This window comes from Triticum aestivum, chromosome 2A (genome assembly GCF_018294505.1).
Source record: "Triticum aestivum cultivar Chinese Spring chromosome 2A, IWGSC CS RefSeq v2.1, whole genome shotgun sequence".
Lineage (NCBI taxonomy): Eukaryota > Viridiplantae > Streptophyta > Magnoliopsida > Poales > Poaceae > Triticum > Triticum aestivum.
This window is the reverse complement of record NC_057797.1, coordinates 138,496,982-138,569,070: the sequence shown is the minus strand read 5'-3', so window position 1 is coordinate 138,569,070 and position 72,089 is coordinate 138,496,982. Positions and strand designations below refer to the sequence as shown.

Below are 72,089 nucleotides of genomic sequence, written 5' to 3'. Positions count from 1 at the left end.
ACTTTGTTGTTGCAAGTTTTACGTGGCTGCTATGGGCCGAGCAAGAACCGTTCTTACCTACGCATCAAAAACCACAACGCGGTATAGTGATTGCTTTTTGATCTTCAGAAAGAACCCTATTCATTGAATTCGATTCAACTAAATTTGGAGAAACAGACACCCACTAGCCACCTGCGTGCGAAGCACGTCGGTAGAACCAGTCTCGCGTAAGTGTACGCGTAACGTCAGTCTGGGCCGCTTCATCCAACAATGCCGCTGAATCAAGAATCAACTAGTGATGGCAAGAAATATGTATATACCCACGCCCACAACTCCTTTGTGTTCTACTCGTGCATATAACATCTACGCGTAAACCTGGCTTGGATGCCACTGTTGGGGAACGCGGTAATTTCAAAAAAAAATCCTATGCACATGCAAGATCATGGTGATGCATAGCTACGAGAGCGGAGAGTATTGTCTACGTACCCTCGTAGACCGTAAGTGGAAGCGTTATGACAACGCGGTTGATGTAGTCGTATGTCTTCACGATCGACCGATCTAGTACCGAAGATACGGCACCTCCGTGATCTGCACACGTTCGGCTCGGTGACGTCCCGCAAACTCACGATCTAGTAGAGCTTCGAGGGAGAGCTTCGTTAGCATGACGGCGTGATGACGGTGATGATGTTGCTACCGGAACGGGGCTTCGCCTAAGCACCGCTACGATATTACCGAGGTGGATTATGGTGGAGGGGGACACCGCATATGGCTAAAGATCAATGATCAACTTATGTCTATGGGGTGCCCCCCTCCCCCGTATATAAAGGATTGAAGGAGGGGGAGGGGGCCGGCCTCTCTAGGTGTGCCCCAAGGGAGTCATACTCCCATCGGGAGTAGGATTCCCCCCTTCCCTTTGTTGGTTCTAGGAGAGAAGGAAGGAGGAGGAAGAAGGAAGGAAAGGGGGGAGACCCCCTTCCCAATTTGGATTGGGCTTGGGGGCGCCCCCTCCTTTGCTTATTTTCCATCTCTTACATTAAGGCCCAATAAGGCCCATATACCTCCCGGGGGTTCCGGTAACCTCCCGGTGCTCCGGTATACTCCCGATTTCACCCGGAACCATTCCGATGTCCAAACATAGGCTTCCAATATATCAATCTTTACATCTCAACCATTTCGAGACACCTCGTCATGTCCGTGATCAAATCTGGGACTTCGAACTACCTTCGGTACATCAAAACACATAAACTCGTAATACCGATCGTCACCAAACGTTAAGCGTGCGGACCCTACGGGTTCGAGAACTATGTAGACATGACCGAGACATGTCTCTGGTCAATAACCAATAGAGGAACCTGGATGCTCATATTGGTTCATATATATTCTAAGAAGATCTTTGTCGGTTAAACCGCATAACGATATACGTTGTTCCCTTTGTCATCGGTATGTTACTTGCCCGAGATTCGATCATCGGTATCTCAATACCTAGTTCAATGTCGTTACTGGCAAGTCTCTTTAATCATTCCGTAATGCTATATCCTGGAACTAACTCATTAGCTACATTGTTTGCAAGGCTTATAGTGATGTACATTACCGAGAGGGGCCAGAGATACCTCTCCGACAATCAGAGTGACAAATCCTAATCTTGATCCATGCCAACTCAAAAAACACCATCGGAGACACCTGTAGAGCACCTTTATAATCACCCAGTTACGTTGTGATGTTTGGTAGCACACAAAGTGTTCCTCCGGTATTCGGGACTTGCATGATCTCATAGTCATAGGAACATGTATAGTTATGGAGAAAGCAATAGCAACAAACTAAACGATCATCGTGCTAAGCTAACGGATGGGTCAAGTCAATCACATCATTCTCTAATGATGTGATCCCGTTAATCAAATGACAACTCATGTCTATGGTTAGGAAACATAACCATAATTGATTCAACGAGCTAGTCAAGTCGAGGCAAACTAGTGACACTCTGTTTGTCTATGTATTCACACATGTACTAAGTTTCCAGTTAATACAATTCTAGCATGAATAATAAAAAGTTATCATGATATAATGAAATATAGATAACAACTTCATTATTGCCTCTAGGGCATATTTCCTCAAATGATTGCAGTAGTAACTTAGCAGAAACAATATAAGATAAATTCGTAGGCATTGGATCGGTGACTTGTTGGATGATATTCATCATGTGACAGTTATAACCTAGGGCTATTCGGTACTAGCTCTAGTCAGTCGATATAATGTAGGCATGTATTCCATAAATAGTCATACGTGCTTTATTAAAAGAACTTGCATGCCATCTTTTGCCCTACCCTCCCGTAGCAGCGGGGTCCATATTGGAAACTAAGGGATATTAAGGCCTCCTTTTAATAGAAAACCGGAACAAAGCATTAACACATAGTGAATACATGAACTCCTCAAACTAAGGTAATCACCAGAAGAAGTCCCGGTTATTATCACTCCGGGGTTACCGGATCATAACACGTAGTAGGTGACTATAACTTGCAAGATCGGATCTAGAGCATGGATATAATGGTGATAACATCAATGGTTTACATCTGAAATCATGGCACCCGGGCCCAAAGTGACAAGCATTAAGCATGGAAAAGTCATAGCAACATCAATCTAAGAACATAGTGGATACTAGCGATCAAGCCCTAACAAAACTAACTCGATTACATGATGAATCTCATCCAACTCCTCAGCGGCCAGCGAGTCTACAAAGGAATTACTCACTCCCGGTGGGGAGCATCATGGAATCGGCGATGGAGAAGGGTTGGTGATGACGAAGAATGAAGACCCCCCCCTCTCTCTGAAGCCCCAAACGGACTCCAGATCTGCCCTCCCGAGGAAGAACAGGGCATGGCGGCGGCTCCGTCTCGTGGATCGCGATAATTCTTACTCCCTGATTTTTTGTCCGAAAATAGGATTTTATAGCATTGGTTTCAGGGTCAGCGGGGCCACCAGGTGGGGACAACCCACCTGGTGAAAGAACATGCGGTGCCCCCATGTTTGGTTTTGGTAATTGATGACAATCTCTATGGACTAATGGTTGCCTTGAGTTATATTTGAAGGTTTTGTCCATACGCTTTTCTTGGAGTACATATGTTGGTTTCAAGGAGAGTTGTACTACCGCGGCTCCTGAGCAGTAGTACCACTCCGGACCAAAATCTCGTGTTTTGCTCAGCGGAAGTAGGCACGGAAGTATTTTTTTGTACCGCTCGCAAGCAGTAGTACCGCTACCATTTGCGGTAGTATCGCTATCCCTAGCGGTAGTACCGTGAGGTCGAGCGGTAGTACCGCTCCGGTGGTTCTGCTGGCCTTTTTCCTCCTCGCTGTTGTTTTTCAAAGCTCCTTGGAGTGGTAGTACCGCTCTGTGCGGGCTGTGAGCATAACGGTTGGATTCTTCCCCACCTATAAAAGGGGGTCCTATTCCCCAACGAACCTTATCTCTTTAGCTCGTGTTCTTCCCCCATTGTTGACCTTCTTCGAGCTTGCTAACTCTCAATCCCTCCATGGTTTCTTGCTAGTTTTTCAGGGAAAAGAGAGAGGAGATCTAAATCCACATTTCCACCAATCACTTTCTCCTCTATGTGAGGGGAACCCATTGGATCTAGATCTTGGAGTTCTTGGTGTTCTCCTTCTTGTTCTTCCTCTCATCTTCCTCCCTAGCATTAGTTGCTTCGATGGGATTTGAGAGAGAAGGATTTGGGCACTCCGTGTGCCCTTGCCATTGCGTTTGGTGCATCGGTTTGAGTTCTCCACGGTGATACGTGGAAGTTACAAGTTGAGAAGCTTATTAGTCTTGGGTGCTTGGTGCCCTTGAGCTTGTTCCTCTTGGGTGCTTGGGTGCCCTAGACAGTTGGTGGTGTTCGGAGCTCAATCATTGTGGTGTAAAGCTCCGGGCAAGCATCGGGGTCTCCAATTAGGTTGTGGAGATCGCCCCGAGCAATTTGACGGGTACCGGTGACCGCCCCCAAGGGTTGCCAAAGTGTACGGGTTCGGTGACCGCCCCCAAGGGTTGCCATTTGTACGGGTTTGGTGACCGCCCTCAGGGGTCCCTTAGTGGAATCACGGCATCTTGCATTGTGCGAGGGCGTGAGGTGATTACGGTGGCCCTAGTGGCTTCTTGGGGAGTATTGTGTCTCCACACCGCTCCAAACGGAGATTAGCATCCGCAAGGGTGTGAACTTCGGGATACATCGTCGTCTCCGCGTGCCTCGGTTATCTCTTACCTGACCCCTTTACTTATGCACCTTACTTTGTGATAGCCATATTGTTCTTGGTCATATATCTTGCTATCTCATAGTTGTTTATCTTGCTTAGCATTAGTTGTTGGTGCACATAAGTGAACCTAGTTGTTTTAGGTTTTGTGCTTGACAAATTAACCGCTAGGTTTATTTCGCATTTGTTCAAGCCTAAACCGTTTTTTTAAAACGCCTATTCACCTCCCCCTCTAGGCGACATCCACGATCTTTCAATTGGTATGAGAGCCTCGTCTCTCTTTGTCAGGCTTAACCGCCTAGAGAGTAAAGATGTCGACTAGAGGATTAGGATTCTCTGACACTCTTAGTTTTGATGGCACAAATTTTGATGTTTGGGTAATTCACATGCTTAATATCTTTAGGGTCATGGACCCAAATTTAGAGCGAAATGTAGATATGGGTTTTTCTCCTCCGAAGGATCCCCAAAGATTACCTTTAGAGGATGAGAAAAACTCTTATCTCAATGTTCAAGCTTCTAATGTGCTTTTCGATGCTTTGAGAAATGTAGTTATATTTCAACTCATGTCGTTCCGGGATGCTCATGAGTTGTGGATGAAGCTTCAAGATAAATATGGTGTGTCCAAGATTTGTGGGGATGATTGTTCTTCCTCCACCTCCGGCCGTGTTGCTTTATCAACTTCTACTACATCACCCACATGTGGTTTGCCACAAGGTAATGATATGATGAGTAGTGGTGGTCATTGCAATGATGATAGTGTGCTTATCATTGATGACTCTTCATCACTATCTTATTGCAATGCTCCACCTTTGGACTTCAACACTCCGATCTCTCTAAATGTTTCACATGCTTGTGTTGATAGTCCTTGCATATCATGTAGAAATTGCTTTACTAAATCTCATGATGATATGCTTGCTATGTCTTGTTGCCATGATAAAAATGCATCTATTTCCTCGAATTTTTGTGCTAACAATGTAGAGGAAACCCAACACCCCATGGAACAAGATGTGGTCATGAATGGTGCCTCAAGGGATCTTGCATCATCATCGATTGTGTTTTCCCTTATGTCTAAGGCTTCAAAGGTATCTCCCACTTTGAATCCCAATATATCTTGTGATGATGTTAGTGATGAAGAGAATGATACCGTTGCCTCTTTAAAAATTAAGGGAGAAATGATTTTTAAAGCTCTTCATAAGAATAAAATTGCTCGTTCCAACTTCATGGAAATCATGTCTATTGCTATTGAGGGCAAGAAATATATTGATGAGTTGGAATCTCGTCTTGAGGAGCATGAGTTCACCATTGATAAAATGGAAGGTCATGAGCGTGATTACGCTAATGAGATTGTGGACCTTTCTCAATCTCTTGAACTTGAACAAACCACCAACGAATCTCTTGAGGAGACTTTTGCTCTAGAATTATCTAGAGTGAAGGAATCTCATGATAGAGCTCTTGAGGTGGCCAATGTTTTTGAAACTAAAAATGCTAAGCTTGAAGTTGCTCATGCTAGACTCCTTGAGGATTTTGAGCACCTCAAAAATGGCTCAAGGGTCATCAAGGGTGAGCTCATCAAACTCACCGAGTCTCATGATCAACTTGAAGCTTCTTATTTAAAAGAGCTTGCCAACTTGTGCTACTAACTCTATTACTTGTGAAGCATCCATTTTTAAGGAGAACGTTGAGCTACGGGCTCAACTTGAGTTGCTATCTAGCACTTATGGGAAATTGGAAGAAAGCCATGAAAATCTCTCAAGCTCTCATGATGATCTTCTAGTATCCCATAATGTGATAAAGATAGCACAGAGGCCATGATTGCTAAGGTAACATCTAGTGAGCCTCATGGGGACACTAGCACTACTTTTAGTCAAAATGATATATTGCCTTGTGCTAGTCCTCGCGATTCATCCATGCATAACATTGGTACATCTTGTGATGAATTGCTTTCCTTACCTTGTTGCTCTAACAATGAAGCTTATACTTCCTCTAGTGCTTGTGTTGAGACTAACCATGTATAGGAAATCAAAGAGCTCAAGGCCCAAGTCACTTCTTTGAAGAAAGATTTGGAAAAGTGTCATGAAGGGAGGGCCATACTCAACAATATCTTGAGTGTACAAAAATCCCCCAATGACAAAGGTGGACTTGGATTCAACTCCAATAAGAATAAGAAGTCCAAGAGCAACAAGAATAAGGGCCAAAAACAAGTCAAGAATTCGGCCAAGATCATTTGCTTCAAGTGCAAAACTGAAGGGCGTCATGTTAGATCTTGCCCTTTGAAGAAGAAGGCCATTAGTGACAAGCAACAAGGGAAGCGGCCACAAGTTCACTCTCATTCTAAACCTCAAGTTGAAGAAATGCCTCTTCCCAAGAAAACTCAAGCTAATGCTTCTCAAGTTGAGAAATCAAGTAAGAAGAAGTAAAGAGTAGACATTGCTACCTATGTCGTGAAAAAGGTCACGTCGCTTCTTCATGCACAAATGGTACCTTATCCAACCATATTCTAATTGATGATATCTATTCTCTTGGGAAGGATAAGGTTGGCAATGTGTTTGCAAAATTTGTTGGTGCTCAAAGTGGTTTCAAGAAAAGAACCATTTGGGTAGCCAAGCCTATTGTGACTAACCTCTTAGGACCCAACTTGGTTGGGGACCAACTAGCTCATACTTGATCAATAGGTGTTGTTGGAGGTAATTGGAGACTTGGCTACATTATGAAGAATTAAGGGGACTTCATCATTCTTATTGTCTCAAGCCAAGTCATTCAGATTATCAAGTTTCTATCTTATATCCAATGTTCCTCCTTGCGGTAACTCGTGCTTAAAGTGTTTACATTGATAGTTACTTGCCCCTTTGCATGTTTGGTTTCGTTCCTTGCATGTGTTTGTATATGTTGTGCTTCCAACTTGATTATCTTGAGCAATCAAGTATGTGTGTGTTGGTTTGCACATCATGTACGTGTGTGTCATGCGTTGAGCCTTTTGCATCTTGTTTATTTCTTAGTTGGCTCTTGTGAGAGATTAATGGAATATCCCATTATGGGGGAGTGATGTGCTTTGTGCACCTCACAATCCTATAAATGTGTGTACATGAGTAATACCATCTAGTATTGATATTCAAGATTATCTAGTCGCTATGTGGTATGTCTTCTCATGAGAAATTCAAATTCTAAATAGTCCATTAATTATCTCTTGTTGGATCCTTTTATTTGCCTCTTGTTTATCCTTAATTGGTATCACATTATGGGGGAGTAATATGCTATGTGTATATTACTAGCCTAGAAAATGTGTACATTTGAGATATTGTCACCTAGAGTTGATATTGTAAATTATCTTGTTCCTAGGTGGCATGTTAGCTCTACAAGTTGCAATTTGCTTTTTGTTTGGTGTGAAGATGATGTCAGATATCCTTGCTATCTACCACCGGGAATTATTTCCATTTACTTCTTGTATTTTGACAATTGGTACTCACTTGTGTGTTAGAATTTATTGATCATCTTTACATTAGCGTTTGCTTTTATTTGCCTTCCCTTTGTCATGGAATGTATCAACTCCCTTTGTCTTCCATACCACTTGTGGATCTTGTTTATTTCTTGATCTTGTCTAGTGTTTTCTAGATATAGTGAAAGTGGTGATCCCACCTTGTGCATTTTGTATTCAAATGCAAATTCTCTATAATGCACTAGTCTTGGGGGAGCTATCCTATTTTCTATAAAACACTCTTGCGATCCTTATCAAGTGTGTGTTGGTGGAAGGCAAGCCATTTTCGTTTTGGTACTTTGTGCCATCATGAAACTTTGTAGAGAGCTTGGTTTGTTTGGAACCATCCTCTCTTTTGGGGGTTTGATATCTTTTTTAGTGGGTATCAATGGATATCTCATTCCTTGATGTATCTTTCAATTGATATCCTCCAAGTGATGATTTATTCATTTGGTATCTTTTCTTCTCTTGGTATTTCTTTGTCATTTGGTATCGGTTCTTGAAAGTCTTGAGCATGCATATTAACTTCGTGTAGTATCTTTGGCATGCTTTCTTTCTTTGACCCAATATATAGGGGAAACTCCACCAAGTCTCAAATTGGATGAGATGTGCATGAAATTCATTTTTGTATCTATATGCACATTTTATGTGGAATTTGTCCTATGTATTGTTGGTTCTCTAACTCTTTGGTCCTAATGAGTTTGGGTACCATTTTGTTTGTGTTTTTGTTCTAGGAACAATTGGAGATACATTGGATGCTCGGCTCACTCACAAGGAAGGTGTTGTCATCATGTGCTTATTGGAGTCGAGCTAGGATGATCAATGAACTACTATCTACCTTCAATTGGTATCTACTACATCCTTCCAATGTTAACTCGGTAACAAGTATCTTCATATTCTTCATGCACACATTTCTTGCATCAACCTTGTGTAGGTTGTATCATGGCATGTTATTCATTCATTCTTGCGATACTTGTTTCCTTTCTCAAAGCATCTCGACGATGATCTCATGTTGCTAGTTGTGATGTCTTTGATGGTGTGTGGTAGGAATTCATTTATATACAATAAGACCATATCTAGCCATGTGCAATGCTTCCAAGCAAATATCTTATTGGTATATGTATGACCTCCCTTTGGATATCTTGTTCCTTGTGTTGTAACTATTTCGGGTGTACATCCTTCTTTGTAGATATATATCATCATGATTTCATCTACCTAGAATCTTATACACTTGAGAGAAGTTGCATATCTAGTTGATATCCTTTCTTTCATGTCCACCTTGTCTTTCTTATGTTATTTATTTGGTGGCTCCGTGAAAGCTTTTGCCTTGAGTGCGTGTCTTCTATCGTTGCATCTTGATGCACTCTTGTGTGGTGAAGATTATTTTCCTCATGCTTATCTTTACGAGGCTTTTGCCATCTTAATTGGTATCCCTCATCTTGATGAGGCTTTCATCTTCTATTTTCACCATGGGTTGTCACAAGAATAGGTTCTTTATATGCTTATTAGTAAGCTTGTGAACCCATTTGCTAGTTGTGAGTGGGAATGATAGGCCGTGCACCGTGTGCCTCATTCTTTCAAGACTTTATTGATGCTTAATGCTCATCCGTACATTAGTCTTCTCAAGTGCATTGCCTTGACTCACTCACATCATTTTGGTTGAGCCCATTCTTAAGTTGCCTCTTTTACTTGTTGCTCAACCATGTGTTTGTTGCAAGTACTAGGCTTTGTTTCCTATGCTCACTTGCACTTGTTGTAAGTTTCTATTGATTTTGGGGGAGCTATGATCCTATTTTGTGCACTTTGTATCCAAATACAAAATTCTTATGTGTGCACAAATCATGGGGAGCTTCTATAGTTTCTTAGAACACTCCTCTGCTCATATCATAATATCCTTATTCATGTGGCTCGTAGGATCTTTGGTCTAGTTGGTTCAATTGATATCCTTTGATTGCTTGCTTCAATTGGTATCTTTTGATTGCTTGATTGCTTGTGTCTCCCTTTGTTATGTCCTTGTGGCATATCATTCTTTAGCAATCTTTGTGCCTCAATATAGTTTGTGTTCCTCCAAGTATTTACCTTTGGATATGTGTATGGCATTCCACTCTCTTGTTGAGAAATACACAATTTATGGAGGAACACAATTTATTGGCCTTCTAAGCTTTTCTCCCATTTTGGCAATCGATGCCAATGGGGGAGAAGTTTCAGAGAGTTTTGTGGAGAAGTCTTCAGAGTTTTCTCCTTGCTTTGGTTTTGTTCCTAAGCATTTGCATCTCATATGCATTATTGGTTGTTGCATTGCATGGTGATGCATAATTCCTTGTATAAACTCTCTTGAAAGTGATTGTCATCAATTACCAAAATGGGGGAGATTGAAAGAACATGCGGTGCCCCCATGTTTGGTTTTGGTAATTGATGACAATCTCTATGGACTAATGGTTGCCTTGAGTTATATTTGAAGGTTTTGTCCATAGGCTTTTCTTGGAGTACATGTGTTGGTTTCAAGGAGAGTTTGTGTCGACCAAGGTGCTATTCAAGGAATTACCTAAAGATTGGTCATGTGAGAGTTGAGCTTATTGCAAGCATGTCTTGAAGAAGAAGATTGTGTGATCATTCATGCTTACCTTCAAGGCATCATCCAAATGAAGAGAGTTGGAAAGGTTCAAGGTTGATCAAGACTAAGTCAAGAGTGAATCAAGTTGATCAAATCAAAAAAGCATAGAAGATGTACCGAGAGGGATCAAGTGATCCCATGGTATGGTAAGCATTGACCATTACGCTTTGTGTACTAACCCATAGTCTTCGTGAGGGTTCTTTGTGGGGTTAGGTTGCGGTGTGCACGTTCAAGTGATGCATCACGAAGAGATCAAGTGCTTGAATATTGCCGTCCATTGTGGTGACAATGGACTTGTGAAGATGTGCCGAAAAGTGGCTCACCCATAATGGAGTATGGGGGAGCAATCTACTAGTCTTCACCGAGCCAACAGAATCAAGAAAGGTGGTCCAACTTGAGGAGTCAAGATCGTCATCATCTAGCTCAAGTGGACCATGTGCAAGGCAAATGTTTGCCCTTCATAGGTTTTCTATTTTTACCGGTCTCATGATGGTAGTTGGGAGACCCGGTTATAGGATCGATTGACGTACTATCAAGGGGGGGCTCTCGATGAGTAGCTTGATCGTATCATTCGTAGAGAGCTCAAACCATTGCATCCTTGCATCATCTTTCTTGGTTCTTGTTTGGTTCTCTTTGTGAGTCTTATAGCTTATGGTCATCTTGATGACAAGCTTGAGTTCATCGAAAACGGAGTTCGCATGCATCTTCTATGATGTTTTCGGTGTTGGAGGTTTTACCGGTCTTTTCCGAGGAAGGGTTCTCACCATTTTCTTATGATCATTTTCTCATTTGCTTCTTATTGTTAGTTCTTTCAAGATTGTGTTAGCCCTTGTCGCTAGCTTTCCAACAAACTTGGTTTCATTGAATTCGGAGTCCGTTTGCAGAAGTTGTGGCTGTTTTGGTAAAGGCTGCAGTGGTACTATCGTGGCTAGAGCGGATGTAATTTTTACTACCATCGTCGTTTTGCTCAGCGGAAGTAGGCACGGAAGTATTTTTTTGTATCGCTCGCAAGCAGTAGTACCGCTACCACTTGCGGTAGTACGACTATCCCTAGCGGTAGTACCGTGAGGTCGAGCGGTAGTACCGTGAGGTCGAGCGGTAGTACCGCTCCGGCGGTTCTACTGGCCTTTTTCCTCCTTGCAGTTGTTTTTCAAAGGGGTACTACCGCCCTAGCGGAAGTACCGCTCCTTGGAGCGGTAGTACCGCTCTGTGCGGGCTGTGAGCATAACGGTTGGATTCTTCCCCACCTATAAAAGGGGTCTTCTTCCCCAATGAACCTTATCTCTTTAGCTCGTGTTCTTCCCCCATTGTTGACCTTCTTCGAGCTTGCTAACTCTCAATCCCTCCATGGTTTCTTGCTAGTTTTTGAGGGAAAAGACAGAGGAGATCTAGATCCACATTTCCACCAATCACTTTCTCCTCTATCTGAGGCGAAACCATTGGATCTAGATCTTGGAGTTCTTGGTGTTCTCCTTCTTGTTCTTCCTCTCATCTTCCTCCCTAGCATTAGTTGCTTCGATGGGATTTGAGAGAGAAGGATTTGGGCACTCCGTGTGCCCTTGCCATTGCATTTGGTGCATCCGTTTGAGTTCTCCGCGGTGATACGTGGAAGTTACAAATTGAGAAGCTTATTACTCTTGGGTGCTTGGTGCCCTTGAGCTTGTTCCTCTTGGGTGCTTGGGTGCCCTAGACGGTTGGTGGTGTCCGGAGCTCAATCATTATGGTGTAAAGCTCCGGGCAAGCGTTGGGGTCTCCAATTAGGTTGTGGAGATCGCCCCGAGCAATTTGACGGGTACCGGTGACCGCCCCCAAGGGTTGCCAAAGTGTACGGGTTCGGTGACCGCCCCCAAGGGTTGCCATTTGTACGGGTTCGGTGACCGCCCTCAGGGGTCCCTTAGTGGAATCACGGCATCTTGCATTGTGCGAGGGCGTGAGGTGATTACGGTGGCCCTAGTGGCTTCTTGGGGAGTATTGTGTCTCCACACCGCTCCAAACGGAGATTAGCATCCGCAAGGGTGTGAACTTCGGGATACATCGTCGTCTCCGCGTGCCTCGGTTATTTCTTACCTGACCCCTTTACTTATGCACCTTACTTTGTGATAGCCATATTGTTCTTGGTCATATATCTTGCTATCTCATAGTTGTTTATCTTGCTTAGCATTAGTTGTTGGTGCACATAGGTGAACCTAGTTGTTTTAGGTTTTGTGCTTGACAAATTAACCGCTAGGTTTATTCCGCATTTGTTCAAGCCTAAACCGTAATTTTTTTTGAAAGACCTATTCACACACCCCCCCCTCTAGGCGACATCCACGATCTTTCACCTGGGTGCGCCAGGAGAGGGGGGCGCACCCTGGTGGGCTGTGCCCACCCAGTTGCCCCTCTCCGGCAGGTCTTGGCTCCAGAAATTCTTATTATTGATATAAAGAATCCTCGCAAAGTTTCGTTCCATTCCGAAAACTTCTATTTCTGCACAAAAACAACACCATGGTAGTTCTGGTGAAAACAGCGTCAGTCCGGGGTTAGTTTCATTCAAATCATGCAAATTAGAGTCCAAAACAAGAGGAAAAGCGTTAGGAAAAGTAGATACGTTGGAGACGTATCAAGCACCAACTAAGGGGCACTATGATCGTACTTGAGCATTGGGTGTAGCTAATATGTGAGTGTGTTTCATAAATGGATCAATGATTGAGCATAATGGGCTAAGGGATAACTTATTTTAGCATTGATATTTTGAAAGCCATGGTTGCTTATTGATATGCTTGATTATTAAAGTCCTCATGTCTTGCTTTGAACCATACAAAAGTCCAAATGTCCATGCTATGAAGAAAAGAATATGAGATGAACATGTTAAGCAGCATTCCACATCAAATTGTTTGCTTTTATCATTTACTTACTCGAGGACAAACATGAATTAAGCTTGGGGATGCTGATATGTCTCCAATGTATCTCTAATTTTTGATTGTTCCATGCTGTTATATTATCATTCTTGGATGTTTTATAATCATTTTATAGTCATTTTATACCATTTTTGGGTACTAACCTATTGACATAGTGCCAGGTGCCAGTTACTATTTTCTGCATGTTTTTTACATCACAGGAAATCAATATCAAACAGAGTCCAAACATAGTGAACCTTTTTGTGGAATTTTTTTGGACCAGAAGACATCCAGTGGGCCAAAGAAGTACCAAAGAGGGAGTCCGAGGTGAGCACAAGACACCAGGGCGCGCACCTCGGTGGCCTCCTGAACCACCTCTTTGCTCTATAAATACCCCAATATTCCAGACACCCCAGGGGAGTCGACGAAACTCAATTCTAGCCGCCGCAAGTTCCAGGACCACCAGATCCAATCTAGACACCGTCATAGAGGGGTTCATCATGTCCATTGGTGCCTCCCCGATGATGCGTGAGTAGTTCTTTGTAGAGCTTCGGGTCCGTAGTTAGTAGCTAGATGGCTTCCTCCCTCTCTCTTTTGATTCTCAATACAACGGTCTCTTGGAGATCCATATGATGTAATTCTTTTTGCGGCGTGTTTGTTGGGATCCGATGAACTTTGAGTTTATGATCAGATCTATCTTTTTATCCATGAAAGTTATTTGAGTCTTCTTTGATCTCTTATATGCATGATTGCTTATATCCTCGTGTTTCTTCTCCGATATTTGGGTTTTGTTTGGCCTACTTGATCTATTTATCTTGCAATGGAAAGAGGTGCTTTGTGATGGGTTCGATCTTACGGTGCTTGATACCAGTGACAGAAGGGGAACCGACACGTATGTACCGTTGCCATTAAGATAACAAGATGGAGTTTATTTCTACATAAATAGATGTTGTCTATATCATGTCATCATTCTTATTGTATTACTCCGTTTCTCCATGAACTTAATACACTAGATGCATGCTGGATAGCGGTCGATGTGTGGAGTAATAGTAGTAGATGTAGGCAGGAGTCGGTCTACTAATCTTGGAAGTGATGCATATATAATAATCATTGCCTGGATATTGTCATGATTATTTGAAGTTCTATCAATTGCCCAACAGTAATTCGTTTGCCCACCGTTTGCTATTTTTCTCGAGAGAAGCCACTAGTGAAACCTACGGCCCCGAGGTCTCTTCTTTATTATATTTGCCTTCACGATCTATTTTTATTTGCTTTTATTTTCATATCTATTAAACCAAAAATACCTTGCTATAATTTATTCTTATTTATTTTATCCCGCGTTCCCGCGTGATCTATTTATCCAATCTATCATATTTTTATCCCGTCTTTTTGCCAATTTCTAGCGCCGTTATCCGAAAGGGATTGACAACCCCTTTAATACGTCAGGTTGCAAGTATTTGTTATTTGTGTGCGGGTGTTGTTCACATAGTGTTGCGTGGTTCTCCTACTGGTTCGATAACCTTGGTCTCATCACTGAGGGAAATACCTACCGTTGTTGTGATGCATCATCCCTTCCTCTTTGGGTAAATACCGACGTAGTTCAAGCAAACATCACCTATACTTGTGGGTTATCACTAGCTCGTGTCCCATGACCTACCCTACCTTGCCGGTGACCGGACCAACATTCTGAGGAGCGCAGTCGGTCGCCGGACATGGCCAGGGCGGAGTCGGGCGAGCGGGGAGCGATACCGAGCGAGCGCCACTTAGATTAGGTTTCATGTTGCATGTAATAATATTGATTTGAGGTTTCTAATCTGAGGTATCCGGATGTGGAACGTGTTTTTTGGGTGGTGGCCGGTCACTATACGCGAACGCGTCCGGGCGCGTCCATGGACGTTTGTGGGGTCGGATTTGTCAGGTCTGGCTGTAGATGCTCTTATGAGGGCTAACTGGCACATCCGGTTAGTGCTTGATCAGTCTGTCACGTTGGACATGGCCCAGCACAGACCATGCATCTTATATTTATTCTTTCTTCTTTCTCTTTCTCAATCCACATCAATGATATGCACGTGACCGAATAATTTGAATACAAAATGAAGAATATGGTTGCATACATGCACAAATAATGATTTAAAATGGACACATCCAGACACTAACCGGGCGCGTTCATGGACATTTGAGGAGCCAAATTCAAGGAAGCCGACTATAGATTATTATTTTTAGTCTAAGCACACCCTCTTTATTATTCAATGCTAATGTTCATTAAAATACAACTGATAGGAGAGGGTTGTAGGAGCCAGAGATGCCTACAATGTGCCCCTTAGTTTAGTGAGACCTAGAGCATGTTTAGTGAGACAATGTGCCTCTAAATTTGAATCCCCTCAAAGGATAAGGATATATGAGGAGCCAAATTCGAGGAGACCGATTGTGGATGCTCTAAAGCCTTTGGTAAATTGAACAAGAGTCTTTGCTTTAGCTTTTTGGTGGGTTTTTAACGTCGCCTTGCCAGTGTATGGTTTTTTAGAGGTATAACGAGTCTTTGTTCATGTAAGTTCATCAAAATCGATACAACATCATGAGGTCGAAGAAACCACGCATGACTTCTTACTCCTAAAGATAGTAAAAGTTTAGCTACACTATCAACCTCAAAGTTTCGAGTCCTACTTCTATGTATAAAATTACAATCCACACACTCTAGTGATCTAGCACGAATCTTCTGAATAGTTGTTGAATGTCTCCCACCTTGACGCGTTTCAATGTTTTAAACCACCGTGGCACAACCAAAAAAATTGGGACCCGAGAGATGTCCAAGTCTTTTGTCAATGTCAATGCTAATGCCCACAACATGCAATAGCTTCTAGTGTTGGCACATCAGTTATACCCATGAAAACAATCGACAACTAGCCCATGTAGTCCTAGATGACCTTGACAAATCGCAGTAGAAGCACCTCTATCTCCATATCTACTCACAACACCATCAACATTAGTCTTCATAGTACTTCATGGCGGTCTAATCCAAGGCTGCCGAACATGGACTCGAGTTGGATGGGGCTCGGCTGGCTGCTGACGAGAGATGGAATTAATATCAGAGATAAAATGCTTGATAAAGAGATGCGTGGACATTGGCGACTGAAAATCCTGCTCATATATAGCTTCCTTCGCGCATACCACAGAGCCCATAGAGTCGCTACCATCTCAGTAAAATCATCCCGCTGCAGCGAATCATGCATAGAAGCGAGCCATAGTTTTGCACTTGTAATTCATCATCATCATATGTTCAACCATTTCTTCCTTCGCTAGTGTCCATGATGCTCTGGCCATTGAACACTCAACTAGTGCGTACTTCCATGAATCACGGATACCACACAACGCACAATAAGGGGTGTCAGCTATGTTCATGTGATTGAAAATTTCCAAAGTAGGGATTGAGTGTTGCGCAAGACGCCACAAGAAAACCTTCAGCTTTGCATGTACCCAAGAACTCCACAAATTCTCCCATTGTTTTGATGTTGACTCTAAATATGGAGCACCAACATTGCCATCAAGCTAGCTCTCTCTTGAGAGTTTTGTATTTATCAACATACGATAGGCAGAGCGAACCAAAAAACATCCATTATTTCCATGAGCCCATGACAAAATTTTTGGCATGTTCCTAGTGCAAATAGGGATGTCCAAATCGTAGTGGCATCCATTGGTAAAAATGAAACCCTCACTAGCTCCTCCCTCTAGCTAGCAATGGTACCATCAATAAGATTCAAGACCATGAAGAAAGTATTACGAGCGGCAATTATAGGTCTCATAGAATTTTCCCTCGGCAACCAGTTATGGTTCCAAATTTCTGTAGAAGTTCCATCTCCAATGCGCCTAATAAGACCTTTATCGAAACAGGACATCTCTTTCTTCAATTACCGATCTCCAAATCTGTGATGGATGAGAACCCACAGTCGCATGCAAAATAGGTGTGTCAAGAAAACACACTGATTCAAGGATCTGTGTACTCAAAGAATTTGTGTCTTGAAGAATTCTCCATACTTGCCTAGCAAGAAGAGCCAAATTAAAAATCTCCAAGTTGCGAAAACCCATGCCACCCAAATGTTTCAGTCTCGTCATGACATCCCATGACACCCAGACAACCTTCCCTTTTTCATTCTTGACACCCACCAAAATTTCCCGATCAAAGATATTAGTATTCAAATAAAACATGAGGGAGTTTGAAACATCCCATAGAATATACTAGGATAGCTTGCACCATTGATTTAATCAAAACTTACATCCCTTCCATGGATAATAGTTTCTCGATCCACCGTTGAATTTTATTCCACAATCTATCTTTCAAATATTTGAGAGTTCCAGTTTTGATCTCCCAACATGTGAAGGCATACATAGGTACTTTTCATGTAAAGATTCATTTGCACATTAAGACAGAGCTTTACCTCATTTTGATGTTCTTAGGACAACCCTTACTGAAGAAAATGGAGGACTTGTCTCTGTTTATCCTTTAACCCAAAGCACTGCAATAAGTATTCAACAAGTTTGAAACTTATTTTGCCCCTTCTATACCCGCATTGAAAAACAATAGTCTATCATCTACGAAGAGGAGGTGGTTCACCGGCGGAGCCGATAGAGCCACTTTAATACCACTAAGCTGAGATGACCGATTGTTAAAGCATCTACATCCGAGCGCCTCAAACCCCCATTATATGCCCCGACAGACGACCCAGTTACCAACTAGTAAAAAACCCAACCCAGACGAACGCCTCATGCCGGACACAAACACCTAGGCTAACCGGCACCCCTCATTTCCAGTCCCAAATTTTGGGTGGATATGGGAAGGCCCATAAGATCTGGCCCACGCTAGCCCACCCGACCACACATATATTCATCCCCATACATTCCTCGGACCAAACCCTAATCACTCCGCTCCACTCCTCGGCCAACCTCCCTTCCAACGATCCCCGACCTTCTCCGGCATGGCGAGCAATGGTTTGAGTCCTTCATCACCTAATGTGTGGACTCGGACCTCATCTTACTTGGGTCCAAGGAGGAGATGGTCGTCCGCATTGCGCTCCGCACGCGCTAGTGAGGAGAACGCCCAATAGCAGTCAGACTCGATTTAGCGGGAATCCATAGCGTCCGCCCAAATGGCGCTTGCATTCGGCGCGAGGTGCGTCGTTGCTGCCTCACGGATGGCGAGGTCCGTGAGGTGTCCAAACGCCGTGGCGGAGGTGTTGGGGAACGCAGCAATTTCAAAAAAATTCCTATGCACATGCAAGATCATGGTGATGCATAGCAACAAGAGGGGAAGAGTGTTGTCCACGTACCCTCATAGACCGTAAGAGGAAGCGTTATGACAACGCGGTTGATGTAGTCGTACGTCTTCACGATCGACCGATCCTAGTATCGAAAGTACGGCACCTCCGGGATCTGCACACGTTCGGCTCGGTGACGTCCCACGAACTCTCGATCCAGCTGAGTGTCGAGGGAGAGCTTCATCAGCACGATGGCGTGATGATGGTGATGATGATGCTACCGTCACAGGGCTTCTCCTAAGCACTACGATGATATGACCGAGGTGGATTATGGTGGAGGGGGGCACCGCACACGGCTAAGGGATCAATGATCAACTTGTGTGTCTATGGGGTGCCCCCTCCCCCATATATAAAGGAGTGGAAGAGGGGGAGGGGGCCTCTCTAGGCGCGCCCAAGGAGTCCTACTCCCACCGGGAGTAGGATCCCCCCCCCATTCCCTTTGTTGGTTTTAGGAGAGAAGGAAGGAGAGGGAAGAAGGAAGGAAAGGGGGGCCGGCCCCCTCCCAATTCGGATTAGGCTTGGGGGGCGCGCCCCCTCCTTTGCTTATTTCCCCTCTCTTCCACTAAGGCCCAATAAGTCCCATATACCTCCCGGGGGGTTCCGGTAACCTCCCGGTACTCCGGTATACTCCCGATTCCACCTGGAACCATTTCTATATCCAAACATAGGCTTCCAATATATCGATCTTTACGTCTCGACCATTTCGAGACTCCTCATCATGTTCGTGATCAAATCCTGGACTCCGAACTACCTTTGGCACATCAAAACACATAAACTCGTAATACTGATCATCATCGAACGTTAAGCGTGCGGACCCTACGGGTTTGAGAACTATGTAGAGATGACCGAGACATGTCTCCGCTCAATAACCAATAGAGGAACCTGGATGCTCATATTGATTCCTACATATTCTACAAGGATCTTTATCGGTCAAACCACATAACGATATACATTGTTCCCTTTGTCATCAGTATGTTACTTGCCCGAGATTTGATCATCGGTATCCCAATACCTTGTTCAATCTCGTTACCGGCAAGTCTCTTTACTTGTTCTGTAATGTTACATCCCGTAACTAACCCATTATCTACATTGCTTACAAGGCTTATAGTGATGTACATTACCGAGAGGGCCCAGAGATACCTCTCCGACAATCAGAGTGACAAATCACATCTTGATCAATGCCAACTCAACAAACACCATCGGAGACACCTGTAGAGCACCTTTATAATCACCCAGTTACGTTGTGGCGTTTGGTAGCACACAAATTGTTCCTTAGGTATTCGGGAGTTGCATGATCTCATAGTTATAGGACCATGTATAGTTATGGAGAAAGCAATAGCAACAAACTAAACGATCATCGTGCTAAGCTAACGGATGGGCCAAGTCAATCACATCATTCTGTAATGATGTGATCCCATTAATCAAATGACAACTCATGTCTATGGTTAGGAAACATAACCATCATTGATTCAACGAGCTAGTCAAGTAGAGGCAAACTAGTGACACTTTGTTTGTCTATGTATTCACACATGTACTAAGTTTCTGGTTAATACAATTCTAGCAGGAATAATAAACATTTATCATGATATAAGGAAATATAAATAACAACTTTATTATTGCCTCTAGGGTATATTTCCTTCAGTCTCCCAGTTGCACTAGAGTCAATAATCTAGTTCACATCGTTATGTGATTTAACATCAATAGTTCACATCTTTATGTGATTAACACCCAAAGGGTTTACTAGAGTCAATAATCTAGTTCACATTGCTATGTTATTAACACCCAAAGAGTGATCATGTTTTGCTTGTGAGAGAAATTTAGTCAACGGGTCTGCCACATTCATAGTTGTATGTATTTTGCAAATTTCTATGTCTACAATGCTTTGCACAGAGCTACTCTAGCTAATTGCTCCCACTTTCAATATGTATCTAGATTGAGACTTATAGTCATCCAGATCGGTGTCAAAGCTTGCATCGATGTAACTCTTTACGACGAACTCTTTGTCATCTCCATAACCGAGAAACATTTCCTTATTCCACTCAAGATATTTTTGACCGTTGTCCAATGATCCACTCCTGGATCACTATTGTACCCTCTTGCCAAACTTATGGTGAGGTACACAATAGGTCTGGTACACAGCATAGCATACTTTATAGAACTTATGACTGAGGCATAGGGAGTGACTTTTCACTCTCTTTCTATTTTCTGCCATGGTCGGGTTTTGAGTCTTTACTCAACTTCACACCTTGTAATACATGCAAGAACCCTTTCTTTGCCTGATCCATTTTGAACTTCTTCAAAACTTTATCAAGGTATGTGCTTTGTGAAAGTCCAATCAAGCGTCCTGATCTATCTATATAGATCTTGATGCCTAATATATAAGCAGCTTCATCGAGGTCTTTCATTGAAAAATTCTTATTCGAGTATCCTTTTATGCTATTTAGAAATTCAGTATCATTTCTGATCAGCAATATGTCATCTACATATAATATCAGAAATGCTATGGAGCCCCCACTCACTTTCTTGTAAATACAGGCTTCTCCAAAATTCTATACAAAACCATATGCTTTGATCGCACTATCAAAGCGTATATTCCAACTCCGAGAGGCTTACACCAGTCCATAAATGGATCGTTGGAGCTTGCACACTTTGTTAGCACCTTTTGGATCGACAAAACCTTCTGGTTGCATCATATACAACTCTTCTTTAAGGTATCCATTAAGGAATGCAATTTTGACATCCATTTGCCAAATTTCATAGATATAAAATGCGGCAATTGCTAACATGATTCGGACGGACTTAAGCATCGCTACGGGGAGAAGGTCTCATCGTAGTCAACTCCTTGAACTTGTCGAAAACCTGTCACAAGAAGTCGAGCTTTGTAGACAGTAACATTACCGTAAGCGTCAGTCTTCTTCTTGAAGATCCATTTATTCTCTATGGCCTGCCGATCATCGGGCAAGTCAACCAAAGTCCATACTTTGTTCTCATACATGGATCCCATCTCAGATTTCATGGCCTCATGCCATTTTGCGGAATCTGGGCTCATGATCGCTTCCTCATAGTTCGTAGGTTCGTCATGGTCAAGTAACATGACTTCCAGAACAGGATTACCGTACCACTCTGGTGTGGATCTTACTCTGGTTGACCTACGAGGTTCGATAGTAACTTGATCAGAAATTTCATGATCGTCATCATTAGCTTCCTCACTTACGGGTGTAGGAATCACTGGAACTGATTTCAGTGATGAACAATTTTCCAATAAGGGAGAAGGTACAATTACCTCGTCAAGTTCTACTTTCCTCCCACTCACTTCTTTCGAGAGAAACTCCTTCTCTAGAAAGGATCCATTCTTAGCAACGAATATCTTGCCTTCAGATCTGTGATAGAAGGTGTACCCAATAGTCTCCTTTGGGTATCCTATGAAGACACATTTCTCCGATTTGAGTTTGAGCTTATCAGGTTGAAGATTTTTCACAAAAGCATCGTAGCCCCAAACTTTAAGAAACAACAGATCGGGTTTCTTGCCAAACCACGGTTCATAAGGTGTCGTCTCGACGGATTTAGATGGTGCCCTATTTAATGTGAATGCAGTTGTCTCTAAAGCGTAACCCCAAAATGATAGCGGTAAATCAGTGAGAGACATCATAGATCGCACCATATCTAGTAAAGTAAGATTATGACGTTCGGACACACCATTATGTTGTGGTGTTCCAGGTGGCGTGAGTTGCGAAACTATTCCACATTGTTTCAAATGAAGACCAAACTCATAACTCAAATATTCGCATCTGTGATCGGATCGTAGAAACTTTATTTTCTTGTTACAATGATTTTCCACTTCACTCTGAAATTCTTTGAACTTTTCAAATGTTTCAGACTTATGTTTCATTAAGTAGATATACCCATATCTGCTCAAATAATCTGTGAAGGTCAGAAAATAACGATACCCGCCACGAGCCTCAACACTTATCGGATCGCATACATCAGTATGTATCATTTCCAATAAGTCAGTTGCTCGCTCCATTGTTCTGGAGAACGGAGTCTTGGTCATGTTGCCCATGAGGCATGGTTCACAAGCATCAAGTGATTCATAATCAAGTGATTCCAAAAGTCCATCAGCATGGAGTTTCTTCATGCGCTTTGCACCAATATGACCTAAACGGTAGTGCCACAAATAGGTTGCACTATCATTATTAACTTTGCATCTTTTGGCTTTAATATTATGAATATGTGTATCACTACGATCGAGATTGAATAAACCATTCGCCTTGGGTGTATGACTAAAGAAGGTTTTATTCATGTAAACAGAATAACAATTATTCTTTGACTTAATGAATAACCGTATTGCAATAAACATGATCCAATCATATTATGCTCAACGCAAACACCAAATAACATTTATTTTAGGTTCAACACTAATCCCAAAGGTAAAGGGAGTGTGCGATGGTGATCTTATCAACCTTGGAATCATTTCGAACACACATCGTCACCTCGTCCTCAACTAGTCTTTGTTCATTTTGCAACTCCTGTTTTGAGTTACTACTCTTAGCAACTGAACTAGTATCAAATATTCAAATACCGAGGGGTTTGCTATAAACACCAATAAAGTACACATCAATAACATGTATATCAAATATACCTTCGTTCACTTTGCCATCCTTCTTATCCGCCAAGTATCTAGGGCAGTCCACTTCCAGTGACCATTTTCTTTGCAGTAGAAGCACTCAGTTTCAGACTTGGGTCTAGCTTTGGGGTTCTTCATGGGAGTGGCAACTTGCTTGCCATTCTTCTTAAAGTTCCCTTTCTTTCCCTTGCCCTTTTACTTGAAACTAGTGGTCTTGTCAACCATCAATACTTGATGTTTTTTCTTGATTTCTACCTTCGCTGATTTCAGCATCGCGAAGAGCTTTGGGAATCGTTTCCGTTATCCCTTGCATATTATAGTTCATCATGAAGTTCTAGTAACTTGGTGATAGTGACTAGAGAACTCTGTCCATCACTATCTTATCGGGAAGATTAACTCCCACTTTATTCAAGTGATTGTAGTACTCAGACATTTTGAGCACATGCTCACTCGTTGAGCTATTCTCCTCCATCTTGTAGGCAAAGTACTGTCAGAGGTCTCATACCTCTTGACACGGGAATGAGTATGAGATACCAATTTCAACTCTTGGAACATCTTATATGCTCTGTGGCGTTCAAAACATTTTTGAAGTCCCGTTTCTAAGCCATAAAGCATGGTGCACTAAACTATCAAGTAGTCATCATACCAAGCTTGTCAAACATTCATAACGTCTGCATCTGCTCCTACAATAGGTATGTCACCTAGCGGTGCATCAAGGACATAATTCTTCTGTGCAGCAATGAGGATAATCCTCGGATCATGGACCTAGTCGGCATCATTGCTACTATCATCTTTCAACATAGTTTTTCTGTAGGAACATATCAAAAATAAATCGGGAGCTACATTGCGAGCTATTGATCTACAACATAGTTATGCTAATACTATTAGGACTAAGTTCATGATAAATTAAAGTTCAATTAATCATAATACTTAAGAACTCCCACTTAGATAGACATCCCTCTAGTCATCTAAATGATCACGTGATCCAAATCAACTAAACCATGTTCGATCATCACGTGAGATGGAGTAGTTTTCAATGGTGAACATCACTATGTTGATCATATCTACTATATGATTCACGCTCAACCTTTCAATCTCAGTGTTCCGAGGCCATATCTGCATATGCTGGGCTCGTCAAGTTTAACCCGAGTATTCCGCGTGTGCAAAACTGGCTTGCACCCGTTGTATGTGAACGTAGAGCTTATCACACCCGATCATCACGTGGTGTCTCGGCACGGCGAACTGTCGCAACGGTGCATACTTAGGGAGAACACTTATACCTTGAAATTTAGTGAGAGATCATCTTATAATGCTACCGCCGAACTAAGCAAAATAAGATGCATAAATATAAACATCACATGCAATCAAAATATGTGACATGATATGGCCATCATCATCTTGTGCCTTTGATCTCCAAAGTACCGTCATGATCTCCATCATCACCGGCATGACACCATGATCTCCATCATATTGATCTCTATTAACATGTTGTCACATGGTCGTCTCGCCAACTATTGCTTTTGCAACTATTGCTATCGCATAGCGATAAAGTAAAGAAATTGTATGGCGCTTGCATCTCATGCAATAAAGAGACAACCATAAGGCTTCTGCCAGTGGCCGATAACTTCGTTACAAAATATGATTATCTCATACAATAAAATTTAGCATCATGTCTTGACCATATCACATCACAACATGCCCTGCAAAAACAAGTTAGACGTACTCTACTTTGTTGTTGCAAGTTTTACGTGGCTGCTACGGGCTGAGCAAGGACCGTTCTTACCTACGCATCAAAAACCACAACGCGGCATATTGATTGCTTTTTGATCTTCAGAAAGAACCATGTTCATTGAATCCGATTCAACTAAACTTGGAGAAACTGACACCCACCAGCCACCTATGTGCGAAGCACGTCGGTAGAACCAGTCTCGTGTAAGCGTACGCGTAATGTCGGTCTGAGCCGCTTCATCCAACAATACCACCGAATCAAGAAACAACTAGTGACAGCAAGCAATATGTATATACCCACGCCCACAACTCCTTTGTGTTCTACTCGTGCATATAACATCTAAGCATAGACCTGGCTCGGATGCCATTGTTGGGGAACGCAGTAATTTCAAAAAAAAATCCTACGCACACGCAAGATCATGGTGATGCATAGCAACAAGAGGGGAAGAGTGTTGTCCACGTACTCTCGTACACTATAAACGAAAGCGTTATGACAACGCGGTTGATGTAGTCGTATGTCTTCACGATCGACCGATCCTAGTACCGAAAGTACGGCACCTCCGCGATCTGCACACGTTCGGCTCGGAGACGTCCCACAAACTCTCGATCCAGCTGAGTGTCGAGGGAGAGCTTCGTCAGCACGACGGCGTAATGACGGTGATGATGATGCTACCGTCGCAGGGCTTCGCCTAAGCACTACGATGATATGACTGAGGTGGATTATGATGGAGGGGGGTAACGCACACGGCTAAGGGATCAATGATCAACTTGTGTGTCTATGGGGTACCCTCCTCCCCTGTATATAAAGGAGTGGAGGAGGGGGAGGGGCGGCCTCTCTAGGCCCGCCCAAGGAGTCCTACTCCCACCGGGAGTAGGATCCCCCCTTCCCTTTGTTGGTTTTAGGAGAGAAGGAAAGAGAGGGAAGAAGGAAGGACAGGGGGGATGGGCCCCCTCCCAATTCGGATTGGGCTTGGGGGCGCCCCCTCCTTTGCTTATTTCCCCTTTCTTCCACTAAGGCCCAATAAGGCCACCTCCCGGGGGGTTCCGGTAACCTCCCGGTACTCCGGTATACTCCCGATTTCACCCGGAACCATTTCGATGTCCAAACATAGGCTTCCAATATATAGATCTTTACGTTTCGACCATTTCAAGACTCCTCGTCATGTCCGTGATCAAATCCGAGACTCCGAACTACCTTCGGTACATCAAAACACGTAAACTCATAACATTGATCGTCACCGAACGTTAAGCGTGCGGACCCTACGGGTTCGAGAACTATGTAGACATGACCGAGACATGTCTCCGGTCAATAACCAATAGCGGAACCTGGATGCTCATATTGGTTCCTACATATTCTACGAAGATCTTTATCGATCAAACCGCATAACGATATATGTTGTTCCCTTTGTCATCGGTATGTTACTTGCCCGAGATTTGATCGTCGGTATCCCAATACCTAGTTCAATCTCATTACCGGCAAGTCTCTTTATAAGTTCCGTAATGTTACATCCCGTAACTAACTCATTAGCTACATTTCTTGCAAGGCTTATAGTGATGTACATTACCGAGAGGGCCCAGAGATACCTCTCCAACAATCGGAGTGACAAATCCTAATCTTGATCCATGCCAACTCAACAAACACCATCGGAGACACCTGTAGAGCACCTTTATAATCACCCAGTTACGTTGTGACGTTTGGTAGCACGCAAAGTGTTCCTCTGGTATTCGGGAATTGCATGATCTCATAGTTATAGGAACATGTATAGTTATGGAGAAAGCAATAGCAACAAACTAAATGATCATCGTGCTAAGCTAACGGATGGGTCAAGTCAATCACATCATTCTCTAATGATGTGATCCCGTTAATCAGATGACAACTCATGTCTATGGTTAGGAAACATAACCATCATTGATTCAACGAGCTAGTCAAGTAGAGGCAAACTAGTGACACTTTATTTGTCTATGTATTCACACATGTACTAAGTTTCCGGTTAATACAATTCTAGCATGAATAATAAACATTTATCATGATATAAGGAAATATAAATAAGAACTTTATTATTGCCTCTAGGGCATATTTCCTTCAGGAGGCGCATCCCCTTCGTTGGCAAGCCGACTTGGAGGCCTTCCGTGGCCCGTCAGCGTTGGGTGGGGGGAGGTCGCGAAAGCCCTCACTGCAGACGCTAGTGAGGTGGAGTCGCAATCTCCGACGCCGATACGGGTGCCTGGTCAGCAACCTCGGGCACCGCAACCGCGTCGTGGTGGATGTGTCGGGCTTCACCCATGACAGATCCATCGTCGACCTCACGTCATCCGGTGACGTGCAGGCCACGGGCTCCGGCGAGGAAGAGTAGGGCATGAGAGACAGCAACGCCTCGAGTCGAGTGAGCTGGTGTGTGTCCCATGTCCTACTCTGCCTCGCCGGCGACTGCACCAACACTCCCAGGGGCACAGTCGGCCACCGAACATGGACACGGCAGAGCTAGACGAGCTCCAGTCAAAATCAGGTTTCACGTTGTATGTAATTGTATGGATTTGAGGATTCGTAGTTGAGGTATCTGGTTGTGGAAACGATAATTTGTGGTGTCGCTGATCACTGCCTACGGACGCGCCTGAGCATTTGAAGGGTCGGATTTTATGTATCCGGTTGTAGATGCTCTTAGATTTTAGCAGGCACGAGAGGCCCCGTGCTGCCAATAAAAATAGATAGGGTGAAAGAGGATCTCCGTGGCGGATACCTCTTAATGGTTTAAAATTATGCAACCTTTTATCATTGAACATAACTCAAAACGAAACCGAGCTTACCATGCTCATCACCGTGGAAATCCACTAATGTGCAAAGTCCATTTTTTTCCTTGATTTGACAGGTGTTTGTTTTTTCTTTTTCTTTTTTGAGTGGCGACAGGTGTTTGGTTTTTTTTGAAGGGGTAAAACCAATTTATTCGTCAAAAGCCACACTCTATGGGATACAAATAGGGTTATGAGGTTGACCCAACCAAACGTGGCGCCTCGGCCCTCTACTTAGGATAACTTGGCTAATCCATGCGACAGATGTTTGGTAGTACTAGCAGTGTAACGAGTCCTCTCCTATTCGGGGGCGCGTACTCTAGGTAGAGCGCACCCAGGGCTTGTGGGCTGTGGCCCATTTAGAGTAGCGTCTCTGGTTATTTTTTCATAAAATATAAATATAAGTTAAACCTGTAAAAAAATTGTCTCAAAAAAAAACCTGTAAAAAAATCTTTATTCGCGTTTTATGGAAGGATATAAGGAAAATAACTAAATAATTTTAAAAATATCACAATATTTAAAAACATTCAGTAGTTTATAAAATATACACATATTTTAAAAATATTCATATATTTAATCAAAATACTCATTATATTTTAAAAACATATTTGGTAATTTAATATATGTTCATATTTATTTACAAAACTTACACTATATTTTAGAAAAAAAATTCATGGACTCTTTAAAAAATGTATGAAATTTAAAAATTGTTCAAAATTTCTCTATTTCTTTAAAAAATTTGAGAAGAAAAATAGAATAAATAAAGGGACTTAATAAAAGTAAAGAAAAAGGAGAAACAATAAAAATCCATGTGCTAATGACTAGCAAAACCATCACGGGTACAACATGTTTTGTACTTAAATAAATGTTCGTATTTCGTTAACAAAATTTTCACTCTCTTTTCAAAATATGTTCATGTACTTTCTTAAAAAGGCATGAAATTTAAAAAAATTTCACAATTTATTGTAAAAATTCACTAATTTTGAGACGGAAGATAAAATAAGTAAAAGTACACATTAAAAGTAAAGGAAAAGGGAAAAAGGAAAACCATACAATATTTTAGAAATATTCACATATTTTAGGAACGTCCATATATTTTATAAAATGCGCGTTGACTTCTAAAAAGTGTTTAATTTTTTTAGGCTATCTAAAAAGCATTTAGTAATCTAATAAATTTTCGTGTTTGTTTGACAAAACCTTCACTCTCTTTTTAGAAAAATGTTCATGGACTTTTCTTCTAAAATGCTTGAAATTTAAAAATTGTTTGTAATTTATTAAAAATCACGAATTTAAATATGGAAAATAAAAATGTAAAAAATTGAATTAAATGAAAAGGAGAAACAATAAAATGACATGCGCTAACCTTCACTATCTTTTTAAATATGTTCATGGACTTCTTTGAAATGCATGAAAATTAAAAAAGAATCAAATTTTGAAAATTCACTAATTTTGAGAAGTAAAATAAAATAAATAAAAGGACACGAGACAAGTAAATAAAATGGATTTTTTATGGCAATCATACAATATTTTTTGAAAACATTCACATTTTTCTTGAAATATTCTATGAAAATATTCATTAACTTCTAAAATATGTTTGTTAATTTAATAAATGTTCATATTTGTTTAACAAAACCTTCGACATATTTTTAGAATATGTTCAGATTTTTTAAAATGCATGATATTTCAATATTGTACGTATTTGCTTTTATAAAGATCATGAATTTTGAGTGCACAATAAAAAATAATAAAAGGATATAATAAAATTAAATAAAATGTAGAAACAATAAAAAACCATGAGCCTCTTTTTTTATCGTTTTAGGGCTACAAGCCTCTTTTGTGGCCTAATGCTCTATTTTTGAAGGGTTGTATCGCTTTTTGCCCGCAGTTTTTTTCTCACTCTCTTTTATTTTCTTTTAGCGCTATTACTTTTTTCTCTCAATCTTTTTCAAACACAGTACAAACGTAGATGTACATACATATGCACATACGCTCATTCATATGAATAGGCATACACACCCTACTCCTATGAGCATCTTGAGGAGATTGAGTCACTACATACGCCTTTATAATCAACGGAAACGTTTCGTGAGCACAAAGGTATGATACACAATCCACGAGATACGCAGGGTGTGCCGTTTTCATGACCGCTGATGTGGGACTATTCAAAGGGAGTAGCACTCTGGTCCGCTTTGCCCTATTGTTTTTTTAGGCTTCCACATTGCCTGGCTATTGCTGTTTAGTGTAACTAGGGATTTTATTCAAATTTTAGAAATAAGCGGAATACAATCAATATCTATTTTTTAGGGGACAGTCAATACCTGATAGAACCTCTAGCCACACATGGCGGCCTACTCAAAGAGAGCAGCTCCTTTTGTTAAAGAATGGACTTCAAAATTAGTTTCCCTTCGCCCGGCTAGTGTGCGCGCTAGCCCTCTGACCCGCCTGAGCCTGCTAAGAGCAACTTTAACAGACCCCAAATATCTCGCGAACCCGCAAAATTCCGGGGAGTATATGAAATTGGCCCAATTTTCTGGTCAGAACAGAGCCTGTATACTTGTCCAGTCCGTAAATTTTTTTTACTGCGGCCTGTAAACCGCCCCCCCCCCCCGAAGCAGTATCTCTACAGGTTTGCGGGGCAGATATGGGTTGAAACCCTATCCCCCGCCGCCGCGTTTCGCCGCAATTCCCCACTCCCTTCCTCGCATTTCTCGCCACTGGTGAGCCCGTTTCCGCCTCCAGCCACCATGTGGGGCCGTATGTGGAGCTCCGGTCGTAGCTTCGGTGGGGGCGGCGAACCCAAGCGCGAGCGATGTGTCCGCGCGGACGGCGCGAGGAAGCGTGCGGCCAAGAAGTGGACCAACCAAGGCCTCGAGCCGCTGGCGTCACTCCTCCATCGCGAGACGGAGGAGTACGACCGCCGGCATGAGCTCCTCCGGTCGCCCTCCTCGGCCGTGGGCTCTTCCTCCGCCGCGAGGGGTCGTTCCGGCGCGACGCTTTCTCCCCATGAAGAGAGATCGAGCTCGTCGCCGTCAAGTAGGAGCCGAAGGAGATCGAGCGCCAAGGCGTCGTCGGGCCCGAAGATTTTGTGGCCGATGTCGACGCGGTCACGGCTGCCATTGCCGAATGAAGCTTGTGCGAGGAGGTGAAGCGCCGGCACCACGACGAGGAGCTCGAAGACCTCATCCTCAAGTAGGCGGTCGCGACCAACCTTGCTGCGAAGGACAAAGACGACGAGTGGCGGCGCATCCGCGAGAAGCAGAGGCAGAAGTTCATCGATCTTGTCAGCTCTGACGAGGCGGACTAAGAACCTCCACCGCATCGTCCTCGGCCCGCGAGCTCGTTCATTTTTGTACATCGACCTTGGCCTCGCCGTCGCGAGATCCCCCACCCCCTAATACTAGTGGTACAATGTAGTATATATGATCATGTAGTATGTGATGAATTAGTGTGGTTGTAATTTTTCCCGCGATTTTTTTTTAAATTATACAGTTTTATATACGGATCTACTCTGCCGTGTATGATTCCGACCCATAAAACAATTCCACGTTAAACTGTAAACGCCGTATACGGGTCAGCTTTTTACAGGGTCCGCTGCAGATGCTCTAATCAGAGGTTTCTCAAAAGAAAAGAAAAATGGACAACAACCGATCCTTGGTCGTCGCAGAAAGAAAAATAACAATCGAATATCCAATGACTGAACCTTTCGTCTATGTCTCCGCCATAGTTACCAGGGTCAAAACCAGCCGCCAAATCATGGTTGGTGGAATGGATCAGAAGCCGGAGCACGTCTTCGTCGCGTGGTTTCTCCGCGCGCGTCGCCCGCCTGCCTGGTCAGCGCGGCCTGGAGCTCCCAGCCGGGTCGCCGTCCTCTCCTCACCAACCGCCAGACTCCGGTACCACCGTACTTAATAGAGACTCCCATCGGACAGGGAGAGGATATTTTCGGTGAGAGGGACCAAAGCAGACCCGCGGAGGGAAGGCCATGGAGGACGGAGGCCTGCGCGCGAGCATTCTCGTCAAGGTACATCTAACTAGCAGATCCGACCCCGAGCCTTTCCATTTTAATTTTTTTGTCGGTGAATTTGCTTGCTGGGGTTCCCTGGGGCGAAATGTGGAGCAGAAATTGTTGGTGGATTTGATTGTATATATTACTGTATATCGTAACTTCCTAAGACTGATTGCTGTTGCGCGCTGGGGAACATTGTATTTCTGATGCTAACATCATAATCAGGGAGTGCGCATATGGAGTCTATTTCGGGATGCTATTTGTTTTGCCCAACTTGGGTTAGGTTAGTTGCACCCCTTGACATGAATATCATTGATAGACGAAGGGTAGTTGATACAAATTTCAGAACCTGAGAAGATTGATGCAATGTTAAGCGTTTATTTCTCCCAGTAATGGATTCATCAAGGAACATAGAGTTAGACTGTTGGGCTTAGGAAAATTATGTACTAGGCTGTCTTTGATTTACTCCTCACAAACAATGCTTATGTTGAGACATGGCCTTCTATCAGGATGGTGCAACATGCCATGGTGAAGAATCACAGTCTCTACTGGAAGTATCTCAACACCCAGAGCTTAAACCTAGAGGTTCTGACTGGAGACCACCTGCAATCATTCTTGGTGAGCCTTCTTGTATTAAGCATATTTTTGCTTCTTTAAAGTCACAATCTTCTTCCTTGAAGACCATGGAAGAACTGACAACCAAATCATATAGTCGTATATATGGAGCATCCTTTTTTACATTCTTTAGCATGACATGACCTCAGATCGCATGGTTAGTTGCTCTATTCATGATTCTGCTAGGATAGCTATTCTTGGCATCCAAGGCATGTTCATAGTATTCTTCTATTTCACAGTTATCTTCCTGGGTGATATTCTCTTTGTTTCTGCTGGTTCTCATAGAAGGATACTGATTGACTAAAACCTGCAGGACTTGAATGCTTGGAGAGTATGGCTTTCAATGGCATCGCCACAAACCTAGTTGTGTATATCCGCTCAGTTCTCCATGGTGGCATTGCCTCAAGTGCTTCAATTGTTTCTCTTTGGTATGGGACTAGCTTCTTTGTGCCTATACTTGGAGCAGGCATAGCGGATGCTTACTGGGGAAATTACAAGACTGTCTTGATCTCCCTTGTTATGTACCTACTTGTAAGATCAGTCTTCCTGCTAAGCCCATAGACCTTATTCATATTTCAATCCTCTTTCTTATGTTTGTGAAATATTTTTACTAATCTAACCATTCTGTTGATGAATACTACTGAGGGAAAGATTATGATGAAATACTGTTGCGTATTGCAGGGCATGGTACTCATTACAGTTGGATCATTTATACCTTCTGCTCCAGCCTTATGCAACTTAGGCTCATGCTCGTCATCAAAAGGAACTGAGAATCTAATTTTCTTCTCGGGTTTGTATCTATCTGCTGTTGGTTGTGGAGGAGTAAGGTCCGCATTGCTTCCACTTGGGGCAGACCAATTCAACAATGAGAACAGTCTAGATACGCCAAAGAGGAGGAATTTCTTCAGTTTGTTTTATATCTGTGTCATCTTTGGTGTGATTACTTCTGGCACCATTGTAGTCTGGGTTCAGGAAAATGTGAGCTGGGCTATAGGATATGGTATTGCTACAACATGCATAGCTCTGGCTTTGGTAGGCTTTGTGGCCGGAACACCAATATTCCGGCGGCGTGAGCCTAGTGGTTCCCCAATGAAGAGTATTTTCCAGGTTACTTTTGCTGCTTTTAAGAACATGAGCTTAGAAATCCCTGCCGATAGCTCTCTTCTTTATGAGGCCAGGAGCAAGAACACACACAAGAGAGGACCGAGATTAGCTCATACTGATGATTTCAGGTACTGCACTGCCTGTTTTTTGTTACTTATTCAGTGAAATTTGCACATATGGTACGTTACCTTTATTTACATTTTGTCATGTCCGTGCTAAGTAAGCTGTTAATTATCTAATAATTTCTTAAAGAGAAGTCAGCATAAAAAATCATTGATTATGGATCAACATAATATGTACTCCCTCTGTAAACTAATATAAGAGCGTTTAGATAACTAAAATAGTGATCTAAATGCTCTTATATTAGTTTACGGAGGGAGTACCTCATTAAGCTTATGAAGGGAAGTTGGAGAGAAAGGTACTCCCGAGACACTAAAAAAATGCAGTTATTTTATCACAAAGCAACATACTTTTACTGTCATTGCGTTACTATCCTATGGTTTTGTATGAAGTCGGCAACGAATGTTCACGTATCATATCACTAATCCTATCTTTTTTCTCAGGTTCTTGGATAAGGCAGCCGTTATTTCTGATCTTCCCTTTGACAACAGCAGTTGCCAAAGTTCTTGGAGGATCTGTACTGTAACTCAAGTCGAGGAATTGAAAATACTAATCCGACTGCTTCCAATTTGGGCGACTGGAGTATTCTTTGCTTCTGCAATCTCACAAATGCACACTACCTTCATTCAGCAGGGAACCGTGATGAACACCAAGATTGGCTCGCTGTCCATTCCACCAGCTTCCTTGTATTCCTTTGAAGTGATATGTGTGACACTTTGGGTTCTTCTTATGAACAAAGTCATTGTACCAGCGACCAGGACATTCTTCACAAGTGGAGCGGAGCTAACACAGTTGCAGAGGATCGGGATTGGCCGTTTCCTAATGATCTTTGCCATGGCAATGGCTGCTCTTTTAGAAGCAAAGAGGCTAGAGAGCGTCCAGCATGGCAATCCATTAAGCATCGTGTGGCAGCTGCCGCAGTACTTCGTCATCGCTGGGGCAGAATGCTTCGTCATCATTGCTCAGCTGGAGTTCTTCCATGGCCAGGCACCTGACTCCATGAAGAGCATGTTGACGGCGTTTGCGTTGCTCACCACTGCTCTCGGCAACTACTTGAGCTCAGCTATCATCACCCTTATTGCGAGGCTGACTAGGGAATGGCAGAGCCCTGGATGGATACCTGATGACCTGAACGAAGGGCACCTTGACTACTTCTACTGGTGCCTTACAGCCATCTCATTTGTGAATTTTATTGTCTATGTCTATTTTGCTAGTAAATACAGATTAAAGAAAATTGTTATTGATGGCTAAAATCCATTGTAACCACACCACACCAATTGAAAGTGTATATATAGGCCACAGAACTAGAAAAACATTTTCTGTATCCAGAAATCGGCTTAGGGTATCTGAGAATGATGTGTTGTGTTGATAATACCGTGATGGCACCTTCAGAAAGATGATTTTGTGAAGTTCTGAATGCTGCGAATAGTGTCGATCTTACACACCTCCTAGCATTTCTAATGGCTGTTCTCCTGTTCATGTTCAGGATACAATATACGTACAGTTTACAAATGTTTGTATGCAACATTTGCTTTAGTTTATATTCATATTTTGGGAAACGTTTGTACTCATCCGGCTGATCTTTCGGTGCGTGTCAACCGTCTCCGTGGGTCCGTGGGCGTTCGATCAGTTTTGATCGGATGGCCAGGAGCCACCCTCATCTACTTCACGTTCTTGCAACTCCACCCATGTTCCAGAAGCACTTCTGCAACTTAGCACTTGCTGCAGAAGGACTACATGGCCTGGTACGCGGGTGCTCGCCCGTGCTCGCTGTCGGCCCCTCCAACAGTCGTCGTTCGCCGGCGAGGCAGACCTTCGCCGTCCCAATTTCATCCCTCATATTTTCTTTCATCATCTCACTTGTCATCGGCCTGGCAGCCGGCCGCCCTGCCGCTCGCATCTCCGTGCCCTACATCTAGATCGGGATCGCCAAGCCACCACCCGATGTCGGCGAAAGTGCCTGAGATCCGTGCAGCCCAGTCATCGTTTCAGTGGCGCGTGGCCTATCTGTCGATGATGTCGGTGTCAGGGGAACCCTCCCTGCTGATCTGTCCTGGCCCTGCACGGCATCTTTGTGAAACAAAGCCATTGTTGCAATAGTTGTTTATAAAATAAAGCTCTTGTTGCAAAGAAGGGACCCATACGCAGAGATGCTTTTGCAACGTCACCAATGTTTATGAAACAAAGCTCTTGTTACAATAGTCATCTATGTGTTTCTGAAATAAAGCCCTTGCTACAATAGTCACCGTTGTTTCCGAAACAATACCCTTTTTGCAAAGACAACCTAGATCGGACCTTTGTTGCAAAAAGAAATTGCGACAAGACCTCTGTTGCAAAAAATTAAAAAGTACATGCTCGTGTCGCGTGATCTTTAAAATTCTGCAACAAGACCTTTGTTGCGAAAAAATTCTGAAGCAAGATGTCTGTTGCAGAAAATAAAAAAATACAAGCACGGACGATCTTTAAAATTTCCGCAACAAGATCTGTGTTGTAAAAAATTCCCGCAATAAGATCTTTGTTGCAAAAAATAAAAAAATACACTCTCGGCTGATTGCAACAAGCAGTCTGTTACAGAAACACCACTCTTGTTATAAAGGGTGGCTGCTTATGTTTGTAGATCGGACGATCATTAATGTGTCCATCCAATAGTCAGCGAGGTGGCGGATCTTTTTTAATTTCCGCTGGCGGACGCCGTAGCGCCGCCCTTATATTTTACATTTGATATGAAGTTACCAATTAGACCAGCTGATGGATTGATTAGCTGGCTGCAATTAGCAGCGTACTCTTTTCGTGTATACGAAGCCACTTAATATTGTCTTACGTCAAACATATTTAAGTTTGACCCAGTTCATAAAGAAAATCAATCTACAATTCTAGTTCAATATCATTAAACCTATCAACAAATATATTTTCATAGTATATCCGTTAAGTGTCGTGGATGTTTACTTTTCTATAAAGTTAGTCAAACATAAATAAGTCTAGGAACAATTGCATTTTTACCCCTAATTGGTTCCTACCCATGGGTTTTGCCCTTACTTTTCGATCTTGCTCAGTTTTGCCCTTACTTTTTCCGTCGTGGTCCCTCGAATGCCCTTTGACCGTTTGACCAAAACATTGAAAATTCATAACTAATTCATATGAACTCAGAAAAATGCAAATAAGATATCAAAATGTTCAGATAAACACTATCTTTATGTGCATATCATTTGCATTCAGGACAAAAGCACCCGTTAAACTACATGAGGTAATTAATGTTATTAACATTATTAAAAATAAAAAGGTATGAACCATATTTTTTCATGAATACAAATTACATGCAAATGTAGGTGATGTTTTCTGAACATCCAGATATCTTATTTGCATTTTTCTGAGTTCGTATTATCTTGTTACGAATGTTCTAACGACTTTGACCATTATTTGGAAACTTCATAACAAATTGATACGAACTCTGAAAAATGCAAATAAGATATCAGGATGTTCAGAAAACATCACCTACTTTTGCATGTAATTTTTATTCATGAAAAAAAATATTGTTGGCACCTTTTTATTTTTAATAATGTTAATAACATTAGTTACCTCGGGTAGTTTAAAGGGTTCTTTTGTCCTGAATGCAAATGATATGCACATAAAGATAATGTTTGTATGAACATTTTGATATCTTATTTGCATTTTTCTGAGTTCATATGAATTAGTTATGAATTTTCAAAGTTTTGGTCAAACGGTCAAAGGGCATTCGAGGGACCTCGGCGGAAAAAGTAAGGGCAAAACTGAGCAAGCTCGAAAAGTAAAGGCAAAACCCGTGGGTAGGAACCAACTAGGGGCAAAAATACAATTGTCCCATAAGTCTAACCCAAAATAATATTAAGTGGCCTTGTGTACACGAAGAGTGAGTGCTCGAGTGAGTCTGATGTTTCATAAGTTTACCCAATTAAAATAGGAGAACCAGCTATGTAATAGTAGATGGTTAGTGGGGATCTTTATATTGTTTCCTATAGAGATAAGTCTATATACAACCTCGAACTACCACCAAAGTCTAAAACACAACCCTGAACTATAAAACCGTCTAATTTACGACCCTCAACTTTCAAAACCGGACAAAAAACAACCTTGGAGTGGTTTTTGACTGGTTTTGACCAGTCAATAGTCTAGTCAGCGTCAAGTCATCCACAAAAAATTAGAGGAAAAATTCAAATTCATAGCCATTTTGGGTCAACTTTTTGCCAAAAAAAAGTTTCCAGAAAAAATGAAAAAGTTATAAAAAATCATGTCAGCCCTTATATTCAACTTGCGAAAATTTTAACATGTTCTGCCAAGTAGAAAAAAATGAGTGAAAATTCAAATTCAGAGCTATTTTTGGGTCAAATTTTGGCCAAAAAAAAGCCAAGAAAAAATTCTCAAAAATCCACACAACCATTATATTCAACCTGGGAAAGTCTCAACAAGTTTTGCCAAGTAGAAAAATAATTAGTGCAAAAATTCAAATTCAAAGCCATTTTGGTTCAAATTTTGGCCAAAAAAAAGTTTCCAGAGAAAATTGAAAAAATTCCCAACAATCCACTGAACCCTTACATTCAATCTGTGAAAGTTTTAAGAAGTTTTGCCTGCTGGATAAAAAAACAGAAGCATATTTCAGATTTAGAGATGGTGACATGTGGTATGACTTGGCGCTGACTAGGCTGTTGAGCGGTCAAAACCAGTCAAAAACCACTCAAGGGTTGTTTTTTGTCCGGTTTTAAAAGTTCAGGGTTGTAAATTAGACGATTTCATAGTTCAGGGTTGTGTTTTAGACTTCGGTGATAATTCGAGGTTGTAATATAGACTTATCTCTTTCTTACAAACTTGGTCAAACCTAAATAAGTTTGACTTAAAGTAAGATTAAGTGGCCTTATCTATAATACCTAAATAGTTCATCCCCACTAATCTATTTCTCTTAACATGCAAAATGTCCACATCAGCAAATCTTCCACCTCAGCAAATCAGCCATGTCAAAAAAATCAACAATTCGTTGGATATTTTTCGTAGTACATGGTCACCCCCAAAGCAAGCCAACGTTTCCTATTCACGGCACATCCTAATTGGAGCAAAATAAAAGAGCCCCAGGCACGCACATGTCATCTTAGATCAACTAACATCCGTCTAAACATGAGAGTCTCTCTACCATGCAACATGCATAGTGGATTTTAAATGTGAGCACATGTAATTTATGGTATGTTCAACCTTTTTATTTTATTACTGTTTAGTTTAAATCTTAAGGGTGAGTTTATATTGTGTGAAATATTTAGAAATCAAATATCTAATCCCGTGGCAACACGCGGGGTATTATCTAGTATACATAAAAGGAGGGAGTTTTTGTAGAGCAGAGGCGCTTGCCCGGTCTTAACGATGAGGCACTTAGGTTTTACAACACAAGGGTCAGAAATAAAAAAACAGAAAATAACAGAAAGTGGTAGTCTAATACATGGCCATATGGTGCCAACAACGAGTGACACAGCGCCTACCTCCTACAACTAACTCAAGGGTGAAGCTGCATGCCGCACTCCGTACTCCCAGACCAGAGCAAAAGGATATGCTCCTAGTCGCCTTGTCGTGGCGCCGCCCGAAGCTGCCAACATTTGGCGCGCATTTTGTCAATAAAGACCTCAACATGCGAGCGGTCGTGTGGTTTCTCCATAGGTTTTCACAACTGTAAAAACACAATAGTTTTATATGAGACATCAGACAGGTGCTTGAAGAATCACCCCTCCATCACCACTTTATTCCTAGTAGTCCAAAGCGTCCACGCCATGGCCGCAAAACCTACCCAGACTAGCTGCTTATCCGGTCGTTAGTTCCCTGGATCAGGTTATAGACATCATAGAAACTCGTCAGGTTCCATGAGCAACATGTTGCCTCCGTTACTGCATTCTAGGCATATATTGTCGTGATGTATCAAAAAAGTGGTCGCAATTCTCGTCCTTCGCACACCAAACACACTTGTTGTTTCTTGGGCCAGCACTTGGTCTCCGCTTGGTATATGGTTACAGGTGACTTGCCAAAGGAAGATTTTTATTTTAGATGGAATCCTCGCTTTCCAAATTCCTTGGAGGTCACAAGGAGGTGCTACTTGAAAGATTGCTCGGTATAGGGACCCAATTTAAAAGTCATCAAATGGTTCAAGCTTCCAGCTAACCAAGTCTGCACCCTCAAAAATTGGTAGTGTGTGAGGTCATGGCGTAGTTCGTTCCACTTCTCTCTCTCTCTCTGGTTGCCCTAGGGCCTAACTGAATAGTGGCTTCCAGCACGTGCCATTACAACACGCGGCCACCGAGGCTTCAGGCTGTAGGGCGATCACAAAAAGCCTGGGGTAGCATTCTCCTAGCGGGCGATCTTGGCACCAAACATCCATCCAAAATTGGGTCAACTGCCCGTTGTGGATCTGGAATCTTGTTCCTAATCACAAAAGATGTTGGACTTTGCCCACAACCTTGACAAACTATGATTTACTATGGCCGACGGGAACCGAAGTGCCCCCATTTGTCAAGTCTTTATTTTTAAAGATAGTCAGCCATAACCCTCCCTAGTCGGTAATGATTTTCCATATCCACTTGGCTATGAGACACCAATTCATTATATTAGTGTTGATTACGCCTAACCCTCTAGCTTCTTTTGATGAGCAACTGGTCACCCAATTTACCATATGGTATTTTTGTTTGCTCGTTTCCTTTTTACCAAAAGAAACGAGATTGCACCCTATCCATTTTATCATGCACCCCATCTTGTAGGAGGTAAGATCCCATCAAATACATGGGGATGTTAGTTAGACAACAAGGGTTAGTCTCCCTCCAAAGGCCAACAATTTTCCTTGCCAAGGTTCAACCCTAGCTGCCACCCTTTCCACAATGGGATCAAAATCCGCGATAGCCAACATCCGGTTGGAAATAGGCATTCCCAAGTATTCAAGTGAATATGATCTTTCATAAGTTACACGATTTAAATTGGAGAACCGGCCATGCATTTGGGTAGTTAGTGGAGATATTTGCCAACCAACTAAAAATTAGGTCCAACAATGCTATGTCTCATTGAGACAGATTTTTTTTCTCGAATACGCACGAGTCTGCGTATCATAAATTAAAGAAGAGAATGGGGAAGATCCCTTCCACACAGTTTTACATTTACACGTGCAGATACACGCCAACTCCACTCCACTCTTTGAGACAGATTCTTTTCCAACAATTGTTATGGCTGTTGTGATTTCTTCGGTCTTGAAATAGGTATTGTGAGCATGTAGGCAATGTAATGTAGTGCATCGCATAAGTTATGTCAGCTATTGTGTCTTCTCAATTCCAGCTTTTTTTCGCCAGTAGTCGGTGTATTCCATTTTCAAATGCTAGTGAACATCACTTCTTCTAAAATGCAATTTCTGAATGGGAAAAAACTTGAAACCCTTATTTTCTTATTCTTTCCTTAGTAAAATACCCACCCCTTATACTTTGTACTCAACGTCTCTACGATGAAAACATAGTATACATTCTTTTGGAGTGAATTGCATCATAAGTCCCTAAACTATTCTTGGGGTATCAAGTAGGTCCTTGAACTTTCAAAATCGTCATCTAGGTCCTCAAAATGCAATTTGTGGGTCATTCATGCCCTTATCTATTATGACCACGTATGATTGGATAGATGGTGTTGTGGACTAGTGACACATCGGACATGGTGGACTTGGTGACAAACATTCTGCCAAAACTAGTCAGGGTCTTTGCAAAAGAGCCCCTCGATGTGCTTATGGTGATTGAATAGTGTCATCTGATCCATTGCCCCTTATTTTATCCTCCTTCTCTTTGTGTTCTGTTGGGGAACGTAGTAATTTCAAAAAAATTCCTACGCACACGCAAGATTATGGTGATGCATAGCAATGAGAGGGGAGCGTGTTGTCTACGTACCCTCGTAGACCATAAGCGGAAGCGTTAGCACAACACGGTTGATGTAGTCGTACGTCTTCACAATCCAACCGATCCAAGTACCGAACGCACGGCACCTCCGAGTTCAGCACACGTTCAGCACGATGACGTCCCGCGAACTCCAATCCAGTAGAGCTTCACGGGAGAGTTCCGTCAGCACGACGGCGCGGTGACGATAGAGTCCAAGGTAATCAACGGTGCCGAATAATTAATTAGTTAAATCCTTGATTAGTTTCGTTAGGAGAGTCCTAGTCTGCTACGTTTACATAGCGCGTGTCTCAAGTCTTTGTGTTGCCTATACAAAGGGCTGCCTGCGGCCGTCGTGAGGGAGTTAGTTTTGATTGGATAATAAAATACCAGAAAAGCCTCATGTCGAGGGGCACCAAAGTTTTTCTGTTCCTACGCTGATCTGTGATAGCGCGTTGCCGTGCGGAAGAGTTGATCTGCATCGTCTCTTACGCGAGTCCTCAACCCTAGTTCTTGCATCTTGCTTGGTCTTTGGGTGTCTACATCTTTTCTACATCTACTGCTGATTTCATTGAGTATCGTGAAAGATCGGACCGACTACACACACAAATTAGCGTTTCGCTAGTTTGTGCTTTATCAAGTGGTATCAGAGCTAAGTTGTTCACGGTACTGTGTTGATTAAGATGTCAACTTCGATCAACAAGGTTGATGAGGTCGCTGCTGATTCTGAGGAAGTTGTGCGTCCAGTGTACGCGGATGATATTCCTCAAAATATTCGGGATGGTTTTGACCACACATGCAACTACGTCAAGCAATGCCATGACGCGCTCGAGGTGAAGCTTGGCCAAAGGATTGATGTTCTGATCGCTCGGTTCGACGCTTTGGCGGACACCATCAATACGCCGACGACGAATTCTGCACCACCACAGACTACTCCAGCTGCTCCACTGCTTTATGCACCACCGGCTCGTGAGGGACATGCCGGCGTGCTGGATCGTCGTCTGGCGGCACAACTACATGCTGGAGATGATGGCCTCGATGACGGTGTTGACCATGAGGCAACGGGGTACGCGCCATGACCACGACACTATGAGCCTCGTCCTGAAACTTCTATTCGTGGTGGAGTGCATGACCGAGTTGGTCAAGCTATGCGTGTGCCTTTGGATGATGGAATTGGGCGCATAAAAATTTCAATCCCTTCGTTCTCCGGCAAGTGCGAACCAGAAGGCTATTTGGAGTGGGAGATGCGTGTTGATCAAATTTTTTATGCCCATCATTATAGCGAGGAGAAGAAAGTTCAACTTGCTGGAATTGAGTTCACCGGTTACGCGCTAATTTGGTGGAATCAAATTTGCCGTTCAAGACATCGGCCGACGACTTGGCGAGGTATGAAAGAATTCATGAGGCGACGTTTTGTTCCTGAGCACTATAAAAGAGATATATACAACAAGTTGCAGCGGCTCTCTCAGGGTAATATGAGTGTTGATGAATATTACAAGGAGATGGAATTGCTTATGATACGTACAGGGACAACGGAGGATCCGGAGGCGACTATGGCACGTTTCTTTAATGGTCTAAATATTGAGGTGCAGGATCGTGTTGAGATGGTGGTCTATTACAACATACAAGATCTTGTGCACCAAGCTGTGCGGGCGGAACAGCAGATTATGCGACGCCAAGTAAGCACAGTTCCTAGTACCACTTTGAACACATGGCGACGCTCGCAACATAAGAGTGAGGATGTCGGTTCTAGCTCTAGGACAGCGACATCTAATGGCCCTCAAGCTTCCATGCAAAAGGATGCTTTAAAATCAGGATTGTCGAGAGTTAATTCTAGTGCGCAGTCAGCCACACGTACTAGTAATATAGAGTGTTTCAAGTGTGGAGGAAGGGGGCATATGAGACGTGAATGTCCTAATGAGAAAAGAGTGTTGCTCACAAGAGATGGCTATGCATCCGCTAGTGATGAAGAGGCAGTTTCTGACACTTCTAGTGCAAAATCTGAAGATGTTGAAAATGTGGTTGCGAGTTTTGAAGCTGCTGAATCATATCCGTCTTTGATGGTGCAACGGGTGCAAGAAGATCGCATTGAGGATAAGGGGCAGCGATGGAATATTTTTCAAACTCAGTGCAAAATCAACAACACTAAATGTAAGTTGATCATAGATGGAGGAAGCTACACTAACGCGATTAGCAAGGACTTGGTGGATGTTTTAGCTTTGCCTACCTGGAAGCACCCACAACCCCACTGCGTTGAATGGTTATATCAGTCGGGGAAATTGAAAGTTACACACAAGGTGCGCGTCAATTTTTCAGTTGGAAATTATACCGACACAGTTATCTGTGATGTTCCGCCCATGAATGCATGTCACTTGTTATTGGGGAGGCCATGGCAATATGATCATCGCGCTATACATGAGGGAAGGTCTAACACTTATTCTTTTTGGGACTCCGGAAGGCGATGTGTGTTGCAGCCGATGTTCGGCAGTGCTATCAAGAGCGATGTCTGCAAGGTCCCTAAAAATATCTTGAAGCCGAGGACGGCTTCATTTCAAGAGGGGGAGGATGATGTGACCATCTGTGCTAAAACTACAGTTACTTGTCTAAAAAATATTCAAGTTGCACCTGTGCATGAGAAGTTGACTGTGACAGTACCAAAGGGGAAAGAAGCTGGTATTTTAGGGGCTTTTCCATGTGCTATACAGATTGGTTCGCTGATATTCAAAGTTCCTCCACAGCTGGAAGAAGTTAGACCAAATTTTAGAACTCCGCCAGAAAAAGTCTTGATCTGATCGGCCGGGAAGAAACGAGCAAGTTCAGGGCTCAGAGGTGCTACGTGACACATCGTGATAAGCATACACAGTGCATGGCGTTTTTTTATTGGTCAAGTACTACTTACGTGAGGAATTCAAGTCTAGATAGAGTCCAAGGTAATCAACGGTGCCGAATAATTAATTAGTTAAATCCTTGATTAGTTTCGTTAGGAGAGTCCTAGTCTGCTACGTTTACATAGCGCGTGTCTCAAGTCTTTGTGTTGCCTATAAAAAGGGCTGGCTGTGGCCGTTGTGAGGGAGTTAGTTTTGATTGGATAATAAAATACCAGAAAAGCCTCATGTCGAGGGGCACCAAAGTTTTTCTGTTCCTACGCTGATCTGTGATAGCGCGTTGCCGTGCGGAAGAGTTGATCTACATCGTCTCTTACGCGAGTCCTCAACCCTAGTTCTTGCATCTTGCTTGGTCTTTGGGTGTCTACATCTTTTCTACATCTACTGCTGATTTCATTGAGTATCGTGAAAGATCGGACCGACTACACACACAAATTAGCGTTTCGCTAGTTTGTGCTTTATCAAGGGGGCACCGCACACGGCTAAGAGATCAAGAGATCAATTGTTGTGTCTATGGGGTGCCCCCTGGACACGTATATAAAGGAGTGGAGGAGGAGGGGGCCGGCCAAGAGGAGGAGGCGCGCCCAAGGGGGGGCAATCCTACTCCAAGTAGGTTTTGCCCCCCTTTCCTATTCCAACTAGGAGAAGGGGGAAGGAGGAGGTGGAGAGAAGGAAGGAGAAGGGGGGCCGCGCCCCCTTCCCTTTCCCAATTCGGATTGGGGCAAGGGGGGCTGCACGCCACCTCCTGCTGCCTCTCCTCTTCCACTACTTTGGGCCCATGAGGCCCAATAACCCTCGAGGGGGGGGGGGTTCCAGTAACGCCCCGGTACTCCGGTATATATCCGATAACCCCCGGAACCATTCCGGTGTCCGAATATAGTCATCCAATATATCAATCTTCATGTCTCGACCATTTCGAGACTCCTCGTCATGTCCGTGATCACATCCGGGACTCCGAACAACCTTCAGTACATCAAAACTCATAAACTCATAATATAACCTGCATCGAAACATTAAGCGTGCAGACCCTACGGGTTCGAGAACTATGTACACATGACCGAGACATGTCTCCGGTCAATAACCAATAGCAGAACCTGGATGCTCATATTGGCTCCCACATATTCTACGAAGATCTTTATCGGTCAGACCGCATAACAACATACGTTGTTCCCTTTATCATCGGTATGTTACTTGCCCAAGATTCGATCGTCGGTATCTCAATACCTAGTTCAATCTCGTTACCGGCAAGTCTCTTTACTCGTTCTGTAATACATCATCCCGCAACTAACTCATTAGTTGCAATGCTTGCAAGGCTTATAGTGATGTACAATCGGAGTGACAAATCCTAATCTCGAAATACGCCAACCCAACAAGTACCTTCGGAGACACCTGTAGAGCACCTTTATAATCACCCAGTTACGTTGTGACGTTTGGTGGCACACAAAGTGTTCCTCCGGTAAACGGGAGTTGCATAATCTCATAGTCATAGGAACATGTATAAGTCATGAAGAAAGCAATAGCAACAAACTAAACGATCAAATGCTAAGCTAACGGAATGGGTCAAGTCAATCACATCATTATCCTAATGATGTGATCCCGTTAATCAAATGAAAACTCATGTCTATGGTTAGGAAACATAACCATCTTTGATCAACGAGCTAGTCAAGTAGAGGCATACTAGTGACACTCTGTTTGTCTATGTATTCACACATGTATTATGTTTCCGGTTAATACAATTCTAGCATGAATAATAAACATTTATCATGATATAATGAAATAAATAATAACTTTATTATTGCCTCTAGGGCATATTTCCTTCAGTCTCCCACTTGCACTAGAGTCAATAATCTAGTTCACATCGCCATGTGATTTAACATCAATAGTTCACATCACCATGTGATTAACACCCATAGGGTTTACTAGAGTCAATAATCTAGTTCACATCGCTATGTGATTAATACCCAAAGAGTACTAAGGTGTGATCATGTTTTGCTTGTGAGGGAAGTTTAGTCAACGGGTCTGCCACATTCAGATCCGTATGTATTTTGCAAATTTCTATGTCAACAATGCTCTGCACGGAGCTACTCTAGCTAATTGCTCCCACTTTCAATATGTATCCAGATTGAGACTTAGAGTCATCTGGATCAGTGTCAGAACTTGCATCGACGTAACCCTTTACGACAAACCTTTTGTCATCTTCATAATTGAGAAACATATCCTTATTCCACTAAGGATAATTTTGACCAATGTCCAATGATCTACTCCTAGATCACTATTGTACTCCCTTGCCAAACTCAGGGCAGGGTATACAATAGGTCTGGTACACAGCATGGCATACTTTATAGAACCTATGGCTGAGGCATAGGCAATGACTTTCATTCTCTCTCTATCTTCTGCCGTGGTCGGGTTTTGAGTCTAACCATATTATCAAAGTGGTTAACTCCCTCAATAAACTTTACCCAGGAAAGTTCTAATTCTTTTGTAAATTCATATGCTCAACTTCACACCTTGTAACACAGGCAAGAACTCATTTTTGACCGTTCCATTTTGAACTACTTCAAAATCTTGTCAAGGTATGTACTCATTAAAAAACTTATCAAGCGTCTTGATCTATCTCTATAGATCTTGATGCTCAATATGTAAGCAGCTTCATCGAGGTCTTTCTTTGAAAAAACTCCTTTCAAACATTCCTTTATGCTTTGCAGAATAATTCTACATTATCTTCGATCAACAATATGTTATTCACATATACTTATCAGAAATGATGTAGTGCTCCCACTCACTTTCTTGTAAATACATACTTCACCGTAAGTTTGTATAAAACTATATGCTTTGATCAACTTATCAAAGTGTATATTCCAACTCCGAGATGCTTGCGCCAGTCCATAGATGGATCGCTGGAGCTTGCATATTTTGTTAGTACCTTAGGATTGACAAAACCTTCTGGTTGCATCATATACAACTCTTCTTTAATAAATCCATTAAGCAATGCAGTTTTGTTTATCCATTTGCCAGATTTCATAAAATGCGGCAATTTCTAACATGATTCAGACAGACTTAAGCATAGATACGAATGAGAAACTCTCATCGTAGTCAACACCTTGAACTTGTCGAAAACCTTTTTCGACAATTCTAGCTTTGTAGATAGTAACACTACTATCAGCGTCCGTCTTTCTCTTGAAGATCCATTTAATCTCAATGGCTCACCGATCATTGGGCAAGTCAATCAAAGTCCATACTTTGTTCTCATACATGGATCTCATCTCAGATTTCATGGCCTCAAGCCATTTCGCGGAATCTGGGCTCATTATCGCTTCCTCATAGTTCGTAGGTTCATCATGGTCAAGTAATATGACCTCCAGAATAGGATTACCGTACCACTCTGGTGCGGATCTCACTTTGGTTTACCTACGAGGTTTGATAGTAACTTGATCTGAAGTTACATGATCATCATCATTAGCTTCATCACTATTTGGTGTAGTAGTCACAGAAATAGATTTCTGTGATGAACTACTTTCCAATAAGGGAGCAGGTACAGTTACCTCATCAAGTTCTACTTTCCTCCCACTCACTTCTTTCGAGAGAAACTCCTTCTCTAGAAAGGATTCATTCTCGGCAATGAATATCTTGCCTTCGGATCTGTGATAGAAGGTGTACCCAACATTTTCTTTTGGGTATCCTATGAAGACGCACTTCTCCGATTTGGGTTTGAGCTTATCAGGTTGAAACTTTTTCACATAAGCATTGCAACCTCAAACTTTAAGAAACGACAGCTTAGGTTTCTTGCCAAACCATAGTTCATACGGTGTCGTCTCAACGGATTTAGATGGTGCCCTATTTAACGTGAATGTAGCTGTCTCTAATGCATAACCCCAAAACTGTAGCGGTAAATCAGTAAGAGACGTCGTAGATCGCACCATATCTAATAAAGTACGGTTATGACGTTCAGACACACCATTACACTGTGGTGTTCCAAGTGGCGTGAGTAGTGAAACTATTTCACATTGTTTTAACTGAAGGCCAAACTCGTAACTCAAATATTTTACTTCTGCGATCATATCATAGAAACTTTTATTTTTGTTATGATGATTCTCCACTTCACTCTGAAATTCTTTGAACTTTTAAAATGTTTCAGACTTGTGTTTCATCAAGTAGATATACTCATATCTGCTCAAATCATCTGTGAAGATCAAAAAATAATGATACCTACCGCGAGCCTCAATATTCGTCGGACCACATACATCAGTATGCATGATTTCCAACAAATCTTTTGCTCGCTCCATTGTTCCGGAGAACGGAGTCTTAGTCATCTTGCCCATGAGGCATGACTCGCAAGCATCAACTGATTCATAATCAAGTGATTCCAAAAGCCCATCAGCATGGATTTTTCTTTATGCGCTTTACACCAATATGACCTAAACGGCATTGCCACAAATAAGTTGCACTATCATTATTAACTTTGCATTTTTTGGCTTCAATATTATGAAAACGTGTATCACCACGATCGAGATCCAACAAACCATTTTCATTGGGTGTATGACCATAGAAGGTTTTATTCATGTAAACAGAACAACAATCATTCTCTAACTTACATGAATAACCGTATTGCAATAAACATGATCCAATCATATTTATGCTCAACGCAAACACTAAATAACATTTATTTTAGGTTTAACACTAATCTTGAAAGGCTGAAAGTATAGGGAGTGTGCGATGGTGATCATATCAATCTTGGAACCATTTCCAATACACATCGTCACTTCACCCTTAACTAGTCTCTGTTCATTCTGCAACTCCCGTTTCGAGTTACTATTCTTAGCAACTGAACTAGTATCAAATACTGAGGGGTTGCTATAAACACTAGTAAAGTACACATCAGTAACATGTATATCAAATATACCTATGTTCACTTTGCCATCCTTCTTATCCGCCAATTACTTGGGGTAGTTCCGCTTCCAGTGACCAGTCCCTTTGCAGTAGAAGCACTCAGTTTCAGGCTTAGGTCCAGACTTGGGTTTTTTCACTTGAGCAGCAACTTGCTTGCCGTTCTTCTTGAAGTTCCCCTTTATTCCCTTTGTCCCTTTACTTGAAACTAGTGTTTTTGTTTACCATCAACACTTGATGCTTTTCTTGATATCTACCTTCGTCGATTTCAGCATCACGAAGAGTTTGGGAATCGTTTTTGTTATCCCTTGCATATTATAGTTCATCACGAAGTTCTACTAACTTGGTGATGGTGACTAGAGAATTCTATCAATCACTATTTTATCTGGAAGATTAACTCCCACTTGATTCAAGCGATTGTAGTACCCAGACAATCTGAGCACATGCTCACTGCTTGAGCTATTCTCCTCCATCTTTTAGCTATAGAACTTGTTGGAGACTTCATATCTCTCAACTCGGGTATTTGCTTGAAATATTAACTTCAACTCCTGGAACATCCCATATGGTCCATGATGTTCAAAACGTCTTTGAAGTCCCGATTCTAAGTCGTTTAAGCATGGTGCACTAAACTATCAAGTAGTCATCATATTGAGCTAGCCAAACGTTCATAACATCTGCATCTGCTCCTGCAATAGGTTTGTCACCTAGCGGTGCATCAAGAACATAATTTTTCTGTGCAGCAATGAGGATAAACCTCAGATCACGGATCCAATCCGCATCCTTGCTACTAAAATCATTCAACTTAGTTTTCTCTAGGAACATATCAAAAATAAAATAGGGGAACTAAACGCGAGCTATTGATCTACAACATAGATATGCTAATACTACCAGGACTAAGTTCATAATAAATTTAAGTTCAATTAATCATATTACTTAAGAACCCCCACTTAGATAGACATGCCTCTAATCATCTAAGTGATCACGTGATCCATATCAACTAAACCATAACCGATCATCACGTGAAATGGAGTAGCTTTCAATGGTGAACATCAATATGTTGATCATATCTACTATATGATTCACGCTCGATCTTTCGGTCTCAGTGTTCCGAGGCCATATCTGCACATGCTAGGCTTGTCAAGTTTAACCTGAGTATTCTGCGTGTGCAAAAACTGGCTTGCACTCGTTGTAGATGGACGTAGAGCTTATCACACCCGATCATCACGTGGTGTCTGGGCACGACGAACTTTGGCGACGGTGCATACTCAGGGAGAACACTTTTATCTTGAAATTTAGTGAGAGATCATCTTATAATGCTACCGTCAATCAAAGCAAGATAAGATGCATAAAAGATAAACATCACATGCAATCAATATAAGTGATATGATATGGCCATCATCATCTTATGCTTGTGATCTCCATCTCCGAAGCACCTTCATGATCACCATCATCACCGGCGCGACACCTTGATCTCCATCGTAGCATCGTTGTCGTCTCGCCAATCTTATGCTTCCACGACTATCGCTACCGCTTAGTGATAAAGTAAAGCATTACAGGGCGATTGCATTGCATACAATAAAGCGACAACCATATGGCTCCTGCCAGTTGCCGATAACTCGGTTACAAAACATGATCATCTCATACAATAAAATTTAGCCTAAGCACCGCTACGATATGACCGAGGTGGATTATGGTGGAAGGGGGCACCGCACACTGCTAAGAGATCAAGAGATCAATTGTTGTGTCTATGTGGTGCCCCCTGTCCACATATATAAAGGAGTGGAGGAGGAGGGGGCCGACCAAGAGGAGGAGGCACACCCAAGGGGGGGCAATCCTACTCCAAGTAGGTTTTGCCCCCCTTTCCTATTCCAACTAGGAGAAGGGGGAAGGAGGAGGTGGAGAGAAGGAAGGAGAAGGGGGGCCGCGCCCCCTTCCCTTTCCCAATTCGGATTGGGGCAAGGGGGGCTGCGCGCCACCTCCTGCTGCCTCTCCTCTTCCACTACTTTGGGCCCATGAGGCCCAATAACCCCCGGGAGGGTTCCGGTAACCCCCCCGGTACTCCGGTATATATCCGATAACCCCCGGAACCATTCCGGTGTCTGAATATAATCGTCCAATATATCAATCTTCATGTCTCAACCATTTCGAGACTCCTCGTCATGTCCGTGATCACATCTGGGACTCCAAACAACCTTCGGTACATCAAAACTCATAAACTCATAATATAACCGGCATTGAAACGTTAAGCGTGCGGACCCTACGGGTTCGAGAACTATGTAGACATGACCGAGACATGTCTTCTGTCAATAACCAATAGCAGAACCTGGATGCTCATATTGGCTCCCACATATTCTGCGAAGATCTTTATCGGTCAGACTGCATAACAACATGCGTTGTTCCCTTTGTCATCGGTATGTTACTTGCCCGAGATTCGATCGTCGGTATCTCAATACCTAGTTCAATCTCATTACCGGCAAGTCTCTTTACTCATTCCGTAATACATCATCCCGCAACTAACTCATTAGTTGCAATGCTTGCAAGGCTTATAGTGATGTGCATTACCGAGTGGGCCCAGAGATACCTCTCCGACAATCGGATTGACAAATCCTAATCTCGAAATACGCCAACCCAACAAGTACCTTCGGAGACACCTGTAGAGCACCTTTATAATCACCCAGTTATGGTGTGACGTTTGGTGGCACACAAAGTGTTCCTCCGGTAAATGGGAGTTGCATAATCTCATAGTCATAGGAACATGTATAAGTCATGAAGAAAGCAATAGCAACAAACTAAACGATCAAGTGCTAAGCTAACGGAATGGGTCAAGTCAATCACATCATTCTCCTAATGATGTGATCCCGTTAATCAAATGACAACTCATGTCTATGGTTAGGAAACATAACCATCTTTGATCAACGAGCTAGTCAAGTAGAGGCATACTAGTGACACTCTGTTTGTCTATGTATTCACACATGTATTATGTTTCCGGTTAATACAATTCTAGCATGAATAATAAACATTTATCATGATATAGGGAAATAAATAATAATTTTATTGTTGCATCTAGGGCATATTTCCTTCATGTTCTTCCTCCTCGTGGTAGCCCCACGAGGTAGCTTTAGCGTGTTTGGGAGCTTGATTTCTCCCACCTTCGACCCCATGGCTAGTTTAGCTCTTTCTCTCTCCACCTACCGCTCGAGGACAATGTTGCAAACCATCTCCAAATAGGATACAAATTCAGGCCAGTTGTTCTTCAATGGCCTAAATCAAAGGCTAGAATCGAGTTTTCTCTTCTCTTATGCTTTCAAATCACTCAATTTGTTTCTCCCTTTGATATGAAATTTGATTTTGCCAAAGAGGGGGGGGGGGCAGATCCTGCCATAACATTTTCCTAAACATATGAGTATTTTGGAGTTGGTGTTGGATTATGGTACTAATGTACCTCAAGAGAAGATTGATTTCTAGTCCCATCACCACAAAAAAGTATGTCTGGTTGATGTATGTCTACGGAAAAGGCCTCGTTGCTGGTGTCTGCATGCATGCGAAAATCATCATCATATCCATCAGAAAAAGAGCGTATACAAGCAACTAGACTAGCAAAACAACTCGTAACATCAAAACCTTAAAAATCACAATCCGTAGACAACAAGACCGAACCCTATATCAAATCACACGAGGAAATGATTAGTGTAGAGCTAACCATAATGTTGGGAACAGATCCCTAGTGCAGCGTCATCCTACATGGTTGCTCACTGGTTTCCCCTGTCGTTGCCTCTGAATCCCCACAACGAGGAAAGAAATTTGGGGGGTGGGGAGGAGGAGAAAAGTATTGTGAGTGGCAATCCATATTACACATGATTTCATATTTTTTATATCTAATGTACTGGAGGGGTCAAGATAGGTTATGACCTGAACCACTCACTAACTCACTTCAAGATACTCCTAGACGATGGCAATTTTTAAAATTCAAGGATGCCATCATTCGCTGCACTTGTTTACCAGGCATGACTAAGATTAGATGATAGAAATAAGGTCACACTTTAGCACGCTTGAGATAATCATAATCTTGCCACATTTTTTCTGAGTCAATGACACATGGGGTCTAATTTGCATGGAAGAAGTTTCTTTTACAAGTGCCGCCACAAACCAAACATGAGGCTAACTCAATTAGACGTAAAAAAAACTCCATCAAACATGCTTAACTAGTGGGGTGACAAGCTTGGAGAATGTTTAACAAAGCCCTCAAACTGGTCAAACCCTCAAAATAACTGCCAGTTTGAGGGTTGAGCAAAAAAAGGCGCAGATCAGTGCCCTCAAATCCCTAAACCCTCAAAAAAAAATCCAGGCCGGACCCTCAAGTTCGAGGCCAACCCGCACTAGTGAGGGTTTGGGGCAAGTTGAAGGCCCAACCCTCACTTGGTCAGCTCTATGCACGGGAGGAAAAATTCCCAAGCCTCCTCTCCCCGCCGCCGGCTTCATCCGCGCCGCCGCCGCCCGTTCTTGTCGCCGCCGCCGGCCATGGAGCCCCTCCAGCCCCCGGCCACCCCCTCCGCCGCTCCTTCGCCGCCGGCTTCATCCGCGCCCGCGCCTGTGGCCACGCCCGTGCCCGCCCCCGCCCCGCGCCTCCCACCTCCGGCCACCTCGACCGACGCCACCATGGCGGAGATGGTGGCGGCCACCCACATCGGCCAAAAACGGAGGCGGGCGGGCACCCACGTCGTGCCAAGCAAGCCGCCCGTGCCCGCCCCCGTGGCGAAGGCGGCGAAGCCCGCCAAGCCGACAACCTCCACCGCGGTTGCTACCAAGCGCAAGGAGAAGCAGCTTGCAAACCGTCGTGCCAAGCATATCGTGGCACCACCACCGCCACCGCCGAGCACGACCGCTCCAACGCCGCCAACCGCGACCGACGTGTTCGATGAAATGTCTGCACCAACCGTGTCATATAGGGCCTCGCTCGACGACGCGGAGGTGAACATTGGGTCTCCTCCACTTGCTTCCTTCGACTTCCATGTTGAGGAGCCGGCGGGTGAGGAGGAGGAAGAAGATGAAGATGTCATCGAGATCGGAGAGGAAGTGTTTGAAGCGGGAGGTGGTGCTCGAAGGCCAATTCGCACGACAAACTACACGGAGGTTGAAGATGTCCTCTTGGTCAAGGCTTGGTTGCAAGTGGGGTTGGATGCTGTCATCGGCACCGATCAAACCGGGAAACGCTATTGGCAATGCATTGAGGACAGGTATTGCAAGCTGAAACCCAAGACTGCCACATTGAGAGCTCGTTCTTACAGATCGCTTCAAGGCCGGTGGGGGTTGATGAAACCCGCTTGTGCTCGTTGGAGTGCGGCTATGGATCAAGTGAGGGATCAACCCCCAAGTGGCTGCGTTGAGAGTGATTATGTGAGTACAAATATCATGCTTATTACTTGTTGGTTATGCTTGGTTGTGATTTTGATATGCTTCCAATGATGATATGTTTTAGGAGAAATATGCCGACTTGAGGTACAAGGACATGGACGGTTCCAAGGGCAAATCCTTCCCATTCAAGCATTGTTGGGCATTGCTCCAACATCTTTGACAAATGAAAACTGAGGGATCAAGAGAGTGCACCGAAGAAACCGGATATGCTCAAAATGGATGATAGTGATGAAGAAGGAAGAAACCATGACAAGCCCGACGGAACCAAGAAGGGAAAAGAAAGGATGAAGATGGAAGCAGAGGCATCAAGCTTGAGGGAAAAGATTGATCAAATGATCAAGTCAAAGGAGACATTGGCAAGGAAGGCATTGGAGACAAAGCTTATTATCACCGGGAGAAAGAAAGAGGTGAAATTTGCACAATTGGAAGCAAGGCGAGAAGATGCCAAGCGCAAGGCCGACATGAAGGAGAGGATGATCAAGCTCAAGGAAGCAAAAGCATGGAAGGAGCTCATGGCCGAGGAGAAGGAGCACATGATGATGTCTAGAAAGGACATGGATGAAGAGCAATTGGCGTGGTGGAAGAAGTACAAGGAGAACATCGCGGACAGGAAGAGGCTACTGCGTGGTGCTGGTGGTGGTGCGTTGTCTACTGTCCGAGGTGAGTCTCCGATGAGTGGTGGAGGCGATGGAGGTGTGGACAACTTCACCGGTGCTTGAAGTTGTTCGTACGTTTTATGTTTTGCAAATGATGTCTTCAGTGACTATGTGATGATGATCATTTGCACGCTGTATGTTTTGCTATGATGTCCATGGGATTTACTATGTGATGATGATGATTTGCAAGTTTGTTTCATGTATGTGATCATGATCATTTGCAAATTTGAGATTGATTTATGTTGCTGTCCTGTTTTGAAGGTTTTCTGTTTTGAGGGTTGGTTTGAGGGCACTGATCTACGTTAGGGATTTTCGGCTTTTAAAACGATATTTTCTCAGCCCTCAAACTAGTTTTGAAGGTTGAGTTTTTGAAGGCTTTGTTAGACATGCTCTTAGTATGTCAAACACGCCCATATCACACCTTTGAAATAGCCTAGGATGCACTTTCACTTAAGTTTTCTTTACATGTTTACACGATTGAATGGAAGTCGTTCGCCACTGCTCCCGTGCTCCGTCCTCGCCGGCCGATCTCAGATCAACGTCAGGGATTGCACCTAGTAGCGCCTCTTAGATCTGGCACCCAGTGGAAACCTCCCCTAACCCTCCTCGCTCCCTCGATCTCCTCCCCTACCAAAATGTGGCGCCGCCACCTCCTCCGCCGCCTCCTCCCATCTCCGGCCACGGCCGGCACCCCCTCCCCGTTGGTTCGCCACCTCTCCACGACACCCACCCCCTCCTCCACCACCGATACCACCTCCATCGCCTCCTCCCTCGCCGCCGCGGTCACCAAGCTCTCATCCACCCCGCCCCCCGCCACCTCCCCGGACGCCTACTTCTCCCTCCACTTCTCCGACGTCCGCCCTACCAACGCGCTCCTCGCCGAGACGCTCTCCCTCTCCCCTCCCGCCACCTCGCGCGCCGCCGCTGACCTTTTCCGCTTCCTCGTCCGCCGCTCGCTCCACCCCTCCGACGGTGCTCTCGCCCTCGTCGTCCGCCATCTCGCCCGCCGCCGCGACTTTCCCGCCGTCCGCACGCTCCTTCAGGAGTTCCCCTCCGCGCTAGGGCCAGACACAGTCGACGCCTACCTCTTTCATCTGGCGAGAGCTGGGCGCGCCACGGACGCGCTCAAGGTGTTCGACGAATTGCCTGGGGAGCTTCGCACCCGTGGGGCGCTCACTTCGCTGGTCTCCTCCCTCTCGTCCGAGGGCTTCCCACAGCTTGCAGAGCGTGCTGTCAAGAAGATCGCCCATGAGATCTTCCCGGATGACAATATTTGCACTTTGCTGGTATCTGGTTATGCTGATGCTGGTAAGCTTGACCATGCGCTAAGGCTCATCGGTGAGACACGAAATGGTGGGTTCCAGCCAGGTTTGGATGCCTACAATGCTGTTCTTGATTGTGTCTGCCGTCTCTGCCGCAAGAAAGACCCATTAAGGATGCCTGTAGAGGCAGAGAAGTTCTTAGTTGACATGGAGGCCAATGGCATTCCCCGGGATGCGGGGACGTTCCGGGTACTGATAAAAAATCTCTGTAAGATTCGCAGGACTGAGGATGCAATGAATCTGTTCCGACAAATGGGCGAGTGGGGATGCTCGCCAGATGCTGACACATATCTTGTGCTTATCAAGAGCTTGTACCAGGCTGCCAGGACCTCTGAAGGGGACGAATTGATGATTTGGATGAGGTCTGCAGGTTTTGGAGATAAACTTGATAGGAAGGCGTATTATGGGTTCATCAAGGTTTTATGTGGGATTGAGAGGGTTGAGCATGCTGTCAAGGTGTTCCGTCTGATGAAAGGATACGGGCATGCACCTGGAACGAAATCATATAGCTTGCTGATTGAGAAGCTGGCTAGTCATAATTTAGGGGATCGTTCAAATGCGCTGTTCAGGGAGGCAGTAGCGCGTGGGGTTACCGTGACACCAGGAGTCTATAAGATTGACAAGAGGTATGTGAAAGAGAAGAAGGAGAAGAAGGTGAAGAAAAAGCTGACTTTACCGGAGAAGAAGATATTAAAGAGCAAGCGGCTGTACAAGCTCAAAATGAGCTTTGTCAAGAAGCCTAAACGGCGAATGAGGGCTTGAGCAGACTTGGGGGTAATTTTCATACTCATGCTATTTTTCCACTGATAACATTTATGTTCTTTGCTTCAGAATTTGCTGTTTAGGTGGTCTGTTTCGGATACGAGACCGTCATTTTATGTTAGCTGTTTTAACCAGTAGCATATCCTACATCAGTGCACTTAATTGTAGGAACACGCAGAACTCTGTTTTTAAAGGAGCTGATATGCCGATTTGGAACTTCATGGATCGTACCATTCCACTTAAAGATGGTCAAAACTCAAGATATTAGTCTATACAGAAAATGTTGGTGTAGGTATCCATAAGATGGAACACTGGGTGTCGGATAAGCTGTTAAATCAATAAATTTCACCTTCATCTATGTGAGAAACGAGAAGGAAGTTTGTGAAATAAGAAATTTTGGCTAGGGCGGTAGGACTAAATTTTCTTGAGTGGGATTGCTCAACTCGTTACAAAGTTATTAAGTCAGTTGATTGGTCATGGATTCCCAATCGCTGATAGTTAAACGAATTAGAGTTGGACTGAGAAATTGAGGTATCTAAGTTGACTTCTCATTTTATTTTTCTTTCATGCCTGCTATTTGTGGTCTGGGGTGCTTCATTTTTCCCTGTATGAAAGCGGAAAGAACAACTCATAAAGCACTTCTATGGCCTGATTTTCGACAACCCACTACACTAATAACCATAGTGCCTTAGTGCTTCAAGACTCCTGGAATGTAGGCTTGGGGGCAAGCAGAGAGCACAAAAGAACAAATCATCTTTGTTTCTTTAGTGCATCCAAACAGTTGCACTCAGGTGCAGTTACAGAGTTAAGATACTTTAATGGAAACAAGCTGTGCTTAAAACCAAGAATCATGGATGTAACTTTTGCTAGGACTGGATAATGGTAGGTACAGCAAAGAATCGTGGATGTACTTTCTGCAAGTCCACAGTGAAGTGCAGAAAGGCTAGTAAAGTTGCTTAAATATTCTTTTCCCAATGTTATCACGCCCCTTCCTTCCACAGGACTTGCTACCCTGATGTACTCTTTGTTAGACAATATTATCAAGTCATACTCCTTTTCTTTTGCCTGCAGTCCAGTCTGTTTCAGAATAGCATAATGTCAACACTCTGTCGACAGAGTTACAGTAGTGTGCTTAGGATGTGTGTACTTTCCACTGAAAAATTATAATAGTTGATGTGCTCTACACTAGGCCGCTTCATTAATTTACTATCCTTGCTAGTGTGGTATCTCTTTCCTATGTGGATATCTAGAGTTGGTCGTCATTTGTGGAGACAGATCTTATCTCATTCAAGATAGGGAATGGTCATTTTAATATGGAAAACAATGAATATTGACATCGCGAAATTTGAATAAACAGTTGGTGTTGTTTTTTATTTTTGAAACTTCATGTGCATAATCCTGCAAATATGCCAGTAATGCTTTTCCCCCTACTTACATTCCAGTTCAGTTGGAGCGGATGATCATGGGAAGGGAAGCATCGGGCGATGCTTACTTACAGTTTAGAAGAGCGCAAAATTGGTGCCTGTGAGTCGTGCCCGCCATTGCGAACGGCTAACAAACAACATTGCCTTTCCGATCTGAGGGCTTCATACAAGCTCGCTCTTTTTTGTTGATGGATTGCTGAATCTATGTTGATGTTCCCTGCAATTGTTGCAGCAGAAATAATGCACGTTTTGCTTGCTAGTTACCACATCGTGAGAAGTTGCTTCTGGCTTCTTATGAAGCAAACTATCTGTACTAATTGATACCCTTTAAGCAATGTTGCCTACTTTCCAGTATGCCTGAATGCTGAACTTCAACGGTTTCCAGGACCTTCGACATATCTGCTTGATAGGTGTGCGTCACATCAGGATTTAGGTCTGAGATAATTTTCTTTTTCGAGATTTCCACCAGACAGGTAAAATCCTGTGCACTTGTCTACCTGGCTTCGCTGTGGAGGCCGGCCACTTTGGTTAGCGTGCGCTGGCTCCTCTTTTTGCGAGTTCTCATCTTATAGGTCATTCTTGGATCAAGCTCTCACCATGATAGAAGGGAGATAACAAAAACAATGGAATCCTGGGACCCCGTCGCCCCCGTTGTCTTTACTGGCATAGTTTGATGCACACCAATAAGTGCTCCGGCGAGAGCCAGCCGAAAAAGTTGCGTCCAAAGGACGGGCAAATCATGAAAGATTTTGTCAATCTTTCATGACATCTTCCAAGGTAGTACGACATCCGTTTCAGCGGCAACTAATATGGGATGGAGGGAGTAAAATTTTGCCGGACAACATTGAGTTCAGATGACCCAAATAGCCAAAAATTGGCGTCTGTTACTGGAATTGTCCCAAGCTTCTTCTAGATCACAAGACGAAGAATCATGTTGCTTATGTAAGTCTAGTCTAGATAGCCGGTCATCTAGGTTAGGGGGAAGAAATGATTAGCTCTGTTCTTTTTAACCCAAAAATCCGTGGACGGACGGAGACGGACAGCGCACCAACCTTGGACCATGCCCGTCCATTGTTTCAAGGAGCGCTTTACTTTCGCTCTCCCGATAAATACCAGCGGTGCCTTGCGCACACAAGGTGGTGAAACAGTGATGGTGGTGATGGGGACTTTGATTTGGCCCAAGACTATTGGGGAAACAGAAGCTCGGATCCCTCCAACCGATGCAATCCCTCTCGTCAGAAATGGAACTTGTGCACCCACACGACCCGCATTGGCCGATTCTCCCCTATCCTGACGGGCGATGGCGATCGTCGCTGTTTGGTTGTTGGGCTCCCCGAATCGGGCGTCTTGGGTGTTTTTGCGTGGTGTGGCGCCCTCCTTCTCTACCCCGTTCCTTGCTAATAAGCCAGCCAGCGGACCGCCCGTGCAGCAATTATTCGGAGCTGTAATAAACTCGGAGAGGTGTGGGCATGCACGCAAGGCTTGAGAATGACACGCATGTCCATTTCACCGTCTCAGGGTTTGGAGGCTGGGAAAGCGAGAGAGGCATTTGTAAGTTTGTTTGGTTTGGGCAAAGCCGTTGGATAATGCTAGGTTAGGGCATCTCCAACGCGGACTCTCAAATCGTCCGCATACGTCCGGTCACTCGCTCCGAACGTGTTCAGCCATCCAAGGCGTTCTGTATCGGTCCGTTCGCCGGTTCAACATGTTTTCCCCGCAAACCGTACACAAACTTGTGTGTGTGTGCGGTTCGGACCGCTACCGCACCCGCGTTTGACTGCCTGGATCGCCAAAAAAACCCGGCTGCCTCTCCGCGCTTCTCATCGAATACCGGCACCGCTTGCCGCGCAACATTCGTGTCGCCTGTTGCGATTTGATCGGACGTGACTTCTCGGGCGTCACTGCTTCAATGCGGACGCCGCGTCCCGAGAAACCAACTCCGTCCGCTGTGCCGCATTGAAGCGGGCTGACCAGCCGCCAGGCCTGGCCGCGGCTATATAAGTTGTACTCCGATGATGCACATGCACACCTCCTCCTCTCTGATCCCCTCCTCTCTGAGCCCCTCCGAGCTCCTTCTCCTACAACGGCGATGCCGAAGTCGTGGTGGTCCACGACGGTAGGCGGTGGCGGAGAGAGTTCATCCTCTGGTGGATCTTGGCGCCGCCGCCCACGCTCTCCAGGCCCCTCGGCGTCCACGGCGGCCGGCTCCTCCGGCAAAGAGGAGGACCAGAAACAACAGCAACGACCAAAGCAGCGCCTGCGCCTCCTCACGGAGGCGGCTCTGACAGATGAACAATTCGTTCGTCAGATGGAGATCATGACGGAGTGCTCGCTCTGTCAGATGGGCCTGGCGCCAACCGTCGCCGACGCGGGTCAAGGAGGAGTAACCAAACCCGCCGCGCTATGGCGTGAAGATGGAGCCGACGTCCCCACCACGGCAGGTTGATACAACCATTTTGCATCATGTTTTTCTACTGTTATTTATATTGGTTTGCGTTATTATTTCACTTTATGAAGCAATTCTAATGTCTTTTCCCTCCTATTTTGCAAGTTCCACATGAAGAGGGAGATTGTCGGCAGCTGGAGTTCTAGACCTGAAAAAGCTACCACAGAGATAGATATTCTCCGGAGCTCCAAATGACCTGGAAATTTACCCAGAATTGTTTTGGAATTAATAACAACTATTGACAGAAGAAATACCAAGAGGGGACCCATCTTAGAGTCACGAGCTCAGATTGCCCCCCTCCCTAGGGGCGCGCTAGGTGAGCTCGTGACCCCACCAGCAGGCCTTCGGGGCCCTTCTTCTCCTATATGATGCTATTTGCCCTAGAAAAATCAGAAGAAGATTTTCGGGATGAAGCGTCGCCATCTCGAGGCGAAACCTACGCAGGAGCACTTTTGCTCTCCAGTGGAGCGATACTTTCCTCTGAGAGGGGGAAATCGAAGCCATCGACATCACCAACGATCCTCTCGTCATGGGAGGACCAATCTTCATCGACATCTTCACCAGCACCATCTCATCTCAAACCCTAGTTCATCTCTTGTATTCAATCTTTGTCCCAGAACCTCAGATTTGTACGCGTGGGTTGCTAGTAGTGTTGATTATATCTTGTAGTTGATGCTAGTTTGTTTATTTGGTGAAAGATTATATATATGTTCATATCCTTAAGCATATTCAATACACTTGTGATCTTGAACATGAATATGATTTGTGAGTAGTTGCTTTTGTTCTTTAGGACATCGGAGAAGTTTTGTTATAAGTAATCATATGAAGTTGGCATTCGTTCATATTTTGATGATATGTATGTTGTTCTTCCTTTAGTGGTGTCATGTGAATGTCGACTATATGACACTTCACCATACCTGAACCTAAGGGAAGACATTGGGGAGTAATAAGTAGATGATGGGTTGCGAGAGTGACCAAAACTTAAACCCTAGTTTATCTGTTATTCTGCAAGAGCTGATTTGGATCCATATGTTTCATGCTATGATTAGATTTATCTTAATTATTCTTTTATAATTGTGGATGCTTGCGAGAGGTGGTAATCATAATATTGTTCAAGTAAGAACAACACCCTAGCACCGGTCCACTCACATATCAAATTATCAACGTATTGAATGTAAATCAACTAAACATGATGAACGTGACTAGACGAGAATTCTCATGTGTCCTCGAGAACGCTTTGCTTACTATCGATATGTCTTCATCGTAGCTATAATTTTTGATTATTTAATGCCAATATTCTACAACTTTCATATACTTATGGAAACTTTTTATATTATTTTTGGGACTAACATGTTGATCCAGTGCCAGTTCCTGTTTGTTACATGTTTTTTGTTTCGCGGAAAATCCATATCAAACAAAGTCCAAACGCGATAAAAATTTATGAAGATTTTTTTGGAATATATGTGATTTTTGGAAAGTGGAATCAACGCAAGATGATGCCCGAGGGGCCCATAAGCCCTAGGGGCGTGCCCCCTACCCAGGGCTGTAGCGACCCAACTCGGTAAGAGTCGAAGTCTCTGTGCTTACCGTGCTAGTCCCTGGATCGACTTGCTAGCACACAGAATACTCGATGAAATAACAGAAATAACACACATCTCTTTATTACATCGATAGTCAGGAGCAATACATTTATTACAAAATAGGGCATAGAGCCAATAAGCAAATACTGTGGAAGCAAAGTAGTAAATGAGTCCAACTCCACTAGCAAGGTTGAGTGTAGAACATCGACCTATCGCACCTTAATCCTCGTCGGATATATCTGCAACGTGATAAGTTGTAGCCATATAGGTCAGCATATTGAATGTAATGGCAAGTCACATCATAAGTGTAATAAACCTACTTGTACATGCAATTTGGCTGGTGAAAAGCTCTAAGTTTAGTTTTTGCATAAAGCTAGTTTTTCCCTATTAGGAAATATGTTATTCTACTACTATACATTTGCATAGGATGAGTTGGCAAACCCAACTCCATCCATTCCCAAGTTTCATTTAAACCCAACTGTTTAATTAAAGGTGAGGAGATCTCCCGGCATTTCCACTACTAGATGCTCAAGTTGTCCGTAACCAGGGACACGGCTAATCGATTAGGTTGACACTCTGCAGAGGTTGCGCACTTCTCCCCACAAGACTCGACCACCTCCATGATCGGAAGATAGAGACATAGTATTTCGAAAATGTTCCCCCTTAACCCACGGATAGGCCGGTACACCTACATCATTCTACATCTACTAGCCCATCCCGGAAGGGGTCACACTAACTACTCAACTAAGCCAGAGCCCATATTGGCTTGTGGCTGCACACGTAAGCTTCTAGACATGAGAATACGATTGATCTCTTTGAGCCTGAGCGGACGATCCACTAGTGGTGCACCACCATGGATTTTCCATGCGTGCCCCACTGTAGTTCGCCACCCTTGCAACAAGTTTTCGCCCAGGTAGTTCATTAATTATCTTAGGTCCTATTTACTAAATTATCATTCAAACTTTACAATGATCACTCCCCAATCCACGTCTACTTAGCGAAGCAACATAATGTAAAACGACGGCGACAATGCTATATGGTTCAGACCTACCTCAGTGAACTAATGGGTGAAAAGCATAGTCATGCGGCATCAATTCCTACCATGCAGTCCTACCGCAAAGAACTAAGTGCATAATAAAAATATAGGTAATGAAACATGATCAAGATGTAACTTGCCTTGGTACTATTGGTTGAATTCTAAGACTGATAATATTCTGCTTCGCACTCCCGGCAATCTATCGCAAAGAAGATAAACAAACATAAGCAAACATTTCAGAGAACCAAGAAGAAACATGCAAACCAAAAGTCTCGGAAAAACCAAATGAACAAACAACACACTTAACTAGCATGAAAATATTCTAAGTGCAAAACAACATAGGCCTATGGTTCAAAAAGTGATGTGAACTATAGTGCATACTATGCATACTAGTAAAAATATTAAAGGGCAGATTCTAGTGTGTGAAAATTATTGTGACAAAGGTCCAGGTGATAGGGTTTGGCTACGGTGACAGAATGGAAAAAGAAACAACTTAATCGGAGCTTCGGTTTGGGAGATATGACCATTTGAAGTTCGAATTTGAATCTGAATAAATTAAAATTTGAATCTCACAAATGTTTGCAAAAAGGATACCACTGGATAGATCTAAACATGACGAAGAATTTGCCGTTGGTTTCATCGAGTTTGGATCTACAGTCAAAAAATTGTGGCTACTCGAAGTTCAGGGACTAATCTGCTAATTAGAGGGACTAAACAGAGAAAGAAATTATCGCAAACAAGTCCCTGTTCACGTGGTGGCTCGTGGCTGGCCGAGCAGCGTCCGCTGTGGAGGCTATACGATGAACGGCCGATAAATAAGAAAAACAATGGCGGCGGCTAACTAAAGAAAAACCGACGCTCGGTTTAAATAAAACCACACGGTCTAAGGGAACCGCGGTTAACCGTGTACCTCTTTGCAAAAAAATGAACCTAATTTAATCTAGGCCATCCATGGTAGATCGAACAGGCGAGGGTGGGGTGGTGGCTCACGGTGGGTGGTGGTGGTGGTGGCCGGCGATGATGCAGACAGCGATGCGGCATCGATGACGGAGGGGGCGGCGGCTGCGATGGTCCTCGTCGACGGGGAAGAAGACGGGGAGGTGCAGCGCATCGAGGGCGTCGTGAAGGTGGTGTCGGCGTTCATCAAGACGGGGCGAGGCAAAGACAACGAGGCTCGGTGCTCCGGCGGCTCTGGCGTCGACGGTGCGGTAGCTCCGACGGGACCTAGGGGCAAAAAAAATTATGTCAAACAGATGCGCCTCGGCGAGCTAAGAAAAAAATACAGAAAAGGGGAGGGTCGGAGTGGTCTACGGGCGACGAAATGCTCCGGCGAGTTGCATGGCTCCGGCGAGATGCGAATGGGCAGTGTGGCGGCTGTGAGCGGCGTGGGACGAATCGAGACGGCGAGGTTGGAAGAGGGGGTGCAGGGGCATTTATAGGCGAGGGCAGAGGGCACGGGAGCTGCAGATAAGCTCTATCCGAGCGTGAGGCGGCTGACGGTTGCGGGTGGCGAGGCGCGAATGTTTATCCCGTGCGGTGTGGGAGGTTGGGGACGGACTGACGAGCGGGGCCCGCCTGGCAGCGGCAGCGAGAGGAGGCGAGTGAGGGGTGAGATCGGACGGGCGACCGACGCCTAGGCTAATCGGGCGCGAGGCTGGGCCCTGGGCCGTTTCGGCCGGTGGGCTGGCTGGCCTGGTGCGGCTGGGTGAGCGCGCGTGTCCCTGGGCCGAACTGGTTTCGGTCCAGGCGGGTGAGTGTGTGTGTTGTTGTTTTTTAAACTAAAGGCTAAAGTGCCCCTAAATAATTGAAATGAATTAATAAAAACTCCACAATAATTTCTAAAATAACTATACAATATTTAGAGCCTAATGAACATTAACTTCAACACAGAACATTTTGAAAATATTTTCCTAATGCAATTAATGCACCTTTTGCAAATAAAATAAATACCAATAAACTCCAAAACTTCAAATAATATTCAAAATAAAATTTCCCACTCTTTTATATTTTGAGGAAGTCATCTTATCCCCTCTCATTTGTTTTTCTCGAGTGGAAAAATATTATTTGAATATTTTAAAAACTCCGAAATGCAAAGAAATATGATATGCATTGAATGATTCTATTAACATCCAAATTTAATAAAAAATGGGATGTTACAAACCGACCCCCCTTAAGATGAATCTCATCCTCGAGATTCGGGTTGGCCAGCAAAAAGGTGCGGATGGTCATGTCTAAGATCTTCCTCTCGTTCCCAAGTGGCTTCCTCCTCGGTGTGGTGACTCCACTGAACCTTGCAGAACTTGATGATATTGGTGCGAGTGATCCTCTCTGCAGTCTCAAGAATCTTAATAGGCTTCTCCTCATAAGTCAGATCATTCTCCAACTGAATTGCCTCCAGTGGCACTGTATCTCTCAAAGGAATGTCCGCCATCTCTGCATGACACTTCTTCAGCTGGGAAACATGAAACACATCATGAACTCCCGACAAAGCCTCTAGTAATTCTAACTATATGCAACCTCTCCTCTACGTTCCAGAACTCTGTATGGTCCCACAAATCGTGGTGCTAACTTTCCTTTGACTCCAAATCTCTTAATACCTCGAATTGGAGACACTCGAAGATATGCTCTATCTCCCACTTCATGGATCACTTCCTTGTGTTTAGCATCGGCATAACTTTTCTGCCTTGACTGAGCTATCTTAAGTTTGTCACGAATCAACTTGACCTTCTCCTCAGAATCCCTAATCAAATCAGGTCCAAACAATTTGCGATCTCCAACTCCATCCCACATCAAAGGTGTCCTGCATTTCCTGCCATACAATGCCTTGATAACCCACAAGTATAGGGGATCGCAACAGTTTCTGAGGGTAGAGTATTCAACCCAAATTTATTGATTCGACACAAGGGGAGCCAAAGAATATTCTCAAGTATTAGCAGCTGAGTTGTCAATTCAACCACACCTGGAAACTTAGTATCTGCAGCAAAGTGTTTAGTAGCAAAGTAATATGATAGTGGTAACAGTAGCAAAAGGTAACGATAGCAGAAGTAATGGTAGCAAAAGTAATGTTTTTGGTATTTTGTAGTGATGATAACAATAGCAACGGAAAAGTAAATAAGCGAAGAACAATATATGGAAAGCTCGTAGGCAATGGATCGGTGATAGAGAATTATGCCGAATGTGGTTCATCATGTAACAGTCATAACCTAGGGTGACACAGAACTAGCTCCAATTCATCAATGTAATGTAGGCATGTATTCCGAATATAGTCATACGCGCTTATGGAAAAGAACTTGCATGACATCTTTTGTCCTACCCTCCCGTGGCAGCGGGGTCCTAGTGGAAACTAAGGGATATTAAGGCCTCCTTTTAATAGAGTACCAGACCAAAGCATTAACACATAGTGAATACACGAACTCCTCAAACTACGGTCATCACCGGAAGTGGTCCTGATTATTGTCACTTCGGGGTTGCCGGATCATAACACATAGTAGGTGACTATAGACTTGCAATATAGGATCAAGAACTCACATATATTCATGAAAACATAATAGGTTCAGATCTGAAATCATGGCACTCGGGCCCTAGTGACAAGCATTAAGCATAGCAAAGTCATAGCAACATCAATCTCAGAACGTAGTGGATACTAGGGATCAAACCCTAACAAAACTAACTCGATTACATGATAAATCTCATCCAACCCATCACCGTCCAGCAAGCCTACGATGGAATTACTCACGCACGGCGGTGAGCATCATGAAATTGGTGATGGAGGAAGGTTGATGATGACGATGGCGACGGATTCCCCTCTCCGGAGCCCCGAACGGACTCCAGATCAGCCCTCCCGAGAGAGTTTAGGGCTTGGTGGCGGCTCCGTATCGTAAAACGTGATGAATCCTACTTCTTCATTTTTTTCTCCCCGAACACGAATATATGGAGTTAAGATGGATGTCGATGGAGCTCTAAGGGGCCCACGAGGTAGGGGGCGCGCCCAGGGGGCAGGCGCGCCCCCACCCTCGTGGCTAGGGTGTGGGCCCCCTGGCCTTGATTCTTTGCCAGTATTTTTTATTTCCAAAAATAATCTCCGTGGAGTTTCAGGTCATTCCGAGAACTTTTGTTTCCGCACATAAATAACACCATGGCAGTTCTGCTGAAAACAACGTCAGTCCGGGTTAGTTCCATTCAAATCATGCAAGTTAGAGTCCAAAACAAGGGCAAAAGTGTTTGGAAAAGTAGATACGACGGAGACATATCAACTCCCCCAAGCTTAAACCTTTGCTTGTCCTCAAGCAATTCAGTTGAGAAACTGAAAGTGATAAGGAAAAACTTTTACAAACTCTGTTTGCTCTTGTTGTTGTAAATATGTAAAGCCAGCATTCAAGTTTTCAGCAAAGATTGTGAACTAACCATATTCACAATAACTCTTAGGTCTCATGTTTACTCATATCAATGGCATAATCAACTAGCGAGCAATAATAATAAATCTCGGATGACAACACTTTCTCAAAACAATCATAATATGATATAACAAGATGGTATCTCGCTAGCCCTTTCTGAGACCGCAAAACATAAATGCAGAGCACCTTTAAAGATCAAGGACTGACTAGACATTGTAATTCATGGTAAAAGAGATCCAGTCAAGTCATACTCAATGTAAACTAACAGTAATGAATGCAAATGAGAGCGGTGCTCTCCAACTGGTGCTTTTTAATAAGAAGATGATGACTCAACATAAAAGTAAATAGATAGGCCCTTCGCAGAGGGAAGCAGGGATTTGTAGAGGTGCTAGAGCTCGATTTTGAAATAGAGGTGAATAATATTTTGAGCTGTATACTTTCATTGTCAACATAACAACCAAGAGATGGCGATATCTTCCATGCTACACACATTATAGGCGGTTCCGAAACAGAATGGTAAAGTTTATACCCCCCTCCACCAACAAGCATCAATCCATGGCTTGCTCGAAACAACGAGTGCCTCCAACTAACAACAGTCCCAGGGGAGTTTTGTTTGCAATTATTTTGATTTGATTTGCATAAAGCATGGGACTGGGCATCCCGGTGACAAACCATTTTCTCGTGAGCGAGGAGCGGAGTCCACTCCTCTTGAGAATAACCCACCTAACATGGAAGATACAGACAACCCTAGTTTGTACGTGAGCTATTCGAGCATACAAAACAGAATGTTTATTTGAAGGTTTAGAGTTTGGCACATACAAATTTACTTGGAACGGCAGGTAGATACCGTATATAGGTAGGTATAATGGACTCATATGGAATAACTTTGGGGTTTATGGGATTGGATGCACAAGCAGTATTCCCGCTTAGTACAGGTGAAGGCTAGAAAAAGACTGGGAAGCGACCAGCTAGAGAGCGACAACAGTCATGAACATGCATTAAAATTAATCAACACCGAATGCAAGCATGAGTAGGATATAATGCACCATGAATATAAATATCGCAGAGGCTATGTTGATTTTGTTTCAACTACATGCGTGAACACGTGCCAAGTCAAGCCACTCGAATCGTTCAAAAGAGGATACCACCCTATCATACCACATCACAAACATTTTAATAGCATGTTGGCACGCAAGGTAAACCATTATAAGCTCCTAGCTAATTAAGCATGGCATAAGCAACTATAATCTCTAATTGTCATTGCAAACATGTTTATTCATAATAGGCTGAATCAGGAACGATGAATTAATCATATTTACAAAAACAAGAGAGGTCGAGTTCATACCAACTTTTCTCATCTCAATAAGTTCATCAGATAATCATCATTATTGCCTTTCACTTGCACGACCGAATAGTGTGGATAATAATAATAGTGCACGTGCATTGGACTAAGCTGGAATCTGCAAGCATTCAATAAACAGGAGAAGACAAGGCAATATGGAATCTTTTGTCAGATCAACAATGATGCATATAAGAGCCACTTTAACATTTTAATTATGGTCTTCTCCTATCGACCCCCAAAGAAAGGAAAAGAAATAAAACTATTTACACGGGAAAGCTCCCAACAAGCAAAAGAAGAACATGAAATCTTTTTGGGTTTTCTTTTTTAATTACTACTACAAGCATGGAAATTAAAACTAGCTAAAAGCTACAACTAATTTTTTTGGGTTTTTCTTAAGGTTTATCAAACACACAAGAAGAAAGCATAAAATGGAAAATAAACTAGCATGGATGATACAATGAAAAAGTATGAGCACCTACAACTAGCGATGAGTGTGTGAACATGAATGTAATGTCGGTGGGAAATAAGTACTCCCCCCAAGCTTAGGCTTTTGGTCTAAATTGGTCTAATGGCACGGATGGCCTGGCGGATATTCAAAGTTGTAGTTGGGGTCGTACTGAGATGCATCAGTCATTGCATCGTGGGCTGCAGCTTGGAGGTGAGCTATCTCAGCCCTCCTCTTATACTCTTCCGCCTCCTCTTTGGTTATAAAATATCTCCCTTTTGCCTGAAAGTCAAAGAAAGTAGAAGCAGGGAGAGCGATGTGATAGGTGCGTCGTCTGTCAAAGATTAGTCAGTACTGGAGGAACTGATCATTCCTCTCAAAAAAATGATGACGAACCATAGCCTCATAATCCAAATAAGCAGGATGCAACTCAATATAATCCTCACGTATGGTCATACCAAGAAAATTAGCTATATGGGTTGCATAAATTCCACCGAAGAAATCTCCATTAAATCTATTATGATGCAACCTACGTGCAACAATGGCTCCCAAATTATAAGATTTATCTCCTAACACAACACTCCTAAGAATACTTAGGTCAGGGACACACATATGACATGCTTCATCTTTACCATTAATGCATCTACCTATGAAAAGAGCAAAATAATGTATAGCAGGAAAATGAATGCTCCCTATGGTAGCTTGTGCTATATCTCTAGATTCCCCCACAGTTATACTAGCAAGAAAATCTCTGAACTCAGATTTGCGGGGTTCACTAGTACTACCCCATTGTGGAAGTTTGCAAGCAGTGGTAAAATCCTCTAAGTCCATAGTATAAGAATTTTCATAAACAAGGCCGCACTGGAGCGTCCCTTGGTGGCTCATCATCAGCATCACACATTGCAAGCCTGGGTCCTTGTTTCCTTGAAGAACCACCTTGGTACATTTTTTGAAACATATTTCTTCTTCTGAAAAATTTCTAAAATTTTTAGTAACTTCAAAATAAAAGTAAACCAAACTCAACAAAATTGATAGCAACTACTCCTACAAGCGCCTAGAGCCTATATCATGCATTGAACTACTTGGAACCATATAAATTTGACATGCAAGCTCAAGAACATGGTCACCTAGGCAGCACAAATTTGCAATGAATAAAGCACTAGAACAAAAAATAATTGGACCAATGGAGGAGTCACATACCAAGGAACAATCCCCCAAAGCAGTTTTGTGAGGGGTGCTTTGAGCAAGGAGATCGAAAATCACAGCAAAATGAGCTTGGACTCGGGTTTTAGCTAGTTAGTGGTGTTTGTGGGAGAAAGAAGAAGTGTGTGGGTGTAGGAATAAGTGGAGGGGAGCCACCATGGGCCCATGAGGCAGGGGGGCGCGCCCATGGGGGTGGGCACGCCGTGGACCCTCGTGGCCAGGTGCTTGCTCCCCCTGCTGTGTTCTCAGTGCCAGATATTCTCAAATATTCTAGAAAAAAATCATATTTAAATTTCAGGGCATTTGGAGAACTTTTATTTTCGGGGTATTTTTTATATTGCACGAATAATTCAGAAAACAGACGGAAAGTACTATTTTTTGCTTTATTTAATATAAATAACAGAAAGTAAAAAGAGGGTACAGAGAGTTGTGTTTTCTAACTTCATCCATCTCATGCTCATCAAAAGGAATCCACTAATAAGGTTGATCAGGTCTTGTTAACAAACCCATTCTGAATAACATGGAACCGGAGAAATTTCGAATAACACTAGGTTACCTCGGCGGGGATATGGACATCCCCAACAATAAGAATATCATATTTATTCTTGACAGCAGGTAGAGGAAATTCAAAACCTCCAAAAATAATCGATGGAATTTTTCCAATAGAATTGATACTGTGGACTTCAGGTTGTTTCCTCGAAAAGTGTACCGTATGCTCATTACCGTTAACATGAAAAGTGACATTGCCTTTGGTGCAACCAATAACATCCCCTGCAGTATTCAAAAAGGGTCTTCCAAGAATAATAGACATACTATCGTCCTCGGGAATGTCAAGAATAACAAAGTCCTTTAAAATAGTAACGTTTGCAACCACAATAGGCATATCCTCACAAATACCGACAGGTATAGCAGTTGATTTATCAGCCA

General features: G+C 43.3%; 2 protein-coding genes across 3 annotated transcripts; both read left to right on the top strand.

Moving 5' to 3' along the window:
* Positions 1–31,341: 31,341 nt before the first annotated feature.
* LOC123188010 (protein NRT1/ PTR FAMILY 8.3) lies at positions 31,342–34,951 on the top strand. The gene is made up of 5 exons (XM_044600039.1): positions 31,342–31,643; positions 32,138–32,246; positions 32,557–32,774; positions 32,925–33,475; positions 33,911–34,951. Exons 1-5 carry the CDS (start codon positions 31,605–31,607, stop codon positions 34,716–34,718), a joined length of 1,725 nt encoding a protein of 574 aa, XP_044455974.1. The 5' UTR covers positions 31,342–31,604; the 3' UTR covers positions 34,719–34,951.
* Positions 34,952–55,791: 20,840 nt separating this feature from the next.
* LOC123188009 (pentatricopeptide repeat-containing protein PNM1, mitochondrial) lies at positions 55,792–59,070 on the top strand. Of its 2 annotated transcripts, none has more exons than XM_044600038.1 (2): positions 55,792–57,304; positions 58,740–59,070. In XM_044600038.1, exon 1 carries the CDS (start codon positions 55,844–55,846, stop codon positions 57,290–57,292), a length of 1,449 nt encoding a protein of 482 aa, XP_044455973.1. In that variant the 5' UTR covers positions 55,792–55,843; the 3' UTR covers positions 57,293–57,304; positions 58,740–59,070. The 2 variants fall into 2 exon arrangements, with proteins under 2 accessions (XP_044455973.1, XP_044455972.1); XM_044600037.1 differs by having other exon boundaries at positions 55,796–57,304; positions 58,735–59,070.
* Positions 59,071–72,089: the final 13,019 nt, after the last annotated feature.

Bases quoted from the DNA above. Each gene is read 5' to 3' on its own strand.
- LOC123188010 (XM_044600039.1), top strand. From the start codon at position 31,605: ATGGAGGACGGAGGCCTGCGCGCGAGCATTCTCGTCAAG. The intron at 32,247-32,556 runs GTGAGCCTTCTT...TAAAACCTGCAG, and splicing joins ACCACCTGCAATCATTCTTG to GACTTGAATGCTTGGAGAGT. The intron at 33,476-33,910 runs GTACTGCACTGC...CTTTTTTCTCAG, and splicing joins GCTCATACTGATGATTTCAG to GTTCTTGGATAAGGCAGCCG.
- LOC123188009 (XM_044600038.1), top strand. From the start codon at position 55,844: ATGTGGCGCCGCCACCTCCTCCGCCGCCTCCTCCCATCTCCGGCCACG.